Source organism: Gorilla gorilla, chromosome 4 (assembly GCF_029281585.2).
Source record: "Gorilla gorilla gorilla isolate KB3781 chromosome 4, NHGRI_mGorGor1-v2.1_pri, whole genome shotgun sequence".
In the NCBI taxonomy this organism is placed as follows: domain Eukaryota; kingdom Metazoa; phylum Chordata; class Mammalia; order Primates; family Hominidae; genus Gorilla; species Gorilla gorilla.
In genome coordinates this window covers 17,705,020-17,773,851 of record NC_073228.2, presented here as the reverse complement: position 1 = coordinate 17,773,851, position 68,832 = coordinate 17,705,020, and the positions used below count along the sequence as shown (strand labels likewise).

General features: G+C 54.0%; 2 protein-coding genes across 7 annotated transcripts; both read left to right on the top strand.

Annotated features, from left to right (window-relative positions):
* Positions 1 to 8,501: 8,501 nt before the first annotated feature.
* On the top strand, positions 8,502 to 14,751 carry RPL38 (ribosomal protein L38). Of its 4 annotated transcripts, none has more exons than XM_004041078.5 (5): positions 8,502 to 8,594; positions 8,802 to 8,842; positions 9,014 to 9,074; positions 14,063 to 14,185; positions 14,680 to 14,751. In XM_004041078.5, exons 2-5 carry the CDS (start codon positions 8,840 to 8,842, stop codon positions 14,703 to 14,705), a joined length of 213 nt encoding a protein of 70 aa, XP_004041126.1. In that variant the 5' UTR covers positions 8,502 to 8,594; positions 8,802 to 8,839; the 3' UTR covers positions 14,706 to 14,751. The 4 variants fall into 4 exon arrangements, with proteins under 4 accessions (XP_004041126.1, XP_018882799.1, XP_004041128.1 ...); XM_019027254.4 differs by having other exon boundaries at positions 8,551 to 8,620; XM_004041080.5 differs by lacking the exon at positions 8,502 to 8,594 and adding an exon at positions 8,636 to 8,654.
* A 3,648-nt stretch (positions 14,752 to 18,399) lies between these two features.
* Positions 18,400 to 67,470, top strand: TTYH2 (tweety family member 2). 3 transcript variants are annotated; one of them, XM_004041076.5, is made up of 14 exons: positions 18,400 to 18,609; positions 27,400 to 27,572; positions 36,419 to 36,530; positions 42,823 to 43,043; positions 48,875 to 48,970; positions 49,462 to 49,534; positions 54,494 to 54,563; positions 54,827 to 54,882; positions 55,390 to 55,482; positions 55,713 to 55,805; positions 57,687 to 57,829; positions 58,532 to 58,717; positions 59,205 to 59,283; positions 65,580 to 67,470. In XM_004041076.5, the coding sequence occupies exons 1-14, from the start codon at positions 18,481 to 18,483 to the stop codon at positions 65,658 to 65,660; spliced, it is 1,605 nt and encodes a 534-aa protein (XP_004041124.3). In that variant the 5' UTR covers positions 18,400 to 18,480; the 3' UTR covers positions 65,661 to 67,470. The 3 variants fall into 3 exon arrangements, with proteins under 3 accessions (XP_004041124.3, XP_055245027.2, XP_063562195.1); XM_055389052.2 differs by lacking the exon at positions 18,400 to 18,609 and adding an exon at positions 20,547 to 20,610; XM_063706125.1 differs by lacking the exons at positions 18,400 to 18,609; positions 27,400 to 27,572; positions 36,419 to 36,530; ... (3 more) ...; positions 54,494 to 54,563; positions 54,827 to 54,882 and adding an exon at positions 55,106 to 55,291.
* Positions 67,471 to 68,832: the final 1,362 nt, after the last annotated feature.

Genomic DNA, 68,832 nt, shown 5'->3' with positions numbered 1-68,832 from the left:
AGCAGTGCTGTCTTGGGTCTGGTGACCGCCTCCTCTCCTCCGTGGTAGTAACAGTCCCCGCTGACACTCGCTGGAGCTCCACACTCTCCTCTCTGGTGTCCTGCACCTGCCCACACCTGCAAACAGACCTTTTATGAAAATTACCCTCAAAACACACAGTCTGGCTGTGCCTCCACTTCCTGCTAGGACCTCGAAGGATCCCTCAGATGGGGGGCGAACAGCATTTGGGGGAGGCAGCCCCTCCTCTCCTGATTGTTTCTTCTCTGGTTTCCTTCTCTCTTGGGCCCCCATGGACAGATGAGCCCAGGGTGAGGGTGGCACAAAGTTATCTCGGGGGGACAGGGACAGTTACTCAGCCCTTCTGCCCCTCGAACATTTCCCTCCCAAGCCTCTACACCAGCTCTCCCACACCCCAAGCCAGGCTGGCCAGCCCTAGGCAGGACACAGAGGGGACCCACGACCACTCAGGCCTCCTCACAAGGGCCGCTGGCCCACAGCTGGAAGGAGGGAGCAAAGTAGGAGGTCAGGTGCGTTGGCTCATGCCTGTAATCCCAGCACTTTGAGAGGCTGAGGTGGGCAGATCACCTGAGGTCAGGAGTTCCACACCAGCCTGGCCAACATGGCAAAACCCCGTCTCTATTAAAAATACAAAATTATCTGGGCGTGGTGGTGTATGCCTGTAATCCCAGCTAATTAGGAGGCTGTGGCAGGAGAATCGCTTGAACCCGGGAGGCAGAGGTTGCAGTGAGCCGAGATCATGCCATTGCACTCCAGCCTGGGCAATGAGACTGAAACTCCGGCTGAAAAAAGAAAAGAAAAAAGAAATAAGGGAACAAAGCAGCACCTGGGGGCTCCACTGCAAAATGACGGGGGTAGAAGGCAGGAGCCTCTGTGCAGAGGGAAGAGCAGGTGCCCAGCGGGCAGGACGGGCTCACAGACATGGTGAGCAGGAGGAGCAGACAGACAGGCAGCAGCGGGGGACAGAGGAGAGGCAGGCAGGGCTGACTGAGTGTAGGCTGCGGGGCTCTCCATGGGGTCCACTCTTGCAGCCCAGGGAGCGGGTCAGGGACGCTGCTTCAGCCGTCAGATGCCAGAGATGCCCAGGAGCAGTTACCAGGGAGCAAATCGCTGTGCTCCCGTGGAGATGCTGCAACCCACCCACCTGCGCCCACCCAAAGGACACTCCACCCACACAACCCGGGTTATGAGATCACCTCCATTTCACCCTGTGCCCCCATGCCATGCCCCAGCCCATCCCACACCCACGCCCTCCATCCCGGCACTAACACCAGCAAGGCCAGAGGTCTGCCCCGCCCTCCTCTCCCTCCTGCAGGGGGTCCGAGCCTGGGGGAGAGAAGCCCGCCCACTGGGTCAGCAGCCTTCCCCTGGGGGACTCTGCCTGGCAGAAGGACCTACAACCCATCCAGCACTACCGCTAAGACGCTCGTGTCATTCACGCCCGGGACGCTCGTGATTTATGGACTTTAATTTCCCCAGATCCTCAGTGGCTTCCCTCCTTTCCCTCTGGCCTGTCAGGGTGTTTATCTCCCAGCACCCCCAGCACCCCCCTCCCTGGTTTTTAATTTGAAGCATCTGTCTGGAGCATCCCGAGGAGGAGACGTCTGCGAGGCTGAATGCATGAAGCAGCTGACAGCTCTATTGATTTCCTCTCTCCCACCGCATAATGCAAGATATATACAAGCCGATAGGCCAGCCCTCTTTGAAGGGTCTGTGCCCTTTTTTCTCACTCTGATGTCCCCTCACCCTGGCACATGTTGATCTATAGGAGGGGTGCTTGTCCCTCACACTGAAAATGCATTCTCCTCTGCCTCAGTGTTATTTTTCTCACTGTTGGTGGATGAGGCCTCATCTGTCCTTTCTGTGCTTGCAGATTGGACACCCAGGAAGCAGCTCTTGGAGTGAAAGGGGCCAGTAGGGAAAAGCAGGGGAGCTGGGGAGGTGTCATCTGTCAAAACTGACTCTGCCCCCCGTGGAGGAGATGGTGCGGGGCTTTCGGAGTGGCCCTCCCCAGCCTCACAGGTCTGGGCAAGGAGGGCTGCTTGCCACTCCAGCCCACGCCTCCTCCAGGTTGCAGGTTTTTTCCTCCAAATCCATTGGTAACTCTTGCCTGGGAATCACATTCAATTAACAGCCACAGAGCCGGCTGCCGGGCTAAGCATTTTTCTATTCTTGGTGCCTTCTGGTTTCTCATAAGCAGGGCAGCTGCAGACAGTTGTGCAGGCCGCACACAACTGGCCGCAGTGTCCTGGATCCTAGCAGGAATTAATACTCAACAGAAACTGAGGCTCAGAGCTCTCAGGAGACTCATTCAAATTCTCCCAGCCAGACACTGAATTTGAATCTAAGACTTCCTGCCTCCAGGAAGAGTTTTCCTCCCACCCTATCATACTGCCTCCTCCAGGAAGACCACCTGGATTGATACCACTCAATCTGATGGTTCTTTCATTCTTGTCACCCTGGAACTTATTTGCTATGAGGGTTTGCACGTTCTAGCAGCCTCCTCTGGAGGTGTTGGGTTTTCAGGACAAAGCAATATTCTACTCCTCTTTGTGAATCACCATCGATGTTACTCCTGGAGGACTTTCCTGGCCTGTATCACCCCTTCCCCAGCCTGTATCAGACCCCCATGGCCTCCATCTGGTCCCACAATTCCAAACACTTCCTACACCTAGGGCCCAACCTCATCACTGCCTCCCTTACTATTCTGTGTGTCCCTTGAGATGGGAACAGGGACAGGATCTTATTTGTGCATCTTCACCACTTAGGTACCTAGAGGCACCTTAAAGACGTGCCCCATGCCTCTCCTCCCTTCTCCCACCCCAGCTCCCCACCCCATCCCGAGGCTTCCCGCTGGAAAAGGTGTCCCCACCCGCTCTGGGCTGACATCAACTGCCTTGCCTCCCAGAGTAGGGACGAGGCTCCTGGTAACTAGAGCCGACTGCACCCCGCCTTGCCACCCGTTGAGCCCGGGCAGAGGCAGCACCCAGGGCGGTCCTCCTTACAGCATCCACAGAAAAGCTTTGAAACCCTAGGCTAGGTGCAAATAAGACAGTAGCCTGAGCCCATGAGTTACCTGGCCATAGGCACAGAACAGAGATACCTATTATGAAAAAGAATGTCCTCGTGGTTTTGGCCTTCTAGTCAAGCGGCTCTCAACCACAAGTGGCATTGCCCTGCTTTCCCCCGGGGACATTTGGCAATGTCTAGAGACATTTTCGTTTCTCACAATTGTGAGGGTCTAGCATTAACCAAGTAGGGGCCTGGGATCCTCACAAGGCTCAGAAGAGCCTCAGCCCCTAAACAGAAAGTGAAAATGACCCCATCCACAAAGGTCAACCATGTGGGGCGTGAGAACCCCTGTTCCAGTCTGCCTGGCCTTTCTTCGTGGCTTCTAGCTCAGCAGCAGGGAGAATGTTAAACCTGTCTACCTCTCAGGGGCTCACAGACTCTTTGGGGGCCAGGGGGAGAGTGAGTAACCAGTATCCCTTTAAACTCACCATCTTCAGTTTCCAAAAAAACACCAGTGGGCCGGGTACAGTGGCGCATGCCTGTAATCCCAGTACTTTGGGAGGCCAAGGCAGGAGGATCGTTTGAGGCCAGGAGTTAGAGTCCAGCCTGGGCAACATAGGGGACCCCATTTCTAAAAAAAAGAGGAAAGAAAGAAAGGAAGAGAAAGAAAGAAAGAAAGAAAGAAAGAAAGAAAGAAAGAAAGAAAGAAAGAAAGAAGGAAAGAAAGGAAGAAAGGAAGAAAGAAAGAATATAAGACCACATGCTTGTGGTCCCAGCTACTTGGGAGGCTGAGGCAGGAGGACCACTTGAGCCCGAGAGGTCGAGGCTGCAGTGAGCAGCGATTGCACCTCTGCACTCCAGCCTAGGCAAGAGAGCAAGGCTCTGTCTCAAAAAAATAAATAAATAAAGCACCAACTCACCCCGCCACCCGACTCCCCATCCTTTCCCAGGTAAATGAGTTCAGTGCCAGGGACCAGAGTCCCGGCCTGCTGACAACCTTTAAGGTTTAATAAACAACTCCCTTCCGAGATGGTTTAAAGGCCAGCCCTGCCGGCAGCCAAAGGCAGGGGCCTCTTGGGGGCCTCTTGGAGATTAAATGAGATGGTGGATATGAAAGCACTCCACCAGGTATGAAATCGCATACAAATATTCCCGATAATTTATGGACATTTCTCTCCGCCTGAGCTCCCAGGAGTCGCGCGGAAGGGGCTATTCCGTTTCCAGCCGCGGCCTCAGCGCCCCCGTGCGGCCGCCAGTGGACACAGCACCCAGGGCGGGCCTTGCCTGAGAGGTGGGGTTGGAGCTTTGCGAATGACCCCATCGAAGCTTCCCTGCAACCCTGCGAGGCGGGAGAGAGGCGACAGCACACACACTCCCACCCCCAAAACATACACACACGTGCACGCACACACACACACAAACCAGGAAACCAAGGCTCGGAAGATCACCGCTGGGCAGTGAAGGAGGTGCTATGGACCCCAGGGATGGGCCCTTGGGTGACGATGACCACAGGGGGCATAAGTGAGGCTGGAAGGGGAACTCCTGAAGGCCCTGAACTCCAGCCCAACTCCCTCTCCGGCCTCTTCTCCCCGACCCCCTGCCCCAGACCCTCCTTACCTCTGCCACACTGAACTTCCCACTCATTCTCAGAAACACCCCTCATTCTCCTGACCCTGGGCTGATGTCAGCTCCCTCCCTCCTTCTGTCTGGAAGTCCTTCTCCTGGCAAGCTGCTGCACACCCCTCTCAGAGGCAGCAGACTATGTCCCCTCCTCCACGAAGCCTTCCAGGACTCCCTCAGGAGGAATTAGACCCCTAGCCTCTGGGCATCCTCCACAGCTTATTATGGGATCCCAGCAGTCATGAGTGTTTGGAGCAGGAACCGCATTCTGCTTATTCCCAAGCCCAGCCCAGTGCCTGCTTTAGAGTAGGAGCTCAGTCGATGTTCACCAAGTGAACGGAATGGATTGAATGGGGGAAAATCCTGGAGGTTGGGAGGTCCTCCCAGCCATGTGCCGTGCCAACCCTCTGCCCACCTGCGAGCTGGGGCATTGGGGTTTTTTTGACCCATCCTGGTCCTCTTTCCAATGTGTCCCTGAAAACTGAAGAGAGAACTCTAAACCGTTTGGCCTTCAGAGGTGGCCAGAGTGGGGCTGCTGGAGGGAGGAGGGGAGGCCCGGTGCCTTCTGAGGCCCTCTCTGCCCAGAGCCAGCAGAGTGAGGGAAGGGAAGGAAGGAAAAGGGTTGGATTGTGTCCTGTAGCTCTGGACATGCCCTCTGAGCCTCTCCAGCCTCCAGCCATGCTGCAACACACTGCTTGAGACCCTCCCTACCGCCTCTTGACAACAGCAATAGCCCTCACCATCCCGCAGCTGCCAGCACTGGACATTCCAGCCTACCAATAGCCAGAGTGACCATAACAGGCAGCCTGGGCCATCCTGCCCTCGAGTCCGGGGCTTTCCTCTCCTGCAGGATCCACCCCAGGCCCTGGAGAGTTTTGTTTCATGTGTATCTGGGAGTCACCAGGGAGGCTCATGTCCAGGTCAGCATCTGCTCAAGGTCTCAGGCTGTGGCACTCAGGGCCTAGGCTCTGCCCCCCTTGGTCTCTGACAGTCCCCGGCCACTCCAGGACATTTGGAGCTCATCTTCCCATGGAGCAGGGAAGCGTGCCCTCTGGGCACCTTGCCTCACTTTTAGTAGCTGCAGCTTATTTTGCTATTTGTCCCCCTTGGGGAGCTGGAGGTCTTTGGTACTTGAACAAATTTGCCATTGTGTTTTGCTACTACACGTCTATGGTCCCTTAAATTATACAACTCAAGAGGGTGAACATCTGTCTCCCTGGGATCACTGCCAAAAGGGAAGTGCAGCTCCTCCTTCTATCCCCGTCCTTGTCCTGTCGGGCCGACAGTGAGGCGAGAAGCACCAGTCATTCATTCAACAAATAGTTTTTGGACCTACTACATGCCAGGCACTGCTTCAGGCACGTCAGTGTCTCCTTCTGGCTCCCCCTGAATTCCTCCCTCCATCCACCACCCCTTTATATGGTGAGTGATCTCAGATGCCACATCCAGCCGGATCATCCTGCAATGTTAGCATTGAGCACTTACTGTACAGATGGGTACTGCACTTCGAGAGTTATCGACAGAATGCTGAGTCCTGTCCTTGCCTTCAAGGAAAAGTGGTAAGGTGGGGCGTAGTGGCTCACACTGTTATGCCCAGACCGTTTGTTCCCCAAAGAAGACCACCAGAGTCCAGAGTCAAAGCCAAGCGGCAAGGATCTTTACTACAAGTTCGAACCTGGTCCCTCCATTCCACAGCATACAAGAGGGCCCTGAACAATGCGAGTGTTTGCTTTTTATAGCCTGAGAGTTACAGGGGAACAAAGGAATTCTTTTGGTTCCCGCTCTTTCAGTAAAACTTTGAACGGCTGTCTCCTTATCGGAGACTTTCCTGGTGGTGTTTGTACTGGGCTCAGGAAGTTTGAGAGATATATGGCGATATGTGGTGGGATGGGAGGATGGGATGTGTTTGTACTGGGCTTGTTTGTTTTGAGCCCGGGGCTGAGGAATGTGCCCGGCTCCTTTCAACACCTGTAATCCTAGCACTTTTTGGGGCCGAGGCAGAAGGATCCCTTGAGCCCAGGAGTTCAAGACCAGCCTGGGCAACCTAGGGAGACTGTGTCTCTAAAAAAGTTTAAAAAAATTAAAAATAAAAAGAGTGGTGTGCATGTATGAAAAGTTAAACACCTCCACGCAGCCTACAGAGAAGTGATTGCAAGGAACCACTGTATGAGTGGCAAGCAACATAAGTCAAGGGTGAAGGGTCCTGCCTGAAAAAGGGGAGGCGGGAGCTGAGCTCAGAAGGACCAGTGGCACTTGGCATCAGAGTGGACAGCAGAGCAAATACCTGGAGGGCGGAAAGTGCCCAAAAGTGCCCCTCGGCTTGGCTGAAAGGGTGGTTGCTTGTGGAGGAGCAGTGGGGTAGAAAAGACCAGAAAGGCATCGCCTGAGATGGGAAGGGCTGGCAAAGCCGGGCTCTGAGGTATGGGAAAGTCCTTCTCAGGTCAGAGCTGAAGCACTCGTGCTTCTCAGATCGGATCCGACCTTCAGACATCTAAAATTAGGCTTCTGCCAATTAACTTTTCCCACTGCTAGAACCCCGACACATTTACAGTTGCAGAGACATCGTTCAGCTTCTTTAAAAGACTCTTCAGTGCTATTACAGTATTTTGTGATCTCTCTGCAGCAAGGTCTATTGGTTCCTGTATCTCCAGCACCCCCAGGAAGGTGCTCAGCCTGAGCTTGTTAATGGAAGGGCAGGAGGGAGGAAGAAAGGAAGGTAAGTTAAATAAGTTCTAAGTAAAGCTCATGGCAAAGTGCTCTTTCCCTTCAGGAGGGCCGCTCTGTAATAATAAGCATGAAGCAATTACATTCTGCCGTGTGGTTATTAAATTTTGGGGAAACAAATATAATAAAATGTAGACATTTGTAGAGAGGTTGGAAATAAAATAAAAGTGGAGGATAAAAATAAAATGGATAACCGCAGGTTGCTCAGAGCCTAACCTAAAGGATGTTATGGGGGAGAAAGGAACGCTGCCCTCCCCAGGCTTCCCAAGCCTCCCCAGGAAGTGGCCGGAGCCTGGGCTGGGGAATCTGCCCAGCTGGGGTTCAACTCCTGAGTCCACCTCTCCCCTCTGAGGCCGCGGTGAGACCCGGCAAGAGCAGGAGCACTCCCACTCACCATCAGCCCTAGGGGTGAGACACTTAGCCAGGGGCAGCGCTGCGACAGCTGTTGGAAGTATTATTATTATTATCATTATTGCTAGAGATGGGGGGGGGGGTCTTACTAGGTTGCCCAGGCTGGTCTCGAACTCCTGGTCTCAAGCGATCCGCCCGCCTCGGCCTCCCCCAGTGCTGGGGTTATAGGCGTGAGCCACCGCGCCCGGCCCTAACTTGCTTTCATTGTACACCAATTCCTAAGGGAATTGGAAGCAGCAAGCAGGAACGCTCCCTCTTATGGAAAGAAGAGCCCAGGGCCCTGGTCATGACAGGTTCAGGTCCCAAAAAGGAGACGGGAAGAAAACGTGAGGCGCCAGAACAAGAGGTTCTACAAGGTGCACACGAGGGTCCCTGCCATTAAATGAAGAATTTTCTGTGTAGATGCCCGTGCGCAGGTCCAGTGAAAGCCGTGGAGAATAAGCGTTAGCTCTTCAAACTGAATCTGAGCTAAAACCTAGCAAACCCAGGCTGGGGTTTGAGGGGTTGCGGGGGAAGACAGGAAGGGGTGGACGGGGAAGAGGCGGGGGTCCTAGGAGGAAGGGATGGGGAGGAGCGAGAGGAGGGAGGCGGAGGGAGGGCGGCAGCCAGGATGGTCCATTCCATTCTTGGAGCTGCACTGTTGACTTCGACCACAAGGGGGCAGGGCTGCTGAAATTGGAAGTGCGAACGCCTACATGAGTCTTGATCCTCGGCAGGCACCGTACCCAGTTTCCTCCGTTGGGAGGGTTTAACTGCCCGGAAACGGAAGTCTCGTTCTTTTTCGTCCTTTTCCCCGGTTGCCGCTTGCTGTGAGTGTCTCTAGAGTGATACGTGGGTGAGAAGGGTAATCTGGGTTAATCCACGGCCAGGTGAAATTTGGGGACTCCAGGTCCGCGTGGAGGGTGTCGGGGAGGAGAAGGGGAGTGCGATGGGGCCGATATTCCGGGGGAGAGCGGGAAAACAGGGTTCGCTGCCGGCCCCCGCGCCGTGTTAACGCCGAGGACTGTTTCCCGCAGGTCCTGGTCCGCGCCAGAGCCCAGCGCGCCTCGTCGCCATGGTGAGTACGGTCCCTGCTTGGCGCCTTCCCGGGGTGGGCTCGTGGGGCCCTGGGGCGAGGGCGAGAGAGCCTCCCAAGGATCTCCTGAGGCCGGGAGGAGCTGGTGGACTGGGCCATCGCCGGAAGACGTGTCTCTTTGCTGTCTGTTCACCCGCTTCCTTTGTGTTGCAGCCTCGGAAAATTGAGGAAATCAAGGACTTCCTGCTTACAGCCCGACGAAAGGATGCCAAATGTAAGTGGTTGCTCCGAAGGTTCAAGAAGAGCGGTGCCTAGCCTGGCACCGCTCCGGGAGCGTCTTCCCCGGAATGTCAGGCAGGAGACGGTTAGGCCGTCTGGGTGTGTTCCTGGCCCTCTGGGAGCAGTGGTTTCATCCTGTTTCCCATGAGAAAGACCTGTGGGGGGCACGGTGAGGCCCTGGAATTTCTAGGACCATCTTTAGCTAATCGCGATCATCTCAGAGGCCGCCCTGAGTTCAGTTTTCTTTCGTATAATATAGTAAATTGTCGGAACGGAATCTCCACTCCGCGAAAGCCTCACAACACACGTCCCATAAACTCTAGGTTCTTTGCAGTTGTGCAAAATCTTAACACAAAATCCATTTTGTAATAAAGTGCTGGATATTTGCATGTAATGTATCGAGCACGGCACACTGTGTAGTAAGGTCGTTTACCTCGTGATCCTGTGGTCGCTGGCCAGTGTCAGAAGGTATCACACCTATCTAATCCAGAAAAGTATTTAAAAAAAAATTTTTTTTTTCTTTGAGGTAGTCTGGCTCTGTCGCCCAGGCTGGATTGCAGTGGTGCGATCTTGGCTCACTGCAATTACCGCCTCCCAGGTTCAAGCGATCCCCCTGCCTCAGAGTAGCTGGGCGCGCCACCATGCCTAGCTAATTTTTGTGTTTTTGGTAGAGACAGAGTTTCACCATGTTGGCCAGGCTGGTCTCGAACTCCTAACCTCAGATGATCCACCTGCCTCCGCCTCCCAGAGTGCTGGGATTACAGGCGTGAGCCACTGTGCCCCGCCAAGATCAAAATTTGAAGCAGGGCTTCTACTGAATGTATATCGCATTACCACCATTGTAAAGTCACAGAGTTTAAGTTGGACTGTCATAGGTCTGTTTCCCAGCTTGTACATACAGGGGAAAGAAGGTGATTAATGAAAAACCTTAAACAGCAGGTTTTTGATGGATAGGTGCCAATCTCTGCTGCCCACTTACTTAAATTTTTACACCAAGTGTGAGAGGTAGTTGTGTTACCCCTTTGTGATACTTGAAGGAGATTGGGGGGCTTGCGTTTGCTACAAGCTAGGTCTTGAGTTATGTTGTTACTTTAACCCAGTCATCTTTTTTCAGCTGCATGAGAGAGAATCAGGTCACATGTGGAAGTGAGATTGCATGGGACAGGCCTGTTAGGGTGGGCTACGACACCAGCCGTCTCTAATGCTCTGTGCCAGGGGTGGTGCCAGACGGTGGTTGGTGTACAGGGAGAGTCTTTCAATGAGTTGGGGGTAGGCAGAGAATGGGGGTCATATTTGTGTCCCCATTACCCAAAACAGGCTGTCACCTTTGAGGTAGTGACCACCTGTGGGAACAAATAGCATCTGGTGGGAATGATGACTGTTTGCTAGTGTTTTGTGTAAAGAGATGAGGTTATCAGGTCAGTTTTATTTCAGACCATATGGGGTCACTGCCTAGTTTGAAGCCCAACTCTACCAGCAGGTAACTTACCCTTCTCAGCAAGTTAAACATGACACCACCGTTTGATTGTGTTTTAAAAGGGTGGTCTGGGCGTGGTAGCTCATGCCTATAATTCCAGCACTTTGGGAGGCCAAAGCGGACAGATCGCTTGAACCAGGAGTTCAAGACCAACCTGGGCGACACGGCAAAACCTCATTTCTACTAAAAATAAAAAAATTAGTCGGGCATGGTGGCACACGCCTGCAGTCCCAGCTACTCAGGAGACTGAGGCAGGAGAATCAGTTGAACCAAGGAGACGGAGGTTGCAGTGAGCTGAGATTGTCTCACTGCACTCCAGCCTGGGTGACAGAGCGAGACTGTCTCACAAAAAAAATTGGGAACCTTGATTTTAGATGATGTGGCTTTAAAGGTAGTGGTCACAGTCCCCTGGGGACAGTAAAGTGTCAGTAGCTGTTTGTTGAAAAAACTTTTTTAAATGGTTGTATTAATTTTTAACGTGTAATAGGCATAGCGTAAAAGTTACCATTTACACTGGGTATGGTGGTTCCCATCTGTAATCCCAGCACTTTGGGAGACTGAGGCAGATGGATGAGACTAGCCTGGGCATCATAGTGAGACCCTGTCTCTACAAAAGAAAAAAGTTAGCCGGGCGTGTGTTGGTGGTCCTAGCTACTCAGGAGGCTGAGGTAGGATTGCTTGAATCCAGGAAATTGAGGCTATAGTGAGCCATGATTATGCTACTGCACTCAGGGCTGGGCAACAAAGCATAATTGTACAGTTCAGTGGCATTCAGTAAATTCACATTGTTGAGCAGCTGCCACCATCACCACCCATCTCCAGAACTTTATCTTCCCAAACTGAAACTCCCTCTGTTAAACACCAGCTCCCCATTCTTCCCCAGCCCCTGGCAACCACCTTCCAATTTGTCCCTGAATGTGACTGCTCTGGATACCCCATACAAGTGGGTCTGCTATTGCGTATTTGACCTTTTGTGACTGGCTTCTCTTCAAATGTCCTCAAGCATGTGTCAGAATTGCCTGTTATTTTTTCTTTTTTTTTTTTTTTTTTTTTTTGATATGGAATGTCACTCTGTTGCCCAGACTGGAGCGCGGTGGCAGAATCTCAGCTCACTGCAAGCTCCGCCTCCCAGGTTCATGCCATTCTCCTGCCTCAGCCTCCCTAGTAGCTGGAACTACAGGCGCCTGTCACCATGCTGGGCTAATTTTTTTTTTTTTTTTAAAGTAGAGACGGGGTTTCACCGAGTGAGTCAGGATGGTCTCTATCTCCTGACCTCATGATCCACCCGCCTTGGCCTCCCAAAGTGCTGGGATTACAGGCGTGAGCCACCGTGCCCGGCCTGGAATTTGCTTTTTTTAAACAGGGTCTCACTCCTGCCCAGGCTGGAGTGCAGTGGTGTGATCATGGCTCACTACATCCTTGATCTCCTGGGCGCAAGTGATCCTCCCACCTTAGCCTCCAGAGTCTCTGGGACTACAGGCATGCGCCACCACGCCTGGCTAATTTTTGGTTTTTTAGAGACGGGTCTATGTTGGCCAGGCTAGTCTCCAGCTCCTGGCCTCAAGCAGTCCTCCCACCTTAGCCTCCCAAAGTGCTGAGATTACAGGCATGAGCCACCACACCCAGACCGGAGTTTTCTTTTGAAGGCCGAGTTTTCCATTGTGTGGGTAGGCCACGGTTTGTTTATTCGTCTATTGATGGACATTGGGTTGCTTCTACATTTTCGCTAGTGTGAATAATGCTCTGAACATGGGTGTGCAAATATTCTGTGGTTGCTATCTGTTCTTTGGGGTATATACCTAGAAATGGAATTGCTGCACATACGGCAATGTTGAGTAAACTTTTTTTTTTTTTTTTTTTTTTTTTTGAGATGGAGTTTCGCTCTTGTTGCCCAGGCTGGAGTGCAGTAGCGGAATTTTGGCTCACTGCAAACTCTGCCTCCCATGTTCTCCTGCCTCAGCCTCCTGAGTAGCTGGGATTACAGGCGCCTGGCTAATTTTTGTATTTTTAGGAGAGACGGGGTTTCTCCATGTTGGTCAGGCTGGTCTCGAACTCCCGACCTCAGGTGATCCACCTCAGCCTCCCAAAGTGCTGGGATTACAGGCATGAACCACCACACCCAACTGAATAAACATTTTGAAGAGCTCCATATGTCTTTACAAGTGGTGTTCAGCTTAGTTCAGCTGCTAGGGGCAGTGTTATACTGAAATAGGTTAGTTTGGATGAATATCCAGGTGTCTGGATGTATTAAGAACAAGAGTCCAGGCAGCCCGTTCTTTGGGCAGGCTCTGAGTCACAGTGCTGCTTCCTCTGATGTGCCCCATTCCTATAGTAGTTACTGGCAGAAATGGAGTTGCCGAATTGCGAGGACAAGATCATCTTGTGTGCGTCTGCCAGGTTAAGTGCTGTGTGCTGTGTCTGGCCAGGTGCTTGCGTTGAAGTGTTAGAGGCCATGTTCAGCCCTCAGCCACCTGCTTCTTGATTGGCACATCACTGCTATTATAACAAATCCTGGGAGTATCTCTGAGCAGTTTTTAAAGAGTTGGAACAAGGCATTCAACGAGTACATGGAGTGGTAACTACTCCTGGGAAGGGGTTGTCTCACAGCAGCCAGATGGCAGTGCATTGATACTGCTAGTACATAACCAGAGTGGTGCACAGTTCAAACCCCACACAGCTGAATTTGAGGCACACATTAGCTGTTTCTTGTCTGAGCCGTGATCCTGAAATAGAACTTGGCAGCAGGAAAGAACCCAGAAAATGGATTCCACATAAATTCAGGGAAAACCCTGGGTGCGTGTTGTGCGCAGTGGCTGGAGGCATCCTGAAGAACGAGCTCTTACTGGCCCAGAATGTCATCTCACATGTGGAGACGTGATTTCCGGGAGTGGAGTGCTGAAAAGCGCTCAGTCCCAGCAGACAGCCAGTCTCCTTACTTTATCACTGCTTCCATCCCTTTTTAAAAAGATAATAGGCCAGGCGCGGCGGCTCATGCCTTGAATCCCAGCACTTTGGGAGGCCGAGGCCAGCGGATCACGAGGTCCAGAGATTAAGACCATCCTGGCCAACATGGTGAAACCCCATCTCTACTAAAAATACAAAAAATTAGCTGGGTGTGGTGGTGCACGTCTGTAATCCCAGCTACTCCAGGAGGCTTAGGCAGGAGAATCGCTTGAACCTGGGAGGCGGAGGTTGCAGGGAGCCAAGATTGCGCCACTACACTCCAGCCTGGCAACAGACCGAGACTCTTGTCTCAAAGAAAAAGTAGAAATAAGAAAGATAATAAGGTTGATAGAAGATATTCTACAATGTTGTGTTCAGTGTACCCAATAAAAGTCCCAAGTTGGAGGAACGGGTAATAGTGTTTTCTCTTTGCACAGAGGGACAGTACTGGAGGTGGGTGCTGTCTCCTGCATGCTGCTTACTGCTTGAGTGTATTTGCACATGGACTGTGTCACATCTGTTTTCTGTGATACAATTTAATTCCTGATTCTGGTCTCCGGTAGCTGTCAAGATCAAGAAAAATAAGGACAACGTGAAGTTTAAAGTTCGATGCAGCAGATACCTTTATACCCTGGTCATCACTGACAAAGAGAAGGCAGAGAAACTGAAGCAGTCCCTGCCCCCCGGTGAGTGAGCCTGAAGTCACTTCAGGGGCGGGTGGGGTTTGGAAGGTTGCTGTGTGTGGCCATGTTGTATCTTGTTTTGAATCCCTCTCAGACTTCAGAGCCCATTTTATGGTCTAAGAATCTGCTCTTGCTGTTGGGAGTGTGAGGAATAGTTGTGATTCTCAGATTATATACAGTACCAGAAATCACTTCCTTAGCCAGAAGAGAGGTTAGAGCTCATTTAATCCTGTTCACGACCCTTCGAGGTTGGTGCTAGTACTGATAGTCCCCATTTTTTACAGGGGAACAGATGGAATATAATAGACCAAGTCTTTTTATCGAATATAATAGACCAAGTCTTTTTATCAAACACTAAATATTTTAACCAAAACTTCGCTGGTAGATCTAATTTCTGAACCTTGTGTGCTCTCTTTAGCTTAAGTACAAAATCTAGACAAGCAGCAGCAACTCAGATGTGTCTTCTGGATGGCTTACTTTTGTCTCTTTCCCTCTAGGTTTGGCAGTGAAGGAACTGAAATGAACCAGACACACTGATTGGAACTGTATTAAAATACTAAAAATCCTAAGTGTCTTTCGTCTTTGCAGATGGGAAAGGGAAAAATGCTACCTCATAGTGGCTTCTGATGCACGGGTCCTGTTGCTGCCTTCCTGTGTCTTTTTTTTTTGAGACGGAGTCTTGCTCTGTGGCTCATCCTGGAGCACAGTGGTGCAATCTCAGCTCACTACCACCTCCGCCTCCTGGGTTCAAGCGACTCTCCTGCCTCAGCCTCCCGAATAGCTGGGATTACAGGCACACATCACCATGCCTGGCTAATTTTTGTATTTTTAGTAGAGACAGGGTTTCACTGCCTGCCTCAGCCTCCCATAGTGCTGGGATTACAGGCATGAGCCTCCGTGCCTGGCGCATCCCTAATCTTGAGCATGATCTCAGTCAGCGAATGAGGCCATCTGTTTTCAGCCCGTTTGAAAATAAGATGTGGGAAGGCCATGATGGAAATAGCACGTGGGGTTAAACATAACTGGCAGATGTGGGAGCGATGGTGGGGCATGCCATTCAAACAGGTCCCAAAATGGGTGCAACAAGGTATAGCACATCTACCACTCGCTAACTTGACTGACTTGGAGAAATGACTACACTTTTGCCTGTTTCCTCAGTTGGAAAATAGCCATATTAACACCTCTTTCATTGGCTTGCTGTCAGGGTACTGGGTTGGGGGGGTGGTGCATGGGTTGGGGTGGCCACCAGGTGGTGCTGTGCCACAGCAGACAGCCCCTCTGGAAATGACTGGCATAAAATCTGTCTTCATACCCAAGGTAGTGTTTTTTGTTTTTTTAAGATCTCTACCTTTTAAAAGTGTGGTATACAGTGTGCTTGGTATTGTTAGGCATTTAGACGTGTTCAGGTTGTAAGGTTGAAGTGCCAGTCTTTGAATATTCTGTAAGGATTGTGAGGGTGTGAGGTGGTTTTGAGTCTGGTCATGGGTCTTGTTTCCTCCGGTAGAGGGTGGGTACGCCAGCCCTCAGGCCCAGGTGCGGCGCTGTGGGCGGCTTTCAGCCTTTCCCGTTCTGTAAGCATTGCAGATTCCCAAGGAAAAGCAAGCCTTTACCATGTGGGTTTTCTTTGTTCCCAGCACATCGTCCAGAGTTTCATCCCAGCTCCTAGGAGACAGGCCTTGCAGGGGTGTGTCCAGCCTTGTCTAGAGAAGGCCGCCTTTCATGCAGTGCCTCCCAGCCCTGGCTTGTGACTCAGTCATCTGGGGCACTTAGGCAGTTCACTGTGGTGGTCAGGGCTGACTGGAGACTGCGATCGCGGTAGTCTGGGGCATAGGTGTGTTTCCAAGCTCTCAGGTGGGCCACTGCTTTGCTGGGGCTTCAGCAAGCCCTGAAGTGCTGCATACCAGGTGAATGGGGAGAGGGGGGGATGGGCTACAGCTGCTGGTGTGCCGACTGTCCTCCAACTCCCTGCTGAGTCTGTGGGAGGTCTGTCTCTGTTGTGCTTCAGCTTTTTGACACCTCTCTGGGTCAGCAGGCCTCCGGGGAAGCAGCTAGAATGGTCGCTGTCTGGCTGGGTGCAGGTGGGCTGACAGGTTTGGATATTCCAGGCCGCATTCCGGTGGCTGTGGGGATAGCCCTGAGGGACAGCCTTTGCAGTTTGTTTCTTCCAGTGCCGTGTGCAGGCCTCCAGCCTTCTGGGGCTCCCTTGCCCCGGGTTCAAAGTCAGTCCTCGGTGAGCACCCACTGCCTAGGAGGCAGGCCCTTCCCACCTGGGGGGCCTCTGAGGGCAGGGGCTGTAAAAGCAGCTACCAGAAGAGTCCACTTTCCCCAGCAACTGCAGGGACTGAGTCAGAGACCAAGACCTTTTAAAAGGAGGTTTTCACCCAAAGAAGTTCCCTCCCCTGCCGCAGTCTCCAAGCTGATCGCCTGGCTCCTGCAGTTCTCCGGCTCCCTCTCCTGTTCTGGGACTTGCTTGCTTCCCCTTCCACTGGCCGCAGTCCCTGATCTCACAGGGTCCTGTTCCTTCTGCACAGAGGCCTTCCCCAGCACCCCCCTCTTTGACTCCCGATCATCCTTCAGCTCATGTCGCTGTCCTTTGGGAAACAACCCCGACGCCCACCTTCCATCCCCTCTCCCTACAGCTGGGACTCTGACATTTCACAAGGCCTGCAATCGCTGTTTGCAGGATACAAGTCCACCTCACCTCGCCTACTAGGCTGTAGACGCCATGCAGGCGGGAACGTGTGTTTTATCCATTACTGTATCCTCTAGAACAGAGAACGTGCTCAAGAAAATTTGTTGAAAGACACCCCGATGAGAGAAGAATGGCTGTTTCCAGCCTCCCGGGCCCCTCAGCTTTGGGCTCTTGCAGGGCCCCAGAGCTGTGGGATCACGGCCACGAGGAGAGGCCCCGAGGCCAGGACTTCCTCTAATGGACACAGCGCCTTTGAGCACTGGGTGACTGGGGCTTTACTTCCCAGCAGCCATATGTGTTTGCGAGCGTTTTCAGTCGGTCCGCATCCACCCGGTCCCTTCAGCCAGAACCCTAGGAGCCCCGCCCCCGTCCTCCCGGGGCTCCTTTCTCACCCGCGTCCCTGCCGCGGTGGCTACGCACCCCTCAGGCTGGCTGCTCAGCGCGGTTTCCACGCCCAATCTGCCGCGACCCCATCACTCCACCCCACCTACCCCTGACTCCTGCTTGTCCTGCAGCCTGGGCTCCTCCCTCCGCTGGCCAAGTCACGCCAAGCAGTTTGCGGTTACAGGACGGGTGGGGGCCTCTGCATATGTGCAGAGTACGGAGGGCCCAGGGACGCGAGGCTCCCCGATGGGCAACCTCCCCTGCCTTTGCTTTTCCCCAGAGCCCCCTCCTGGCCTGCGTTCGGCATCTTCTCGGGTCTTCATCGCCCTCTGCGGTGCCTGCGCTCGGGGTGAGGGTTTTTGTTGGCTTTTGTTACATCACCGATGTAACAGTGCCTGGCACGTAGTAGGTGCTCAATAAATATGTTGTTGCATGCGCTTCAGTCTCCCCGAATGCTTGTCCCTTCCGGGCGCTCTCATCGCTCTCCTACCTTCCCCGCTACACAGCTCGAAGGTCCCCTCCTCCGGGAAGCTCACCCTGTCTGTCCCACTTGCCAGGAAGAATCAAGCAAATTTTCTGAGTGAGACACCTTGTCCTCACTCAGGCGTCCTGCAGGCGGCTTCAGTGAGTTGTTGGGGCAGATGCGCCGGGAGCTCCCGAGGGCAGGGACGGCGTCTTATTTCTCTTTTTAAGTCTACAGGGCTTGCACAATAGATGCCCAAAAAATGAGAGTGAATTTAGAATGAGTGACCGAGTGGCTGAAGATTGCCTCCTTCCTTTCCCAGTCTGTCGGTTACTTACCCTGTGACAAGCCCTTGGGACGGGCAGTCGCCCCTCTCTGGCCTATGACTGGTGGCTGCCCCCACTGACACCTTATACCCTTGATCTGATCATAAATAAGAAGCAGCCCGGGGACCTCGAGACTGAAACTGATTTAGAGACTTCTGGGAGCTTTTTTCACTTCCCTCCTCCCATCCGGCCAGGACAGATCCCCGCCCAGAAAGGGGCTGTTGACTGCAGCGGGCTGCGCGCCCAGAACTGGGACTGGGATCGCGGCGGGGCGGGGCGGGCGCGGGCCCAGGGAGAGGCGGGGCCGGGGGCGGGGCGGGCGCGGGGCCGGGGGCGGGGCGGGCGCGGGGCCGGGGGCGGGGCGGGCACGGGGCCCCGGCCGGGAGGTGAGCGCAGCTGTCGTTCAGCTTGTGGGTAGCACTCGGGCCGAGCCATGCAGGCGGCGCGCGTGGACTACATCGCTCCCTGGTGGGTCGTGTGGCTGCACAGCGTCCCGCACGTCGGCCTGCGCCTGCAGCCCGTGAACAGCACCTTCAGCCCCGGCGACGAGAGTTACCAGGAGGTGAGTTCACGCCGCCCCAGACCCCAGCCACGCGCGCCCCAAGTCCCCGCACTACCCCCTCTCCCCTCGAGAGCCTGCACTTTCCCACGTGCCTCTCAGACCCCTTCTCTCCCCGCGCAGCCCTTTCCCGTCTCCCCTCTCCCCTTTTCCCCCACCCTCCCAGGCCCGTGGCCCGCGTCCCCTCCTGTCTGGGAACCTGGGGGCCGGGAAAACTGAAGAGATCAGAGTGAAGCGGGCGTGGGGAAGGGGAGGAAGAGCGCAAGACCGCCTGCGGGGTGAGGGGCTGAACGCTGAGCGGGCAGGGCGGCGCGGGGTAGGGGTAGGGACAGGGGCATTCGTGTCGGGGTAATCCTGGCGTGCGAGGTGCGGGGATGCTGAGGGGTGCCCCGACGTTTTCGACCGTCTGAGATTCCAAGATGGGGCGCTCTCTTTCCGGGGCTGAGTGGCCTAGGAGAGTTTGGCAGAAACTGAGTAGAGTCTCCCGAGTCGGTCTTCGCAGCACCCCTCCTCCCCAGCCCCGGCCTGCAGGGTGGGAGTCTCAGCTGGAAGGCTGCAGGGCTTGGGGAAGCGGTGTGGGTCACTTCCCCTCTAGCGCAGAGAACCCACAGCTGCTTGCGCTTGTTCCAGGGAAGGAAGGTGGCCTCCGTCAGCCCATCTCACACTGTTGTCCTGAGGACCCCCTTGCATTGACAGTCAGCCTCTCTGTGTCCCCTGGTCCTAGACTGGCCCATTCCTGTTCCCCCACGCCCCTCTCTCCACCCCACACCTTCTAAGCCCTGAATTTCTGGCCTAGGGCAGTCACTCCCGGCTTCCCCGCCCTTTCCCTACTCTGCTGACCCTTGGCGGGATTCTGCACCCCACAGACAGGGCCAGGGCTCACCAGACCTCCCTGCCCAGACAAACAAAGCTGCAGAATCTCCCAGCCCGTCTCAGGTCTGGTCACGCCTACTCTGGCCCCGGGAGCCCACCTGTATCAGTTCCTTGTGTTGGGTCAAAGATTCTGGGGCCAGTGGACCAGGATGGGGTCCATTTATTCAGAGCCAGGCACCCATCTCAGGACTTTGGCCCCCAGCGGCCTCTCCCTGTGTCAAGTTCTCCAGATATGGGACAGGTCAGGGCAAAGCAGGGCCTCTTGGAGGGAATCCTGATCCAGTGTGAGGTGCCCAAGCGCCAGTGACAGGGAGTCTAATAATAACCCCTGACGACCCGGCTGCCATCAGGCCCGGGCAGATGGTGCCTGCCCTACCAGAGGGAGGGGAGCATCAGGACCCCTTCCTGGGGTTCAGTGGGCACTCAGGAGCAAGACGGCAGTCGGTGGACACACCCCCCTCCCCCAGAGCCCAGCCTGTGGGAGTCTGTGTTCCCTGAGAATGTGGCTGCCTGGGGATAGCTCCAGGGAATCTTCCTCTCCCAGAGAATGCATGAAAAGAGGCGGATATGATTTCAGAGACAGCTGTGTGTGTGTGTGTGTGTGTGTGTGTGTGTGTGTGTGTGTCCCCATCCCAAACCCTGTGCCCCAGATCCCACACCCGGGGTCTCCAGCCATAGTTTTCTCCTCTCCACTGGAGGACATCTAAACTTTTCACTGGGTCAAGAAGACCCCTAGGTGGGGGTAGGGATGGTAAGGGGACTCCCTCACCCTGCTGGCCCCAGAAACAGTTCCTATCTGCCCAACAGCTGTGGCTGGTGGATCCTGGGCCTGCCCACAGCCCCCTCAGTCCCATGGGCAGGTGGCAGTTGAGCCAGATGAACCTACCTCCAGCCTCTGCCCCTCCTCCCAGGATTCTGGCCCCGGCTCACTTTGTGCTGGGCATCAAATGGTTCCAGAGGGTGTCCCTTCCCATCGGCCACTGCTCCTGGGCAGCTGACACCAGCCCTGCCCACTGGCTCCTGGTCCCGCTCACCCCTCGCCACCACTCAGATGGCTGAGTAGGAGATGAGCGTGGTGGGCCAGGACCGGAAGTCTGGCTCTGGGTGTTATTTAAGGTGGCTCCTGTTTTGGTAAGTTCCCCTGTTGTGACCACAGGTCTCTCCTGGATGTCTTCTTTCCTCCTGAGCACCAGTCACTAACAGAGTCAGGTGGACCGTCGGTCATCCCAGTCTTCAGCAAGCTTGACTGGGGCAAGTGCTATGCCAGGCGTGGGGTGACCGTGGTAACCAAGGCAGCAGGTCTTCAGGAGAAATTGCTGGGGATTCTCTGCGGCTGGGCTCTGGGCGCAGTGCTGTGGCAGACACCAAGCAGTTTGAGGTGGGGCTAGGCCCTCCAGTTGGCTGGGGTGGATTCCCAGTTCTTTCCATGTGTGACCACGGGTAGGTGTCTTAACCTCTGTGAGCCTTGCTCCCTTCATCTGTAAGAATTAGATGAGATATTCCACATATCATGCCTAGTACAGAGAGTCCCATAGCACATAACAGGAGCCGGTGACACAGATCATTCAATGGAGTGGCTGAGAGGTTCAGGAGTGTGTCTCAGGACAGTACCCTGCTGGGGAATGGAGAGGAAGGAGTTCTCTTCCACAGACTCTGATTGGGGGAGACTGAACAAAACGCCTGCAGAAAGGGCTTCAGCTCATGCCCCACGTGTTCAAATGCACAGTGCTGGCTGTGTGGGGGGTGGGGTGTGGGTGTGTATGCATCAGAGACTAAGCAAGGATGGAAACAGGCAGGTGCTGGCCTCAGGATGTGGGTGGTGTGGGGATCTCAAAGGCAAGGGGGTTCGTGGAAGTGCAGAGATGGTGAAGAGCGGGTCACCTGGTGAGCTGGGATTTCCTGAGCAAATTCAGTGTTCCAGAACCTTCCTGAGGAAGTAGGGGCTCTCACTCACTTTCTGGGGTCTTTGGGACCCGTGAAAGCCCCCAGTCCTCCTGATAGTTGATCCTCGCCCCTCTCCCCCCAGTGAACTTGAGCCCAAGTCCTCGCAAAGGCCACTTGGCCTGTGTCACCAGCCTTGTGGGGAGGCTACCCTCCAGTGAGTAGAGGCATGAGAGGTTAGCACCAAGGCAGGGCTGTGGACGAGGGCACCTTGGCCCTGGCGGGCACCCAGCTCTGGGCTGCCAGATGTGGCTGTATGTCTGGAAGGAAATCAGCCTAGACCTGCAGCCCAAGTCTTCTCACCTTTGATAGATGAGGGGGATTGGATTTGGAGATGATTCCTACTCTAAAGAGATGATAAAAGAACTAATGAGTTCATGGATTATGAAGCCTGTGGCCAGTGCCTGGCACACTGGAAACTGCTACAATCGCTGCTTGGGAAGGAGAAGACTGCAGCCAGCCGGTGTCCATTGGGCAGTGTTGGGGAGAAGGGAATGGCACCTGGCACTGAATCCAGCAGTATCTCTCTGAGCAAATGAACGAGGCACTTCGGTGTCCCTGCCTGAGCGTGAGTGCCACCATCACCATCCAGCCAGCCCCTCAGGGGAGACCAGACACTGATGAGCTCAGTTCTTGAAACATCTTAGTAAGCTCTCAAAGGCTGTGCAAATGTTAGTTATTGCTACTGTCAACAGGCAGGTAGCCACATGTGTGCTTCCTGTTCCAGCTTCCCTTGCCCAGGATCAGCCGACCAGCCGCTCTTTGGGGACATGTGTTAGGAGGCAGAGGAGATGTTGTTAATTTTTTTTGTATTTAGGCATGTATTTCCACGTGTTCTCTCATTGGTTGGTTCCGTTCATAGATTCGCCAAAGTACAAAGTGGAGGGTACACAGTTGGGGACTGGACCGGAACTACAGGACTTCCTGCTTCTGACCTGGGGGCAGGTCTGAGGAAGAAGGACCAGGCAGCAAGCCCATCCCAGCCGAGATCTGAGAAGAGCTGAGGTTGGGATGAGGAAGCCCCATTCATCCAGTGTGAAATTGAGTCATGGTCATCAGACAGTCATGCCGCGCCTGGGAGAGGGCTTAGTCTTTCCCAGTGGGCCTGGGAGGGAGACTCTCCCTCTAGGTGCGCCTAGTTTCCCTCTCCCAGCCTCCCCCTGAGGCCGGCACACCTCTCTCTATGTCTTCTGGGGCCAGGGCTGTTGCCCCCTCCCCTGCCCAGTGCAGAAGCCCCTTGGGTCCCGCTGCCATGGTCACTGCGGCCCCCAACTTGGGTCCCAGCTTGGCACTCTCTGCTCTGGGTTTTTCATGACACAGTGACAAATCAGAAATAATTGAAGTCCCTTTGATGAGGGGAGAGGCAGAGTCTGAGCACCAGTGTGGGAGCTGGGGGCCTGGTGTTGCTGTGGGACAAGGAGGTGGCTGCAGGGCACAGTGGGAGGCATGGGGAGGCGTGGGAAATTGTCTTGGCAAAGCTCTGTCCATCTGAGCAGGGGGGCCTGGAAGCAGAACTCTTGGCTGCCTCTTCCATTCCCCTCCACCTCCATGCACATGGGGACATGCAGTGTTAATTAGGAGCAAGAAAATAATTGCCCATTAGGAGCAGCAGGTGCCACCAAGCTGGCCCTGGAAGAGGGTGCTGCTGGTTAGGGGGAGGGGGGCGGGCTCCTACCTGCTCCTCTTTTCCCTCCTCCTTCCTCCTCCCTTGCCCACCTTCCCTCTTCTTTCTTCTTCCCTTCCCAATTCCTTTTCCCCCTACACCCTCTCACCCTGTCCCACCCACCACCCCCAGTTTTTTCCCAGCACCTAGGTAGGGTTCCCAGGAGGGTTTGGGAAGTAACTCCCTAACAAAAGGCTTCCAAAGGCTGGGCAGGGTGGCTCATGCCTGTAATCCCAGCAGTTTGGGAGGCCAAGGAAGGAGGATCACATGAGCCCAGGAGTTGGAGACCAGCCTGGCCAACATGGTGAGAGCCTGTTTGTATTTTTTTTTTTAAAAAGGAAATTAAAAAAAAAAAAAAATGCCTCCGAGTTTGGGTTTCTCAGGCCTCGCTTTCACTGGAGCTGGACAGCATTATCAGAAACCTAATTGAGGCCAGCTGCCCAGCTTGGAGAGGCCCCAGGCCACAGAGGCTCAGCAGCTGCCGAATGGGGGAGACCGGGAGGCTGGAGGAGGCTTGAGAGAGTGAAACGGGGGAGCCGGCTGCATCACCCACAGCCTGATCCTTCTCGGACGAGCCTTCCTTGCTGGGTGGGGACATTGGTAGATTCAGGAGCTTTTCCCACTGGGGATAAAATGATAGTGGGACTGTTCAGGAGGCAAACTCAAAGGGTAGCTGGGGGCAGGCTGGATGGTAACTGGGCTTCAGGCTACACAGGAGGTTTGTCTGGGGCTCCCTTACATTTTTGTGTTATTAGGAATAACTTGGTTGGGCATCATGGCTCATGCCCGTAATCCCAGCACTTTGGGAAGCCGAGGCAGGTGGATCACTTGAGGTCAGGAGTTCGAGACCAGCCTGGTCCTTTTGTACTAAAAGTACAAAAAAATTAGCTGAGCATGGTGGCACATGCCTGTAATCCCAGCTACTCAGGAGGCTGAGGCAGGAGAATCACTTGAACCTGGGAGGCGGAGGTTATAGTCAGCTGAGATCACGCCGCTGCACTCCAGCCTGGCGACAGAGCAAGACTCCGTCTCAAAAAAAAAAAAAAAAAAAAAGTACAAAAAAATTAGCTGGGCCTGGTAGCACATGCCTGTAATCCCAGATACTCAGGAGGCTGAGGCAGGAGAATCCCTTGCACCTGGGAGGCGGAGGTTGCAGTGAGCCGAGATTGTACCACTGCACTCCAGCCTGGCGACAGAGCAAGACTCCGTGTCAAAAAAAAAAAAAAAGAATAACTTACAGGAAAGAGTGCAGTCTTAAGTGTGCAGTTCAGTTCAATGAATTTATACCCTCGAGCACCTGCGTGCATGGTGTGTGTGTGTGTGAGCAACACCATCCCAATCAGATCGTATTCCTGACCCCCTAGAAGCCCCCTTCGTGCTCTCTTGAAATCCGCACCCTCCCAAAGGTAGCAATGATTCGATGATTCACATTTCTCTGGCTATTCATGAGTATCTCTGACTTTGAACTTCATATAAATTAATCCATACAGTTCTCTGCTGTTCCATGTCTGGCTTTCTCTCTCAACCTGACTTCTGGGAAATTCATCCCAGAAATACCGTCATGTGTGGCTGCAGTTTCCTTTTCATGTCTGTGTAGTATTCTAAGAAGTATAACACATGTTCTATATCTTTTCTCTTGTTGGTGGATGTTTGTGTCTTTTTGGGTGTAGGCTGTGACTGCTGTGTGAAGCTGCTGTGAACATTTGTGTATCTTCTGAGGGACACAGCCCTCCTTTCTGTAAAGTAGAATTGCTGGGTCATGGCATGCATGTTACACAATGATTTGCAATTTTTTTTTTTTTTTTTGGCTTGGTTGGGGTTTTTTTGGGAGGTTGGGTTACTTTTTTTTTAAGAAATGGGATCTCAGTATGTTGCCTAGCCCAGGCTAGACTCAAACTCCTGGGCTCAAGTGATCCTCCCATCCCAGCCTCCCCAGTAGCTGGGATTGCAGGTGCATGCCACCAGGCCTCGCTGGTTTGCAAATGGTTAAGAGGATCCCTGGGCTTTAGCAGAGAGGCCTCAGGGGCTGCCAAGGGGCGGCCAGGACAGAACGTGGCATTTCTATCCACTCCTCACTCAGATGGAGCTCTGTGTTGCAGGGCTCTGCTAAGCAAGTCAGTTTGAAGAAAAAGTTAAGCTACTGGAAAAAGTTTGAGAACTTCTGTTGACACTAATCCAGTGCTGCCCAGACTTTAATGGAATATATGTTGCCTGGGATCATCTCTAGAGGCAGGTCTGATTCACTAGCTCCAGGGCGGGGCTAGAGATTCTGCACCTCTAACAAGCTCCCAGAAGATGTCAGGGCCACAGGTCACAGGGTGGTAAACTTCACTTCAAGGAAAGAGGCTCTCAACTCCAAGCTGTCTTGGCCTCCTCTGCCTTGGCCTCGGCTGCAGGGCCCTCTGGTGAAGGGGCATGGACTGAGGACCAGAAGAGGGGCAGTGACTTTCCACCATCTCTTTCTACCCCTGGGCTTGCTGGGGTCAGTCCCGGGGACAGGCCATGCTAATGAGTGGTCCAGGCGGGGAGAGCCCCAGCCCCAGCCCCCTGCCACACTGTGAGGTCTTTGGGAGAGGGAGGTGCCCAGATCTACTGGGCCCTGGCTTCCCAGCTGCCACTTTTTTTTTTTTTCTAGAAGGGATCTCCCTCTGTCACCCAGGCTGGAGTGCAGTGGTGCAATCATGGTTCACTGCAGCCTCAACCTCCCAGTCTCAAGCGATCTTCCCACCTCAGCCTCCTGAGTAGCTGAGACTACAGGCACATGCCACCATGCCCAGCTAATTTTTTATTTTTTATTTTTTATTTTTTTGTAGAGACAGGGTCTCCCTGTATTGCCCAGACTGGTCCTGAACTCCTGGGCTGGAGCAATCCTCTCACCTTGGCCTCCCAAAGTGCTGGGATATAGGCGTGAGCCACCACACCTGGCGGAAAGCCACATTTTCCAAAGTCAAATCCATCTGTTCCCCTCCCAAGTGAGCCATCTCTCCTGCCTTTTTCTGGGCTGCCCCCATCACTTCAGCTGAGAAGTCTGTCAGCCAAGAGCGACTAGCAGAGCAGTCCATGTCAGAGGCCCGAAGGCCTGCCCGCATCTCACAGGGCTGGCAGCGTGGCCTCCAGCAGGTGTCTGTCCCCCTGGAAAATGGCCCCAAAGCCCCGGACTGCAGAGCCCGGCCTTGGTTTGTCAGGGCTATCTCTGTGTGTGCCTGCCCCTGCACAAGTCTCGTCTCCCCCTTAGACCGCAGGGTCCTGGAGTACCCCCTTCCTGCTGATTGCCACCCCCTGCATAGGGCTCCCTGAAACAGGCTTTCCCCAGCAGCCCCCCGGGGCACTAGGGATTCGGGACTGGGAACCCCTATCGGGGGTGCATGGGAAGCAGGGGTGGCTGTCAGCTCAGGAGCCTGACTTAGAGCCAGGTCCAGCCCTGGCTGGCGGCCGCCAATCCCGGTGCCATCTGGTGCCCATCTGGCAAAATCAAGAGATGAGTGAGCAGAGAGTGGCACTAGGCCTCCTGACAGACTGGCTTCCATTGCAGGACCCCGAGGTGCTAGGCAGGCCTCAGGCCCCTCCGCCCCCTCAGAATTCTGGCTTTGCTGCTGCCTCTGGCACTGGATGTTCAGCTGTCCCTGTTGGGGTGCAGTGGAAGGGACTCCAGAAGTTGCATATCCTGACTGTCCCACCCCCTCACACATCCCCCAAGCATGGAGCTGGCTTCTCGATTCTCAGGATGGACCCCAACACCTAGAACAAGCTCTTCACATTCTGGTAGAGGATGATGCCCAGCCTGGGACAGCGGGGTCCTTGCAAGGAAGAGGCAACAGATACACAGGGCTGTCCTTCCAGGCCCTGCCTCAGTGGCACTCAGCGCCCGAGGCCTCTGGGTACTCTGGTCCTGGACGGTATCCCTCTCCTTGCCTTTTTCCCTTGGCCATGGAGCTCACCACCCACAGCCCTCCCTGCTAGCCGGGGATTCCTGCCTTGTCTCCTGAGTGGCTCAGACTCTTCATCAGCAGGGCCTGGTCCATTCTTCATCCAGGGTCTGAACCAGAAACCGGAGACCAGCTCTGACACCCCTCCCTCACTGACCACCAGGCCCACCACTTGGCCTCATGCCCTGTAAGCTCCATCACTCCCACCCAAGTGCCTCAGCGCCGGGCCCTCTGTTTACAGAGTAGGAGCTTGAACCCTAGGTGGAGCTTGGAAGGATGGACGAGAGATGCAGCTCAGGCGGCGGGGCACTCAGGGCCCAAGGGCAGGGCACTTCCAGAGCCCCGTACTGCAGGGATGAAGAGTGACAACAGGCCTCTGCTCTCTTCCAGTCGCTGCTGTTCCTGGGGCTGGTGGCCGCCGTCTGCCTGGGCCTGAACCTCATCTTCCTTGTGGCTTACCTGGTCTGTGCGTGCCGCTGCCGGTGGGACGATGCGGTGCAGACCAAGCAGCGCCACTCCTGCTGCATCACCTGGACGGCCGTGGTGGCCGGGCTCGTCTGCTGGTGAGTGTCCCTGGATGCTGGGCCTGGGGTGTGCGGCTCAGTCTGCAAGGGGCCGTGGACTGTTCGACCATGTTCTCCTGACTGAGCTCTGGCTACCTTGATGGAAAAGCTTGTCCCCAAATGAATGTTGTCCCTTTTTTATTTTTACCAAGCATCAGGAATCAGATGCCTGGGGTGGTGATGGGGTCTCCAGAAAGGTCTCCCAAGTGGCCCCCCCAAAACCCTGCCCCAGCGTGGGTTTGTCCTGTGCCCAGCAGCCGTGCAGGCAGCATTTCTGCACCGACACTGGGCATCTCCAGTCTCTGTTCCTGGCCCCTGCCAGCTGCTGCCCTGGGTCTGTGAGGTCAGAAGAAAGTTTGACTTCAGCACAAATCAATTCCATCTTCTTGTGAGATCAATAGCTTTTAGTGCCGTTAGCCAGTTCTTTGGTTTGGATGAGGAAGTGAGAATTTCTTTTATTTATTTATTTTAAAGATGGGGTCTCACCCTGTTACCCAGGCTAGAGTGCAGCGGTGCGATCACAGCTCACTGCAGCCACAAACTCCTAGGCTTAAGCAATCCTCCCACCTCAGCCTCCCAAGTGGCTGGGACTATAGGTGCACACCACCATGCCTGCCTGGCTTTTTTTTGGGGGGGGGGGGAGCGGGGGGGAAGAGACAGGCTTTTATCAAGTTCCCCAGGCTGATCTCAAACTCCTGAGCTCAAGTGATCCACCTGCCTCAGCCTCCAAAAGTGATGCGATTACAGGCGTGAGCCACTACACCTGGGCTGAGACTATGTTGCTCAGGCTGATCTTCAACTTCTGGCCTCAGACGTTGCTCCCCCCTCAGCTTCCCAAAGCACTGGGATTACAGGCATGAGCCACCATGCTGGGCCTTAAAGTGAGGATTTATAACTCCCGTGCAGGAGTCCGTACCCAGCCCACCACACTGCCTGGCCACTCCACCCCAGCCGGCGTCCACATGCATGCTGGCTGTTTTCAGGAGTTGATGCGTTTTTCTTGTTTTTAAATCTATAAAGATTTTTCCAAAAGCCTCTAGTGTCCACGCAGAGACGCTTCTGGGGTGTGGTCACCCCAGAGAGTAGAGTTTCCCACTACCCGGCAGCAGGCTGGCAGCCAGGCAGGTCCCGGTCAGCCTGGGGGTGAGGATGCCTGGGCTCTCATACCCAGGCAGCTCACCTTGCCACTGCGAGTTTCTTCTCTGTTGGAAGATGTTCTTGATCTCGTCCTCCCTGTAGTGGGAGGCTCACCTAAGCCAAAATGCAGGCGAGACGCTAAAGCAGCCTTGTGGGGCAGACAAAGCTCTGAGCACAAGGAAGGGGACCAAGGCTGCTGCAATACATGGCCGGGGCTGAAATAAGAGACTCAGAGGACAGAGTTCTGGACAGGCCGGGAGGTCACAGTCGAGTGCGGTTCCCAGTACAGTGGAAGAGCTTTGAGAAGCGACTGGTGTTAAAAATCCTCCTGCACGGCCGGGCGCGGTGGCTCACGCCTGTAATCCCAGCACTTTGGGAGGCCGAGGCGGGTGGATCACCTGAGCTCAGGAGTTCGAGATCACCTTGGGCAATGTAGTGAGACCTCACCTCTACAAAAATGAGCCAGGCATGGTAGTGCATGCTTGTAGTCCTGACTGAGGCAGGAGGATGATGAGCCCAGGAGGCAGAGGCTACAGTGAGCCATGATCGCTCCATCGCACTCTAGCCTGGGTGATGTGAGACCGTGTCTCTTACACACACACACACACACACACACACACAGATACACACAGAGACACACACACACACACACACACAGATACACACACAACAAACTTGTTTTTGAAGAATACTTTGGAACGGTAAGAATGGCATAATGAGTCAATTCTTCCAATACGGAAGAATTATCTGCAGTGTAGGGAAAACTCAAGGTGGAAGGAATGTGCGTGGCAGAATCCGTCCCACAACATTCTGGACATTACTTGTACCAGGCAATAGGGCACCAGCAGTAAGAAAACAGGCACCAAGTCTGCTTTCATGATCTGTCAGCAGAGGCTGAGAACTGTGTACCAGTTTGCTTTGAATCATTGCAACTAAAGAGAGAGGGGTGGGCGTGGTGGCTCACGCCTACAATCCCAGCACTTTGGGAGGCCGAGGCGGGTGGATCACCTGAGCTCAGGAGTTCGAGATCACCTTGGGCAATGTAGTGAGACCTCACCTCTACAAAAATGAGCCAGGCATGGTAGTGCATGCTTGTAGTCCTGACTGAGGCAGGAGGATGATGAGCCCAGGAGGCAGAGGCTACAGTGAGCCATGATCGCTCCATCGCACTCTAGCCTGGGTGATGTGAGACCCTGTCTCTTACACACACATACACACACACACACACACACACAGATACACACAGAGATACACACACAACAAACTTGTTTTTGAAGAATACTTTGGAACGGTAAGAATGGCATGAGGAGTCAATTCTTCCAATACGGAAGAATTATCTGCAGTGTAGGGAAAACTCAAGGTGGAAGGAATGTGCATGGCAGAATCCGTCCCACAACATTCTGGGCATTACTTGTACCAGGCAATAGGGCACCAGCAGTAAGAAAACAGGCACCAAGTCTGCTTTCATGATCTGTCAGCAGAGGCTGAGAACTGTGTACCAGTTTGCTTTGAATCATTGCAACTAAAGAGAGAGGGCTGGGCGTGGTGGCTCATGCCTATAATCCCAGCACTTTGGGAGGCCAAGGTGGGTGGATCACTTGAGGTCAGGAGTTCGAGACCAGCCTGACCAACATGATGAAACCCTGTCTCTACTAAAAATACAAAATTAGCTGGGCGTGGTGGCGAGTGCCTGTAACCTCAGCTACTTGGGAGGCTGAAGCAGGAGAATCACTTGAACCCGGGAGGCGGAGGTTGCAGTGAGCTGAGATTGCGCCATTGCATTCTAGCCTGGGCAACAGAGTCAGACTCCGTCTCCAAAAAAAAAAACCAAAAAACTAAGGAGAGAGCTCTGAAGGAAAGGAGCAGGCATAGAAGTGGATGGCCCACCTGAGTCCAGGCGTTCCTGGGTGACATGGGCACCCAAACCCATAGGATGAGAAGGCGTTAACTTGGCAAAGGTGGGGGCAGGGGAGGCGGAGACACCTCCAGGCAGAGGTAAGAGGAACGTGCAAAGGCCCCGAGGCAGGAGCGAGCATGGGGCTAAAGGAAGCCAATGTGGCCGGAGCAGAGGGAGCAGATGAGGGGGTTGGGGGCACTGTCGAGGGTCGGGGTGAGCAGTGAGTGGCAGTGGGATGGGGAAAGTGTCATGGGGTCAGAAGACACAGGAGGCAGATGGGATTCAAACCATGGAGCAACTCATAGGCTTTGTGAGGGGTCGGGGTCTTTATTCTAAGAGCCAGGGGAGCCACTGTGGGGGCTCTGCAAAGAGGTAGCGTGACCCGATAACTCAGGTTGAATGGAACCCAGGCCGGTGGGAGTATTCGGAACAGCGGGGCTTGAATGTGAAGAAGTGGCCACCGGGTGACCGAAGAGCTCAGAGGCCTAATGAGGGCAGTGAGCGACCTTGGGATTAGCAATAGCAGGAGCCACCACCACCTGCAGGCCAGAGGGACACAGGGAGAGGCTATGTCACCAGGAAAGCTGGAGCCACACAGCCTGCCTATCAGCGGCTGTGGAACGAGGGGAGCAGGGCCCTGGCTGCCTTACCACCACCTCCAGTCGCCTACCAGCACCTCCATCGGCAGAAGCCAGCTAGCAGGGGAGCCCGAGACATTCCGTGTGAGGGATCAACCCCTGTAATGGAGAACAGGGCAGGGGACAGAGGAGGGACAGGTACAGGCAGAGGGTCGCATAGACGCGGGCAAGAGTAAAATCAGGCCATCAGGGAGGCCCAGCTGGAGAGCAGTGGGATTACACCTGGGCGTGGGCAGTGACCAGAGGGGAGTGCCCAGAGGAAGAGTCAGCTAGGGAGGTTTGGGGAGGAGCTGCTGAAGTTCATCTGCAGGTTTCTGGCTTAAGCCCCCGGATGGGGTGGCAGTGCTATCCTCCAAGGCAAGGGACATTGGCAGGGAACCAAAAGAGAAGCAGACGGTCAGTTTGGTTGTACACAGATTGAGTTTAAGGTGCCTTTGAACCATCCAAGTGGAGTTGGAGTTATAAAGCCAGGGTCATGAGGGTGGCCAGTGTGGAAGTCACACACACGGGTGACCTGCCGTAGGAAGCACAGAGTGAGAAGAGAAGGGTGCTGGGGCCAAGCCTGGAGGAAGCACAGTGTTTAACAGCTAGGACGCAAAAGGTGCCTGTGAAGGAGACCAGGAAAGAGTGTCCCACAAGGAAGGGCCGGGAACGCCACAAGGGCACAGGAGTCACAGGGCAGCGTGTTCCAGGAAGAGGAACCAAGCTGACCACTGCACGTGGGAGGGGGGTTGGGAAAAACCCTTGGGTTAAGTGGGAGGTCATTGGTTGCCTTCCTTGGAGCTGCGTCCACTGGGACACAGGAACAGCCAGATTGGTGTGAGTTATGGGAGGGGCAGGAAGGAGAGTCGGGACAGCAGCAGGAGAAGGGATGGAGGTAAAGGTTGGGGCACTGAGGTGGGAGGACACATGAGCTCTGCTGATGTGATTCCACCTGAAAGCGGGGGATTGAATCCACAGAAGAAAAGACCAACAAGGGGTTCCTGAAAAAGCAAAAGGGATAGGAGGATATACCTCTTTGTGCTCCTCTATTCTGGGGGAAGGGTAGTGATTTTATATTTGGGAAAGAGTAGTGTGAACACACCAGGGGGAAAGCAACACCACCAACTCACTTATTCTCCCTCAAGCAGAACAGTTTTTCCCATGGCCCAGATGGGACCAATGACCCCGGGAGAGACCAATGACCCCAGGAGAGACCAGGAGACCCTCATTAAACAGCCAAGGCGATTTCTTTCTTTCTTTCCTTTCTTTTCTCTTCCTTTCCTTTCCTTTTTGACAGAGTCTCGCTCTGTCGCCCAGGCTGGAGTGCAATGGCACGATCTCAGCTCACTGCAACCTCTGCCTCCCAGGTTCAAGAGATTCTCCTGCCTCAGCCTCCCGAGTAGCTGGGATTACAGGCACTCGCCACCACGCCCGGCTAATTTTTGTATTTTTAGTAGAGATGGGGTTTCGCCATGTTGGCCAGGCTGGTCTCAAACTCTTGACCTCAGGTGATCTGCCTGCCTCAGCCTCCCTAAGTGCTGGGATTACAGGCTTGAGCCCCAAGGCGATTTCTGATCCCCAGAGATGAGGTGTAATTTCACAGCCCCTCCTGGCCCATCGCTGATAAACCCACGGGGCCCGAGAGAACAGAAGGATGGGAAAACGCTGGCTTCATATTGAATCCCCGGAAAACACTAAATCGTGACTCAGAGAGCTAGAAAAGGATGAACACAAGGAGTCGACAAAAGGGCTTCTCAGAGCACAATACAATTGGTTCATTTTCTTTTAAATAAAGTTACAAATTGGAGGGTCACGGGAAGACAATTCATTTAATGTATGAATATCTCAGCTGAGCACTTGGTGAAGCTCCTCCCCTCTGTGTGGATACAGTTGCGTATTCTATGATGGTGCATTTAACTGGGTTCAAAGCTAGTTACACAACTCTGGTTGAATCCAATGAATATTGACTTATGCAGTGGATTTCTAAACTGTAGAGGGGGTGTGTGTGAGAGAGAGAGAGAGATATGTAAAGCATGCAGGAATCTTGTTGTTGTTTTTTTTTTTTTTTAATGTCTCCTGCCCCCCCATCTTGGATGATACAGGAACCTCATTTTAAAAGGCACATTCGCAGACCACACTGATGGAACGGGCCGGGCTGCTTACCTGCACTTAACAGGCTCCCCAGGTGATTCTGTTCCCGTGGTCCGAGGACCACGTCCTGAAAAACACTAAATTAGGAGTCGAGGGCACCCTGGAAGGAGGTTTCTTTTCTTTTCTTTCTTTCTTCCTTTTTTTTTTGAGATAGAGTCTTGCTCTGTCTCCCAGGCTGGAGTGAAATGGTGCAATCTTTGCTCCTTGCAACCTCCTCCTCCTGGGTTCTAGCAATTCTCCTGCCTCAGTCTCCCGAGTAGCTGGGATTACAGGCATGCGCCACCACGCCCAGCTAATTTTTGCATTTTTAGTAGAGATGGGGTTTCGCCATGTTGGCCAGGCTGGTCTTGAACTCCTGACCTCAGGTGATCTGCCTGCCTCAGCCTCCCAAAGTGCTGGGATTACAGGCGTGAGCCACTGCCCCCGGCAGGAGGTTTCTATCACAGTCCTCCAGGGGGTTCCGTCCTAGATCCTGTGTTGTTTAAAGAACAACAGAACAAATATAAGTGTGGACGTGTACATTCATCTCCCCCAACCCTAACCCAAATGAGCATTTTGGATGAAAACTCAGGAGGCTGCTTAATCAATCTTCAGATGGTCTCAAGTGGTGCAGGTCAGATGGAGTATGATGGATGGCAAGAGTCAAGATTTGAAGTGATTTGTTCATGCTGGAATGTTGGACTAAAACCAACTAGATGAGATTTCACAGGGATAGATTTAAAGTTCTGCTTTTGGTTAAAACAACACAAAAATCAATACAGCACTATAGGAAGGAGGAGAGACTGGGCTTAACAGCAATTCTTGGGAAGAAATTCAGGGGCTGTTTGTAGACCACAAGATCAGTGGGGGGCAGGGGGAACCAGGGTGGGTGCAAGTTCAGGTCAGTGCCCTGGGAAGTGGAGGACCTAAGGCATGAGCCCTGCTGCGCTCAGAGCTGATGAACAACCTGGACTTGAGTGACTCACTCAGGCCACATTTAAGAGTGACATTAACCAATTAGACTTTCATTTGGAGGACAGTGATGGCATGCGCAAGGGTCTGAAACCTTAGTCCCAAGAAGGACGCCTGCCCACTTGGAGAGCATGAGGTGAGAGGGTTATGAGGAAGCCAGGTTCAGCTGTCTGATGGGGCCCTGTGCAGAACTGGAAACTTCTTCCAGGCTGCCCTAGAAGACAAATGAAGATCCAGGGGGCGAGTGGTTTAAGGAGGCAGGTGTCAGCTCAGTAGAAGAAGGAACATTCTACAAGTTGGGAGTTCACAGTGGAAGAACAGACTGTGACATGGGTGGCCTGAGGATGTTGGGGGAAAGGGTGGAGGATGTCGAGGGAGTCCACAATTCCTGGAGGTGTCAAGAGAGACCCAAGGTTGGCAATGAGTATGTGATCTCAGTAGACCTCAGCGATTCCCAGGCCCACCTGTGTCAGAATCCCCTGGGGGCTGGTAAAAGTGCAGGTAACCTGGGCCCTCCCCAGATCTACTGCATCAGCATCCCTTGGGCTGGCTACAGTCTCCCAACTTTTGGAGTCTTAGGACTAGAGGACAGTATTTTCCTATTGCCCAAATAAAATGTCCTGTAGAACCAGCCTGCCAGGGACCCTGAACCTTCACCTCCCCACCCCCAGCCCCACCTGCCAGAACGTGAGATGTCATCCACCTACTCACCGCAGCCCCCAGGAAAGAGTTCCTCAGCTCAAGTCAAAAAACCTGCTCTCCATAGATGTTCACAGCAGCTGTATTCAGAATTGCCAGAACTTGGAAGCAACGAAGATGTCTTTAACAGGTGAATGGATAAGCTGTGGTCCATCCAGACAATGAAATATTATTCAGCACTGAAAAAAATGAGTTTTCAAGCCGGAATAAGTCATGGAAGAATCTTAAATCCATATTACTAAGCGAAAGAAGCCAGTCCGAAAATGCTCCACACTGTATCGTTTCAAGTGTATGACATTCTGAAAAAGCAAAACTAAGGAGAAAGTGAAAAGGTCAAGGGTTAAGGCCAGGTGCAGTGGCTCACGCCTGTAATCCCAGCACTTTGGGAGGCCAAGGCAGGTGGATCACCTGAGGTCAGGAGTTCAAGACCAACCTGGCCAACATGGTGAAACCTCCTCTCTACTAATAATACAAAAATTAGCCGGGCGTGGTGGCGGACACCTGTAATCTCAGCTACTCAGGAGGCTGAGGCAGGAGAATCACTTAAACCCAGGAGTCGGGGGTTACAGTGAGCTGAGATAGCGCCATTGCACTCCAGCCTGGGCAACAGAGCGAAACTCCGTCTCAAAAAAAATAAAAATAAAAGGGGTTAGAGGGGAGGGGGTACTTAATGGGCAGAGCACAGAGGAATTTTAGGGCAGTGAAACTACCCTGTATGATATGGTAATGGTGGACACGTCATTTTTTCATTTTTTCTTTTTTTAAAATTTTTTGCAGAGATAGGGTCTCACTATGTTGCGCAGGCTGGTCTCCAACTCCTGGGCTCAAGCGACCTATCCGCCTCGGCCTCCCAAAGTGTTGGGATCACAGGCATGAGCCACCGCACCCAGCCAACACTTGTCATTATCCATATGTCCAAACCTATAGAATGTGCAACGCTGAGAATGAACCCTAGTGGAAGCTGTGGGCTCTGGGTGATGATGATGTGTGCGTCTGGGCTCATCAGTTGTAATGGATGTACCACTCTGGTGCAGGATTTTAGGGTGGAGTAAGAGGCTGTGCGTGTGTGGGGCAGCAGATATATGGGAACTCTCTACTCTCCACTTAATTTTGCTGTGAACCTAAAACTGCTCTAAAAACAAGCTTTTTTTTTTTTTTTTTTTTTTGGAGACAGAGTCTAGCTCTGTCACCCAGGAGGGAGTGCAGTGGCACGATCTTGGCTCACTGCAACCTCCACCTCCTGGGTTCAAGCAATTCTATGCCTCAGCCTCCTGAGTAGCTGGGATTACAGGCATGAGCCACCGCACCCGGCCCTAAGCTTATTTTTTAATATAAACAAACATTCTCCTCTGTGTATCACCTCTAACCTCTGTTTGGGATCTTGCTTATAGTGCTGCGGTGGGCGTTGGTTTCTATGGAAACAGCGAGACCAACGATGGGGCGTACCAGCTGATGTACTCCTTGGACGATGCCAACCACACCTTCTCTGGGATCGATGCTCTGGTAAGGCTCCCGGGCAGCTGGCCGGGTACAGGCACAGCCCACAAGGTCAGCGTGGTCAGAGCAAGGGCCCCCGTCAGATCCCAGCTGGCTCAGCTGCACACGGAGGGGCTGTGTGACGCCCCAGGGCTGGACCCCCGCCTGTGCTGCAGTTGCCTCTGCTGGGGCAAATGGGCAATTGTGCGTTCCAAGCCTGCAGGGGTGGCAGGGATGGGGGTGAGGACTGAAGGAGGCAGCTGTGGGATCAAACCCCATTTTCCAACAAGCCGAACATTTTCTGATTTGTCAAAGGAGACCTTGAACATGGAAAATCAGCCCCACCGCATTTTTTGTGTTCATTTTAAGTGCTGCATATGGAGTATTGCAAGGTCCAGGAGATGCCAAGACGAAAAAAACTCTCTTCAGAGACAACTGAAGGCTGGGCGTGGTGGCTCACTCCTGTCATCCCAGCACTTTGAGGGAGGCCAAGGCATGTGGAGCTCAGGAGTTTGAGACTAGCCTGGGCAACATGGCAAAACCCTGTCTGTACCAAAAATACAAAAATTAGCCAGTTGTGGTGTGGTTCCAGCTACTTGGGAGGCTGAGGCAGGGAGATCACTTGAGCCTGGGAAGCGGAGGTCGCAGTGAGCCAAGATCACGCCACCACACTCCAGCCTGGGCAACAGAATGAGACTCCATCTCAAAAATTAAAGAAAAAAAAAAATTGAAGAGCCCCGTGACGTAAGGTAGTGGAGACCTGCCCCAGCTCCTCGGGGCTCTGGCTTCCAGGCGGTGACTCCAGGTCGGGGCTCACAGTGAAGGATGCTCTGGCCTGGCCAGAGGAGGTGTCAGACTCTTAGGGGAAGGGGAAGGCTACTCTGCCAAGCCAGGGCTGGATTTTGTGGCAGACGCTGCCTGATACACACGAGCCTTTTGCTGGGGCTGCCACCCCTCTGCTGGGGACCTGGCCCAGGGAGGAGCACGACAAGGGTGGACATCTGAGGACTTGCTTCCCTGAAAACTGCCTCTGCTTTTTCTACCCCAGCTGCCTGGAATTGGAGTTTTCCCACAGTTTGACCTTGGCCCCCACACACGCCATTCTCACTCTAAGCACCAGACCTTTTCAGCTGCTTATCCGAGCAGCCTCTGCCACAAAATCCAGCCCCAACAGAATTTGGCCATTGCCCCGGCATCCTCCAGAAGAGGATTGGACCCCATTTGCCCCGCTCCTGCTCCCTTAAGCTCTTCTAAGGCTTTAATCCCTCAGTCAACAAGGGGGGTCGGGGGTGTCACCTTAAAGAGACAGCTGTGCTGCTCCTCCGTGCCCAAGTCAATTGTGGGAGGAAGCCCTGACCTCCAGAAAGGGGCTGAGGGTGGCTACAAGACCAGGGGCCCTGGTCCTTTGCAGAGTTCATTCCACCGCCCGTGTCCACTGGGACCCATCCCCATAGCTGAGCGCTGAGTCCCAATGCGGAGATGCTAGTCTGGAACAGCCTTGCACGGTGAGCTGGGGCGGCTGGGTTGGAGGAGCTGAGGGACAGCCAGCTCAGGCCTGGGAGGCAGAGGCGTGGCCTGCCTGGGGAGAACTCTCCCTCTGGGCACCCACCCTTGCCCCAGGCCCTGGTGGGGAAGGGCCCCATGGTCACTGCCCTCTAGGCTCTCTCTGCCCCTCCCTGCCATCCTGCTGCCTGCCTCCTCTTCACCCACCAGCACCAGGATCGCTGGAGGAGGAACCTAGCCCCGAGAGGAAAATCCCCTGCCCTGCCCAGGAAGGCACCAGGGCCATGACCTTCATGGGTTTAGAGAAGCTCCCAGAACTCCCTTATGGGAAAACGTCAAGTCCTAGAAGTCCCTATCCCACAGGACGAGAGCTGCCAGGGAGGGGAGCTGGAACGGGCCCCCAGGCTGGGGCCTCCCACCACATGGCCTAATGGTGCTCCAGGGCCAGGTTTGGACATTTCACAGCAGGCCCCACTCTCTGAAATCCCTGCTCCAGGGCCAGGTTTGGACATTTCACAGCAGGCCCCACTCTCTGAAATCCCCCGTGTTCCCAAAGGGAAGGGTTCTATATCCCTGGAGATCAGCCCCTCGTCCTCTCCGTTGTTACCGAGAAGTGAGGTCAGGAGTCCCAGGGCTTCACACTGGTCCAGCCAGCCCATAGCTGCCTCCAGCCTGTGGGTGGTCACCTCCCCCTCTGGCGTGAACCCCTAGGGCCCAGGTGTAGCTGCTGCCTTGCCTCCAGGTGGAAAGGTGGCACCTGGGTCCTTGCTAGGACCTGTGAGGCTGGTTTGGGCCTCAGGGTGGACACCCAGCACACCAGTCCTCAGGGCTCCACGGGAGGCAGCAGATCTTAGAAGACTTCCCAGATCCAAGGGGAGAAGTCCGGATATCAGATAAATGACTAGTGAGATAATGTCAGTGAAAGTGCTGGTAGACTGTAAAGTACACTCAACTGTATGACTGTGATTATGAGTGCTATTACTGTAATCACCTTGGGGTCAGCGGGAGGCTGGGATCCAGGATGCTGTGGGTGGCAGAGGCAGATGGGGGACTCGTGGACAGGTCAGGCAGGACCTGGATCTGGGCCTTGCCAGAGGCCAGATCATGCAGCTGAGTGGCCAACAAGAAGCCCTCTAGGGATGCACCCACAGAGTGGGGTGGGCCCTGCTCCAAGTCATCCTTTCCTGGACTGGAAGCCCCACACCTATGCACGTCCAACTAGAGGAACACCTGTGCCTTGGTGGGTAGGGGCGGTGGTTCAGGGATCAGGCAGTCCTGGGAGGGCTGCACGCCCCAGTCTGGGGGGGTAGAGAGGAGTCGTTTTGGGATACCAAAACTTCCTGTACCTGGTAGCCAGCACGGCCCCTCCAGGCTCTCTCATGTGAGCCCGCAGCAGGCTGATGGGCAGCCCTCAGGTGTAGAAACTGAGGCTCAGGGAGGTTGCATTGCTGACCCGAGGTTGAAAATGTGTATGTTTCAGAGCAGAAACCAGAACCCAGGCCTCCTGGTCTTAGCCCCTTACCTCCACTGACCTGGCCCATCCACCCTTCCAGATAAGCTCACTGAGCGCTGGAGAGTCCTCCCTCCCAGAGGTTTTCATACTTGAGCTTGCATCAGAATCACCTGGAAGGGTTGGTAAACACTGATTGCAGGGCCCCACCCTCGGAGGTTCTGCTTCAGCGGGCCTGGGGCAGGGCTGAGAGCTTTTGCTTTTGTGAGTGAGTTCCCAGGGGGTGCATCTTATGCCCCTGGTCCCAGGACCACACTTGAGAACTGCTCTTTCCTCTAGACCATGGTCTCCGCCACCTGTAGCTCGTCCCTAAGTCTGCCCAGCCTGGAAAACTGACCTGTCCCTCCTGTTCTCAGAGCTTTCCATGAGAGAGAGCCTGATTCCATCTCTGGGTCATCCCACCTGTCCCTGGGGGGAGTACTATGTCCTGAACCTTTAAGGAATTGGGGATGGTATAGAGAAGTGGGGATTCGTAAGTAGGTCACTGCTGTCATTCTTATTTTTTTAAATTTTAGGATCTTTTGAGCCTAGGAGTTCTCTTGAACTCTTGAGTGTTCTTACAGCCTGAGCAGCATAGCGAGACCCCATCTCAAAAAAACAATTTTTTAGTTTTGTTTCCTGTGGGAAAATATCAGGAAGAAAGAGAAGGCATGACAAATACAAATACTGCCTTCTTTTTTTTCCCCCCCTAAGGAGGAGTTTAAGAAATAGAGAAGTTAAAAATGTAGAACTGTGAAGGAGAAAACAAGTGGCCTCACAGAAAAAGTTTACAGATAATTTTTTAACAGCCCTTTGCTCTGAAGTTTGTTTGATATATTATAGAAATATAGAAATGTCACCTATTACTGGGTTTGTTCAGAATGGCACTATTCTTTGATGATAGTGCCATTTGTATAAATGTTTCCAAAGTGGTTGTACATTTATCTTATTAAATTGAACAGCCAAGTGTACTAGCATGACATTTAGTTACTGAATGTACTTTTACATGGTTTGGGGTCTTTTCCCCTGTGCTTCGGGCTGTCGAATCTGTACAGGATAGAGTGTCTCCGTACTCTGGTATCTCTTAGTCCTTAACCAGCTCGTAAGAACCAAGCATAAGCCAGAAAACGGAACAAGCCGCTGACACTGAAAAAATAAAACAAAATGAAACAAAGAGAGCCATTCTCTTTTCTGGAACCAGGAACTCCCAGCATAGCGCAGATGTAAAAGGCCACACAGCTGATGTGAAGTCCCCATAACACAGAGAACACCGTTGGCCTCCGAGAGTGGAATTTAATCGGCCTTGCTGATCTCACTGTGGGAAGTTTCTGCCTCTTCTTCTGTGTCGTTTTTATCTCCCAGACCCGTGGGAGCTGAAGGCTGCCGAGTGTGGATTAGCGCACACTGCCCCACTCCCGGCCCGTTGTGCTTCTTGGTTTAGTGTGACAGTTTCAGAACAACAAAGCCCTTTCTCCGCTCGCTGCCAGCAAGGGCGTGCTTGGGGCTGCCAAGCTGCACCCCGGGCCTCTGCAGGCACCCTGGGTCTGGGCTGTGGGAAAGTCCCGCTAACCAGTACAAGCCCTGCCTGTGCTCTTCAAAAGCCAGCAAGGGTCGCCCACTTGGACCATTAGAAATGGATGGACATGGCCGGGCGTGGTGGCTCATGCTTGTAATCCCAGCACTTTAGGAGGCCGAGGTGGGTGGATCACTTGAGGCCAGGAGCTCGAGAGACCAGCCTGGCCAACATGGTGAAACTCTGTCTCCACTAAAAATACAAAAATTAGCCGGGCATGGTGGCGCACACCTGTAGTCCTAGCTACTTGGGAGGGAGGCTGAGGCAGGAGAATCGCTTGAACCCGGGAGGCGGAGGTTGCAGTGAGCCAAGATTGCACCACTGCACTCCAGCCTGGGTGACACAGAGCGAGACTCCATCTCAAAAAAAAAAAACAAAAATGAGAAAGAAAGAAATGGATGGACGGGCTACTCTGGCACACTGCCTAGAGGGTAGCCCTGCTCTGCAAGGAGCAGTACCTTTAAATATAAATAAATAAATAATGTTTTTAACTGGATGGCCAGCCGTCAACTTTCTATTTCTGTCTTGCATTGGCAGATGTTTCCTTCAGGGTCCACTCAACCCCAGGCCCTTAGGGCTCAGCCAAGGGACAGGAGCCTGTCTGCCCACCCAGCAGGACACACATCCAGGGGAGGATGTGAATACAAGGAGAAGGCGCCGGTTTCCTCCTCCTGCCTCATGTCCAGGCTCCTCAGAGACAGGATCGCAGCTGTTTTTGTTTTTGCAAAGTCCCATTGTCCTGCCTTCACTCAGCGTTCAGGACCCGGTGTGCTGCGGCTAGTGCCACAACAAAGCTTTTCTCTTATAGAACAATTAGCTATCCTATTGTGGGGGATACAAGGTCAAGGTAGCAACATAGAGTCTGTTTCTCTAACAGAGACTTTGTAAGCCAAAGTGTTGAAAGTTTTAAGAGAATCTTCAAAGAATAATGGATTATTTTGTTGGTTTCTCCATCTGGGTGTCTCTCTATAGTAAGGTATAGTAATGAATGCATATGCTTATTCCAGCCCTTTACAGCAGGGGCCACGTGGTGGGCATGCAGGATAGCCTCCTTAGCAGAGAGCAACAGAGGCTCCAGAGGGCAGGGATGTGCCCACACGCCCAGCGCCAGAGGCTAGACCTGGCCTCAGCCTCCAACACATAATGGTGTGCTCCTTTGGCGCCAGCATTCTCTCTCTTGGAGCCCAGATCCTGTTTAAGGCCAGGTCAGGAACTGCCCCCTGGTTTGAGGGACATGAGGGCTGGGTGGGTAGTGGCGGCCTCTGTCTTCAGTCCTTCCTCCAGGGGCACAGGCTCGAGATCTTCAGGCCTGGGGCAGCATGGTGTGTTCATTCATGCCTAAGCAGGCCAGGCCAGCTTTTTTTTTTTTTTTCGACACAGAGTCTCACTCTTGTCGCCCAGGCTGGAGTGCAATGGTGCGATCTTGGCTCATTGCAGACTCCGCCTCCCGGGTCCAAGTGATTGTCCTGCCTCAACCTCCCAAGTAGATAGGACTACAGGTACATGCCACCACACCTGGCTAATTTTTATATATTTTTTTGTAGAGACAGGGTCTCACTGTGTTTGCCCAGGCTGGTCTCAAACTCCTGGGTTCAAGCAATCCGCCTGCCTCAGCCTCCCGAAGTGCTGGGATGACAGGCATGAGCGTAATTATCGTACCTGGCCAGGCAACCTTCTGCTGCCTGCAAAGACCTCTTCCGGGATGAGAATCAGAAGCTCTACCTCCATGGCTTTTGCCCCTTGCTCCTCCCTAGGTTTCCGGAACTACCCAGAAGATGAAGGTGGACCTAGAGCAGCACCTGGCCCAGCTCAGTGAGATCTTTGCTGCCCGGGGCGATTACATGCAGACCCTGAAGTTCATACAGCAGATGGCGGGCAGCGTTGTTGTTCAGCTCTCAGGACTGCCCGTGTGGAGGGAGGTCACCATGGAGCTGACCAAGCTATCCAACCAGACTGGCTACGTGGAGTACTACAGGTGAAGGACCGGTGGGAGGCAGAGGGAGGGGCAGCAGCGGCTACGTCAGCTTTGTTTATCCAAACCTGCATGTTGAGCTCCAGGTGGAGAAGGGCCACTGGAAAGTATTTTTTTTTCTTTTTTTTTTAGACAGAGTCTTGCTCTGTTGCCCAGGCTGGAGTGAAGTGGCATGATCTCAGCTCACTACAACCTCTACCTCCTGGGTTCAAGAGATTCTCTTGCCTCAGCCTCCCTCCCAAGTAGCTGGGACTACAGGTGTGTGCCACCACGCCAGACTAATTTTTGTATTTTTAGTAGAGACAGAGTTTCACCATGTTGGCCAGGCTAGTCTCTCGAGCTCCTGGCCTCAAGTGATCCGCTGGCCTGAGCCTCCCAAAGTGCTGGGATTACAGGCGTGAGCCACCATGCCCAGCCCACCAGAAAGTCTTGATAAGCCATTGGCCAAAATCAGGAGAACATGGGAGCTTACAGGGGCCACGTGGTGAGCATGCAGGATAGCCTCCTTAATAGACAGGCAGCAGAGGCTACAGAGGACAGGGATGTGCTCACACTCCCCACGCCAAAGGCCGGACCTGGCCTCAGCCTCCCGCACACGGTGGGGTGCTTCTCTGGGACTAGCATTCTTCGTGGCTGGTGCAGGGTGGAAACGCCACATGCTTCATAGGTTCCTCGCCTGCCAGAGTTCATGGGACAGGATTTCTTGTATCCACAGACACAGCCACAGGGTTACGGGGGGTTGAGGAGATGAGCACCCGGCTAAGGGTGCTAAGAAGTTGCCATCAGGGGAGGCTCTGACCTACAAGTCATTGTGCTCCCAGGGCCTGGGCCTAAGCGTGGAGGAGGCACAAGGGAGGAATGAGGCTGTGTCCCCAGACTCACTTTTTTTTTCTTTCTTTTTAAGACAGTATCTCACTCTGTCACCCAGGCTGGAGTGCAGTGGTGTGATCATGGCTCATTGTAGCCTTGAACTCCTGGGCTCAAGTGATCCTCCCGCCTCAGCCTCCTGAGTAGCTGGGACTACAGGCACACAACCACGCCTGGCTAGTTTAAAAAAATTTTTTTTTGCAGCTGGGACTGGTGGCTTACACCTATAATCCCAGCACTTTGGGAGGCCAAGGCAGGCAGATCGCCTGAGGTCGGGAGTTCGAGACCAGCCTGACCAACATGGAGAAACCCTGTCTCTACTAAAAAATACAAAATTAGCTGGGCGTGGTGGCGCATGCCTGTAATCCCAGCTACTTGGGAGGCTGAGGCAGCAGAATTGCTTGAACCCAGGAGGTGGAGGTTGCAGTGAGCCAAGATCATGCCATCGCACTCCAGCCTCAGCAACAAGAGGGAAACTCCATCTCAAAAAAAAAAAAAAAAATTTTTTTTTACAAATAGGGTCTTGCTTTGTTGCCCAGGCTGGTCTCAAACTCCTGGCCTCAAGCAATCCTCCCACCTCAGCCTCCCAAAGTCCAAGGATTACAGACATGAGCCGCCATGCCCAGACCAGCCTCACTTATGTAGAACCTGAGTGATGGGGGCTGAGGGGCACCACCCTCACTTAGGTGTACAAACTCATGCCTGTGTCATCTGACCTCTGGGGCTTTGTTTACATCTCCCCTGCCTCCCCATTTGCCAAACCCCAGAGGCACTGGACACAATCGGCGGAGCAGGGACCTGCTGCTGCCCCTCTCCAGGTGCAGGGTCCAGCGAAGTTTGCTCCGGGGAAAGCACAGGAAGGAGGCAGCAGCCCCAGCCTTTGGAGGGCTCCCGGCTGAATGATGGCCTGGGCTTGTGCTCCCAGGGCCCGGGCCTAGCATGGAGGAGGCACGTGGGGAGTGGAAGCATGAGTCATGAGGAGCGAGTGTCAGTTCTTTGGATCCCTCCCCGCACCCTCCATTTGTTGGATCCTCTTCAAGCCATTGATGAAAGTCAGAGCCTTTAGCTCAGGGTTGCACAACTTACTTCTGTTTTCTGGATTTGAGTCCCCTTGTGTCATAAAGCCCCACCCCAGGAGGTCACTGCTGGACTGAGTCCAGGGGCCTCTCCCCTTCCCAAAAATAGGAGGTGGCAGGTCCCTGAGCAGAGGGAGCTCATGAAGTCCCCAGCTCTAGGGGTCCTCCCCACACCTTGCCTCCCCAGCCTGTTCAGTCCCTGCATCTCCGCCATGTCCGGGATGCTCTGGATTGAAGGGACCTTGGCCCCACTCCCCAGCAGATGGATGCTCATGGGCAAAAGAGCCTCCCTCCCAAGGGACAGAAGGAAACTGCCAGCTCTAAGGACTGTCTGTGACCTCCTGTGGCCCCAAAACAGGGGTGTCTGATGATTCTCCTGATGCATGGGCCATTCATTGCCTGAGCCTTCGAAATCTTATGTCAGGCAGGGGCAGGACCCATTTTAACCTTACTCTTCTCTAAGCACACCTAGCAGAGGACTGTGTATGTTTAAGGGCCTCATGTGGGCATTTTGATAATGACACTGATGGAATTAAGTCAGAATTTACATATCAAAGGCGGCTTATTGTTAAGGCGATTGTATTAAAATAGTGGAAGGATGGTGTCAACTGCACATCAGCTATTTCAGCATGAGTGATTGACAGGACCCCCTGTGAGTCCATCCCCAACTCCCCACTGCTTATTCAGGTTGAGGCAGAAGAGGTTTGGCTCATGCTGTAATCCCAGCACTTTGGGAGGCTGAGGTGGGTGGATCACCTGAGGCCAGTAATTCGAGACCAGCCTGGGCAACATGGAGAAACCTCATCTCTACTAAAAATACAAAAATTAGCTGGACGTGGTGGCGCACGCCTGTAGTCCCAGCTACTTGGGAGGCTGAGGCAGGAAAATTGCTTGAACCCAGGAAGCGGAGGCTGCAGTGAGCCGAGATTGCGCCACTGCACTCCAGTCAGGGCAATAGAGTGAGACTCTGTCTCAAAAAAAAAAAAAAAAGCAGAGGTCTAGTCCAAGGTTGGCACCTATGGCTCCTGAACATCAATGATATTCTACCCCTTCTCCCGTCTTTGCTTCCATCTGTGGCTTCTCCTCTCACCTGAGCTGCTCTGCCAAAAAAGCCCTCCCCTGAAGGGCCCCTGTCTTTGCTTTTGGGATAGTCCTTGAGCATAACCATGCAGCAAAGCAAATATTTCCTAGCGTTTTTATACAAGGCCTGGCAAAGTATTGGAGGAGATAAAAAGCCAAGGGGCTCCTCTCTTTGAGAGGCTACGGTTGAGGGAAGAGGGAGCCGGGGATGGGAGTGGCTCTGGCAGGCAGAGCCGAGTTCGTGGTTAGGAATACATCCCCCAGTCCTCACCCAGCTCCTCTGGGAAAACACATCCGCCTAGAGGAGATGTTTCCAGGAACCCCTGACAACATGAGGCAGCGAAAATACATTGAATCACAGCCACAGAACGTGGGTTAGAAGCACCCCTAACTGGATTTCCTGCTGCTCTGCAGAGCGGAGTCGAGTGGTGAGAAGAAATCTTTAAGTTTGAAACATGAACTGGGTATTTCCAGAGGTGCCCTGTAGCTGGCTGTGTCCCTTGCAGGAAGCTTGATGTAGACAATGTGGAATTTCTGGGCCAGGCTCTCCCCACCAGGGGCCTTGGCTTTCCAATCTGTAGAATGGGATCCAGCTCACACCTGTGATCCCAGCACTTTGGGAGGCTGAGGCAGGAGGATCTCTTGAGTCCAGGAGTTTGAGACCAGCCTGGACAACATAGACAGACCCGATCTTTATAATACGTGTGTGTGTGTGTGTGTATGTGTGTGTGTGTGTGTGTGTGTGTGTGTAAAAATAAGAATGTGATCCAAACACTAGATGGTTTGCGAGGTTCCTTCCAGCTCTGAGCTGAGTCTAAGGAAACTGGCTTCTTGGTGGCAGCAGGCTCTGCCCACTCCCCCAAGCCCCCGGCTCCATTCCTGGGAACCCCAGAGACCTAGTGGGTGCTGCCCCCTGCTCTGTGCAGAGACAAGGACTTTGATTAGTCCCCTTCTTTTGGCAGTAAGCCTCAATTCGGGGAGTCAGAAAGAACCTCCCTTGGCTGCCAGGCCTCCAGCTTGCTCCCTCCCCTCTCTCCCTCGGAGCCTCTTTGCCACTTTCTGCCAGCTCCAGGGCACTCCCTGCCCATGCTCCAAACTCCTTCTTCCCCTTTATGATGTCAGTGAAGCAGAAAACCATTGCTGGAGAGGAGAGGTCAGCGACTTTACTTGGCTCTTGCAGCAAGAGAAATAATGATCCAAATACTTCCCTCTTTGGGGACGGGGAAGCCCCTGTCTCTGTGCCCCCCTCCTCTGTCCACTCTCCCGCTGGTGCCCAGCACAGGGTAAAGGGCATGGCTGCCAGGGGAGACCACTGAGCCTTGTGAGGACCACCCTGGGGACCTGTGTGGAAGGGAAAGGAACAAGGGCACTTTGTTTGGGGTCTTCTCGGTGTCCGTTGGCTTAAGATACTTTGATTCTTCAGCCTGTTCTCTGGAGAAGCAGGAGGGCAGGGCCTTTGAAGTCCTTGGCTGCCTTGCCCCATCAACCTTTATATTTAGCAAGCACTTAATCCTTACTCTGGCCCTGTGAGATGAGGGGTTCCAGCTCCCTCTACAGATATGGAAACCAAGGTCTCAAGGGGTGAAGTGGCTTACCAAGGTCTCCCAGCTGGGGTATGACTGCCTTTCCCCATCAGTCCAGCCTTGGGGACAAAAAGGCTAGAGGAATGAAGGGCTTGGAGGAGGCTGGAGGTCTGCAGGGCTGTAGGTACCCTGACCTGGACTCCTGGGTTCCACACTGAGCCCTCTGATGGTCAGAAACGAGCCCACTCACCTGGGTATCCCTGGTGCCAAGCTCAGTGCCTGGCACAAATGTTTAAAAACGAACCTGAAGTTTTTTGTTGTTGTTGTTTTTGAGATGGAGTCTCACTCTGTGGCCCAGGCTGGAGTGCAATGGCGCCATCTCAGCTCACTGCAACCTCTGCCTCCTGGTTTCAGGTGATTCTCCTGCATCAGCCTCCTGAGTAGCTGGGACTACAGGTGCCTGCCACCACACCTGGCTAATTTTTGTATATTTTGTAGAGATGAGGTTTCACCACATTGGCCAGGCTGGTCTCGAACTCCTGGCCTCAAGTGATCTGCCCGTCTTGGCCTCCCAAAGTGCTGGGATTACAGGCGTGAGCCACTGCGTCTGGCCTGAACCTAAAAGTCTTAAGTTATGGATCGCATCCAGCAAGGGGGCAAGATGGGAGGCCTTGGGGAGCCAGGCTGAGTGTTTGTCAAAAAGGCAGGCACCTTAGGGGCTGTGTTAGATCTGTGGCTATAAACATCATGCCTTGGCTGGTCTGATGCTGTCTGAGAGTTCTAGAAGCAAAGGGAAGCAAAGGGAATGCCTGCTGGGAGGCCACAGAAAGACACTTCAGAGCTGTGCTGTCCAGGGTGGTAGCCCCAGCCATGTGTGGCTATTGAAATTAATTAAAATTAAGTAAAGTTTAAAATGTATTTCTTCAGTTGCACAAGCCATATTTCAAGTTCTCGGTAGCCACCTGTGGGTAGTGGCAAAGAAGAGAGTGGACAGCAGGGATTTAGAACAGTTCCTCCACTGGGGAAAGTTCTAGTGCACAGTGCTGGTTTTGACACTCAGCCTAGAGGTGAAGGCAGGGGGTGGGAAGTGACAGCTTTGTCCAGGCAGCAGTGGGGGTGCAGCTCCCGAGGCTTCAGCCCACGCATGCTGGGTGCTTGCTGGCTCTGGGCAGCATGTCCATAGTAGAGGGTCCAGTGTGTCCCAGGGCTGCCGTGCAGGCCTCCCACGTGGCCAGCAGGTCAGAAGTTCCACCCTGCTGCTCCTGACCATCCCTGCCCCTCTACCCAGGTGGCTCTCCTACCTCCTGCTCTTTATCCTGGACCTGGTCATCTGCCTCATTGCCTGTCTGGGACTGGCCAAGCGCTCCAAGTGTCTCCTGGCCTCGTGAGTATCCCTACCCGTGGACCTGGGACAAAGAGCTGGGCAGGATGCCATCATCAGAGAGAGACGAGGGCCTGGCCAGCTCCAGAGTGTGGGGAAAATAGCCAGGCTGCCTGAGGCCACCTTCTGCCCCGTCCTCAGCACTCAGCAGAGGAGACAGACAGCAGCCACCAAAAAACGAGCAAGCATTAGGCTTTCCTCCTTCTCTGGGCCTGACTCTGTTGAGCAGCTAAGAAACATGCATCCGCTCATGAAAGCCTCTGGCCGTCTTAGCCAGCACTGCCCCCTTAGCCTGTGCTCTCACGCCTGGGTCTCTTTAGCCTCAAGGACCTGGGCTCCATGGTCCTTTCCTAGTAGTGAGCAGGGCCCACGTCAGGGCAGGGACTGAGGCTGCCTTTGGATCCATTGCAAGGGTCTGGGGGCAGGGTGGGCGGGGTGATGGCTGAGAGGAAGGGGACCCCGCCTGCCAACTTTGTCGCCTGCCTCTCTCCTAGGATGCTGTGCTGTGGGGCACTGAGCCTGCTCCTCAGTTGGGCATCCCTGGCCGCTGATGGCGCTGCGGCAGTGGTGAGTTGGGGGAGGGAGTGGGTGGTGGGTGGTGGTTGATCTGCCAGGACACTCTGGTGTGTCTCCAAGCAGGGCCAGCTTCCGGTCCCAGCTCCTAACCTAGAATCCCAGGATCTCAGAACCAAAGGGACTTGCGTCATCTGAACCGGCCCCTCTCGTTACAGATGGGGAAACAGGCCCAGAGAAAGGAAGGGGACTGCCCAGGGTCAGAGCCAGGATAAGACACTCATGCTTCATACCTAGAGAGAAGCCCCCGGCCGCCCAGGCATGCTTAGGCTTACACGTGCTTAGGCTTAGGCGTGCCTGGGTGACCAGGGCGCTTCTCTCTGGGTGTGAAGAACTGACCAGGTCTCCTGAGAATGGGTAGGGGTCCGAGCCTCAGACCGGGGAATCCCTCCCGCATCAGAAGCTGCTGCTCTGCCAGCTCCCCAGGCCCTGGGACTGTAGAATGTGGTGTCTGACTTGCCTTCCATCCCAATGTCCCAGGACTCCTGCGGTCTGAAGCACACATGCTGTATGTTTCTGGATGTGATGTCTCAAAATGGTTTAAAAAAAAAAAGGCGGGGGCTTCCTATGCGGGTCCACATGATCTTTAAAGAACCTAACACTGGCGCTAAGCTGTGTGCATGAGGCTGTTCATTCACTCAGCTGACATTGTTTGCTGGGTGGCACTCGATGGTACAAGATGCCTGGGGTTGCGGAAGCCAAGAGGACGTGATGTTTGCTGTTGACAAAGTTCCAGCCTTTGGAAGCAAGACTCATAGGCAGATCACTGCAACCCCAGGCTTTGATACAGTGGAGGTGCAGTGTGTGTGTGTGTGTGTGTGTGTGTGTGTGTGTGTGTGTGTGTGTGTGTGTGTGCATGCACATGCATGTGATAGAAGAGAACACAGTTTACCAGGGGAATTCAAGGAACCCCTCACTGATTCAAAGTCCACAGACTAACCCTGGGACATGCATCTGTTCTGCCGTAGTGACCTAGGGCTTGATAGGATAAGATGGAGGTGGCTTGTACGAGAAGCTCCCTAACCACACTCACACCTCGTCCAGTGACTTGGGGGCTGGCCACTAGCTCTGGGCGTGGACATAATGCCCTCAAGGACCCTGGCACTGCCTGACTTAGCATCTTTGGCAGAGGCTTGTGCAGAAGGGAGAAGAGGGGGCATTTTCTGTCTTTGCCCCCTGCCACCCCAGTGCAGTGACCACGGACCAAGGAATGGTCAAGAAAAGGCCCAAGTCATGTTTGAAAGCATGCAGGAGCTGGGACGGCTGTAAACAGTGCCACTGCTGGCCAGGGTGATGCAGGCAGCTGCCTGGCCTGCAGCCTCTCCTCTGGGGCCAGGGGCACACACAGGGAAGCCGCAGGGAGCGCAAGGCGAACTCCTCCAGGGCCCCATCCCGCTTTCTGGGCAGCCTCTGCCTTCTGGAGGCAGCGGTGGCTTCCAGCTTGCCGCTGTGAGCTGCCCTGTGGTGGCCGCCCCTCCCAGTGGGGGCTCCTCCCTCTCACCAGGCTTCAGTGTTCACGAAAACCAGAGGCCATTTAATCTCCCAGCTGGGCGCCCTGGAATGCGGGGAGCTGGGGAGAAAGGCCATTTCCCTAATTCCTCTAGTCAGGCCCTTGTGTGTGAGAGGGGGAGCAGGCGGTGGAGCTGAATGGGCTTTTGACAGGCTGGAGATGCTGCTGCATTTTAATAGGAAGCCGGGTGAGGAGGAGCCAGGAGGGCAGGGAGGGCGGCCGGCTGTCCTGGGGTTGTTGTGGAGAGCTTTTGTGTGGCCTCCCAATGCCACCCTGCTCTCTGAGGCCTGTTTTGACAGCCGTGGGGCCAGAGGATTGACAAGGCCTCCCCTCCCCACCCCCGACCCCTACCCCTCCCTGTCCCTAGAAAGGACTCCATGAGGACAGAGCACTGCCCTGGAGATCTGCTCCGGGTGAGGCAGGGAGAGGAGGGAGCAGCCCAAGCTTCCAGGCCCTGGGGCCACCCCTCGTGGTCAGCCCTGCGAGTCAGGAGGTGTCTGGGGTGAGGGGCTAGAGCAGGCAGAGAGGCTGGGAAGCCCTGGAAGAAGGAAGGGGAAGGAAATGGGTTCAGCTGTGAGGGAGGGAGGCAAGGGCTGTCACAAGTGCTTTGGCCACTGAGCCCGGGGACAGAGAACTTCAGGGGATTCCTCCAGCTAAGGGGCAGCCAGGCCTGCCCCTGAGTCAGAGGGTGGGAGTGTGGCCTCTGCAGCCACCCTGTCTGGGCCCACATCCTCCCTTTACCCCTTCCCAGCAGTGGAAACCCAGGAAAGTTCCTGAGGTTTTCTGTGCCTCAGTTTCCTCCTAGGTGAACACAGAGAATAACAGGACTTACCTCAAAGGGCTGTTGCTAGGGAAAGATGATTGGGTTCATCCTGGGAGGCACACAGAAAATGTCCAATAAACAGTGGCCACCACTGGCTTCCTGTGCATTCATCATCATCATGCTAGGGTCACGGGGGTCCCTTCAGACCCACATCTCCATTCTCAGGAGCTGCCTGCAGGCTCAGCCATCACCTGGGCTGGTTACTGGGCAGCCTCTCCCACCTGCCCCAACTATGCTCAGTGACCTCCTTCCTGTCCCCTCTCCTGCCATCCCTATCACCATGGCATGAGTAATGCACACGTGTATTAGTCCATTTTCACACTGCTGATAAAGACATACCCAAGACTGGGCAATTTACAAAAGAAAGAGGTTTAATTGGACTCACATTTCCACATGGCTGAGGAAGCCCCACAATCATGGTGGAAGGCAAGGAGGAGCAAGTCACATCTTACATGGATGGCAGCAGGCAAAGAGAGAGGACGTATGCAGGGAAACTCCTGTTTTTAAAACCATCAGATCTGCCAGGTGTGGTGGCTCACACCTGTAATCCCAGAACTTTGGGAGGCTGAGGCAGGGGGATCAGCTGAGGTCAGGAGTTCAAAACCAGCCTGACCAACATGCCAGAACCCCATCTCTAGTAAAAATACAAAATTAGCCAGGCATAATGGTGCATTCCTATAATCTCAGCTACTCGGGAGACTGAGGCAGGAGGATTGCTTGAACCCGGGAGGCGGACGTTGCAGTGAGCCAAGATCACGCCACTGCACTCCAGCCTGGGCGACAGAGTGAGACTCTGTCTCAAAAAAAAAAAAAAAAAAAATCAGGTCTTGTGAGACTTATTCATTATTACAAGAACAGAGTGAGAAAGACTTGCCCCCGTGACTCAGTTACCTCCCACCAGGTCCCTCCCATAACATGTGGGAATTCAAGATGAGATTTGGGTGGACCATTTCAACATGCACACACACAAGTGCATCACACACATACATGCACATGCACATCACACACATACATGCACACGCACACAGGTGCTTGTCTTCATTAATAGGAGAGTTGACTCCTCACTGAGTCCCACACCCCAAACCATCCTATGCACCTATCCCAGGAGATGGAGGCTCTAGGGTGGCCAAGGGGTGTGAAGAGCAGGCCTGGCCTGGGAGGGGAAGGAGGAGAGAGGCAGGAAGACCACGTCACTGTGGAGCCTTGGACTGGAGCCTCCTGTCCCTCTCCTTTCTTGGTTCCCAAACTTCTTGGGGGTGACCCAAACTGAGATGGTGGCCTCGCTCTTTATTTCCCCAAGGCTTCCCCATCCTCCACTTGGGCCTGGCTGCACTCTCTGCCTCTCCAGCCAGGGGGTGGGGGCACACCACCAGGCCTGCTGGCGCTGCAGCTCTGATAGGTAATAATATGAATGCTGGTGGTTTGTGTATAAAGCATTTCTCCCAGGGTCTTAAGTGCGTGCGTGTGTGTGTGTGTGTGTGCGTGTGCGCGCATGTGGGGCTCTCAGGAAGCTCTGTATCTGGAGGGGTGTGTTATTCCGCACCCTCGCTATACACACATTTTCTAGACCGTAAGTGCTGTGATGCACTAACCTCTAGGTGCTAGAACCCTGCACGGCACTGAGTAAGTACTCCATAAATGTCTAGCAACTTAGCAAGTTAGTGAGTGATGCTCTATTGTGGACCCCTGAGGCAGTGGCTCCTGAAGGAGGATGGGGCCACCAGCAGAGCAGGGCACTCAGAGGGGTCCCCTGCCCAGGGAGCATGTGCCAGAGGAGGGGGACGTCCCTAAGGAACAGGCCAGAGGACCTGAGCTCTCCCTGCCTGCTCTGGAAGGCAGAAGCCCCCCAATTTATCCAGTCCCTAGAGCACCCCAGGCCAGATCTGGGGTACGCCTGGCTTGGAGGCCATGTCCTTGCTGCCGCCTCTCCTGGGGCCTGTGTCTGCTCCCACCCTGCCACATGGGCCTTAGCAATCACTTAGCCAGGCCGTGCTGTGGGGCCAGGTCCTCCAGCTCATAAGTGGCAGCCGCCTCTCAGCTCCATGCCCTTCCCACCCCGTGTGTTGGCAGGTGAGCACCTGCACCCAAGGCTCACAGATGCTTCAGCACCAACCTCATTCTTTAGAAAGAGTTTGGGGGAGGCTTCATAGATTGACCACCCGTCCCTGTAGGACTTGATCACAGCAAGACAAAATGTAAAACAGCAGATGAGGCCATGGTGTAACGAACTCCCACACACACAGCCTGCAGCTGCCCTGGGGCCCAGGATGCTGGCCCCCAAGGGTCTGTCCCAGAAGAGGCATTCGGGAATAAGAGTAACAGCATGCGCTCTGCCCCAGTCACTTTTCTGAGCACTTTACGTGCATTGGGTGAATAGCATTATCATCTCCATGTCACAGATGAGGCAACCGGGGCACAGGAAGAATAAGTAACTTGTCCAAGGCAACAGAGCTAGGAAGGGGCAGAGCCAGGTTTGAACCCAGGAGGCTGGCTCCAGACTGTCCTTTGCCACCTGGGAGGGAGCTCAAGGGGCTGGGGTGATGGGCTCCCGGCTCCTCCCAGGGCCCCGCTGTCCTGATATCTGATTTTCCTCCACCCCGTCCCTCTCTCCCTCACTCAGGCCACCAGTGACTTCTGTGTGGCTCCTGACACCTTCATCCTGAACGTCACAGAGGGCCAGATCAGCACAGGTAACTACACACTCTCAGGCTGCTGCTGTGGATGCATGGGTGGCCGGACTCTGTGTCCCTATTTACCTCTTTCAGCCCTGTAGCCATCCAACCCCTCCTCAACCCTGAACTTCAAGTCCAGCTCATGCTCTAGGCCATTTCCTAGAAACTGCCTCCCTTGGGAGCTCAGGGACGGGGAGGGAGGTCTGGCTTGGCCACCAAGGATGATAGAGATCTCATCTGGTCATTTGTGAGCTGCCTAACGCCATGCCGTTGCCCTGCAGAGGTGACTCGCTACTACCTGTATTGCAGCCAGAGTGGAAGCAGCCCCTTCCAGCAGGTACGGCCCCCCGAGGCCTGCCCTCACCCTGCCCACAGCCGCTCCCCCTTGACCCTAAGCCTCACCACTGACCAGGATGGCGGAGGTGGCGGGGCCTTCCTTGCCTCACTGTGGTCCTCTCCTTAGCTGCTTCTGTGAGGGGGGCGTGCTTTTGGTCATGGGTTCTAGAGTGATGGTTAAAATGTATGCAGCTCAGTGGGGGAGCTGGTTCCCATGCAGATGCTGTCCAGGAGCTCTGGGGTGGGGCCGAGATTCTGTACTTCTCACAAGCTCCCAGGTGAGGCCAGGGCTGCTGGTCCAAAGACCACATCTGAGCTGCAAGCAGGGAGAAGACTGTGCAGCTCTCAAGAAGCCAGAGGAGTAGGGGGAGACTTCCTGCAAGTGGAACGGCCTGTGCAGCTGCAGCCAGGTGGGAGGGTGGGAGGGGCAGGAGCATAGGCCCCTCGGCCGCTGTGGGGCTCCTGGGAGATGGAGCCTCACAGTGGGGCTGTGTCTTTCCTGGCTCAGACCCTGACCACCTTCCAGCGTGCACTCACCACCATGCAGATCCAGGTCGCAGGGCTGCTGCAGTTTGCCGTGCCCCTCTTCTCCACTGCAGAGGTAAGGCAGCTGTGCAGGAAGAGGGGAGCCCCAGATGAACCCTGACAGCCCTTTCCCCTGCCCCGGCCCCAGAGCCAGGCTGTTCACAGCTTGCTGCTGGCTCTCTGTGCTCTCGACCCCATGACTCGGCTCCCTCCCTTGGCTCTAGAGGCCCCTGAGCACAGCTGCTGTGGTGGTTTTCTCCGCCAGCTCTCCTCCACAGCCCCTCGGCCTATCTCTTCCCGCTTCAGGAAGACCTGCTTGCAATCCAGCTCCTGCTGAACTCCTCAGAGTCCAGCCTTCACCAGCTGACCGCCATGGTGGACTGCCGAGGGCTGCACAAGGTGCATGGGGACCCTGGGGGCACGTGGAGAGTGTGAGAGCACCCAGCAGGCCACACCTTCCAGAGAAAAGCGAGTAGAGGCTGAGGGGGGCGATGGCCTGGGCCCCCTTCCGGTCCAGGAATGGAACTGAAGCCAGATAATGGGAAGGGAGGGGGTGCCTGGCCTCTCTCCAGGGTCTGAGACAGGGAGACTCAGTACAAGGGACCAGGGGTTCAGGATGGGAGGGTTGGATGCGGTTGGCTCTGGGTCACTGGGGGACCCTGAACAGTACAAGGGAGGCTGTTCCCCATTGTCCAGACTTCTGGCCATTTCGTCAACACATCTGTCTCCCTGGGTTGCAAGTGGATGTCCCAATCCCATTGCCAGAGTCTTCTTTCCAGGAACTTGGAATATCAGACAGACACAATGATGCAGGGAACACATGGGGAGCACGTGAGAACCCCCCACCCAAAAGCAGTGAGCCAGTGTATGGCGACAGCTTTCACGTCCCAGATGGATTTAGTGCAGACAGTCTTTGTCATCATCACAGCTGTCAGCTCCGTGCTTGGCCCTGTTCTGTGCATTTTATATCCAGTATGTCATTCAGTTCTCACAGTTATGCTGTGAACCACGTTATTTCCTAGGAAATGGACTTGCTTGTGCGTGTGTATGGATAGATCCATAGATACAGCTGTGTGTGTGTGCACGTGCGTGTGTCTGTGTGTGTGTGCGTGTGTGTGCACTTGTGTATATGTGCGTGTGTGGTGTGTGTCTGCGGTTGTGTGGGTGCACATATGTGATGTGTGTATGTATGTGTGTGGTATGTGCATGCTTCTGCGCATGTGTGCTGTGCACGCGTGTGTGTGGTGCATGTGTGTGTATGTGCCTGTATGCGTGTGTGTGGGGTGTGTGTATGGTGTGTGCATGTGTGTGGTGTGTGCATGTCTGTGATGCATGTGGTGTGTGTGCATGTGTGTTGTGTGCACGTGTGTGCACATGTATGTGGTGTGTGTGGTGCATGTGTGTGTGCATGTGGGGGGTGCGTGTGTGTGGGGGGGCGTGTGTGTGTGTGTATTTGTAAAGTGGCTTACTGAAGAGTTCCGAGTTGGCACATCAGGGGCTTGGGTTTAGATCCTGGTAGTCTGACCTCAGAGCTAAGAACATGGCAGTCACCCCTGTCTCCTCTCTTCTTCCACTTCTACATCTAATCCCCAGCAAGTCTTGGCAGCTCTCCTCTCAGCTGTACCCTGAATCCATCCATTTCTCTTTCTCTCCATGGCTTCCACCACGATCCGGTCCTGCCCTTCCAGCAGACAGTGGCCTCTTCCCACTTTCTCTTGCCCCCTCACCACCCGTGAGCTTTCACACATGCAACCAGAGCGGTCCTTTTGCAAACTAGGTTGGATCACATCCTTCCACTCCCACACCCTCCGATGTCTTTCTGACCCCTTTTAAAAGTCCGTACTCCTCTCCCGCATTGCAAGGCCCAGCACGACCCAGCCCCTGCTGGCCTATGTTCTCTCTCTTTCCTGAACAGGCCAAGCCTGTCCCCTTTGCCCCCTCTTCTCAAGGTGTGCTGCTTCTTGCCATCCTGGCCTCAGCTTCAGTGCCCCCGTCTCTGGTTCCCCACCCTGCAACCTCCTCCGCCCTGTTCAGAGCCAGCTTCTTAGTGCCCAGCGCACAGTAAGTGCTCAGAAAATGTTTCCAGCGTGAACCCAAGAAGCCCCATTGTGTTAGGCTCCAGAGTGTGGACCTTGAATGGTGCTGCAAGGCGCTCGGGATGGGGAGCAGCCAGGAGACCCCAGGTCCAGGCTCGGGGGAGAGGGACTTCCAGAGGAGAGCTCGGCCCGCAGGCTTTGCCCCCGCTCCTTCACTAGCTGCATGTCCCTCCTCTTCCTCCAGGATTATCTGGACGCTCTTGCTGGCATCTGCTACGACGGCCTCCAGGGCATGCTGTACCTTGGCCTCTTCTCCTTCCTGGCCGCCCTCGCCTTCTCCACCATGATCTGTGCGGGGCCAAGGGCCTGGAAGCACTTCACCACCAGGTGGGCTGCCTAGTAAGGAGGGGAGCCTCCCACAGCCTGGAGTTCTGGGAGAGCAGCAGACAGGGGCCTCTGCTCTACGATTTAGCTGATAACCCAGGACTGAGGAGGGCAGCAGAGGGCCCGGGCATTCAGCCCAACAGGCTGGCTGACTTCTACAGAAGCTTCCCCAAGAGTCCACACAGACCCTCCAAAGGAGTTCGGTGGGGCCCAGAGCAGGAGCTGGGGCCCAGGGTGGTGACAGCCCTCAGGCCACAGTCTGGCCTCCCTTCTCCTCTCTTCTCACCAGGACTTTGCGATCTGGAATGAGGAGAGTTCCTGGTGCTGGGAGGGGTGCCCCAGGAATACCAAGAAGGATACATGGGGTCACTGTTTTCAGGGAGCCTGCAGTCCCCTTGAGGAGATGGGCAGGGACAGATGGTGTACAGGCACCTCGTGAGCGGATTAGGCAAGAGGACGCAGGGTAGGGGGAACCCACGTGCGCACGGTCAGCGTGGTGGGGAGCCAGGAAGAGCTGGTCGTAAAGCTGGGAATGGGCCAGAATGATCTGCAGGAGGCAGGCTGGGGACCACGTTTTAGAGGAGTCTCAAGGAGACACGCGTGGCCAGAGTCCTGGGAGGAAAGGCAGGGAAGCAGGACAGGACCTGGCTGCCTCGGAGCCTCCTTCAGCCTTCACAGCCAGCCATCTTCTACCCGTTGTTCTAGAAACAGAGACTACGACGACATTGATGATGATGACCCCTTTAACCCCCAAGCCTGGCGCATGGCGGCCCACAATCCCCCGAGGGGACAGCTTCACAGCTTCTGCAGCTACAGCAGTGGCCTGGGCAGTCAGACCAGCCTGCAGCCCCCGGCCCAGACCATCTCCAACGCCCCTGTCTCCGAGTACATGTACGGCCTGCACACACACCCACGCTGGGTAGCACTGCCCGGACAGCATGTTGGGTGGGGTCCACAGTGCCGGGTGGGGGGAGGAAGGCATCCAAGGCCACCCATGGTCCCCACTACAGCCACAGGGTGCCTGGAGGGAAGGCCCCCGGGGAGCATCTAGTCACCCCTCCACACCCACATGTGCTGGGGGAAGAAGCCACTGATGTCAGCAGCCTCTGCCACAAGCCGGTGGGACAGGTCCCAGGCCCGAAAAGCCGCATTTCTCCAGGCCACGCTGCTCCCAGCCTCCGTTGCCCATCAGCCACTTGTCCCCAGGCTTCCCAAGGTGCTCTTCTCCATATCTGCCCACTGCATCCCCTCCACTCTATCTTTGGTTTGGTTCCATCCCCCACCTCCCATGTGCTCACCCATGGGACCCTCCTGTAGAAATCTACACACACCCCACTCCCACACCATCCCCTCCTGAGCTCTCCTCTCATCCCCACAGGAACCAAGCCATGCTTTTTGGTAGGAACCCACGCTACGAGAACGTGCCACTCATCGGGAGAGCCTCCCCTCCGCCTACGGTAATTGGGACTCTGGCCCTTCCTTGCTGGGGTAATACATAAAGACAAAACCTGCCAACCCAGTGAATCCTGTCCACAAAGGCAGAAAAGAATGAAACTGTTCTGTTATTGAATATGCACTAAACCAGACCGTCGTGGGTATCCCAGGCAGTCCGCTAAGGAGATTGCAAAGACGCAAGAAATCTCACTCCTTCCCCTAGCCAGGCAGGAACAAGACACAGCCCACTGCATACCTGTCATCCAGCAAGAGGACTTGACGGCACTGTTTGTCACAGTAGTCCACCTTAATCCACTTGCTAATTGGGGTGGCCATCCTGGTTAAGTAATTGCCTTTATTTATTTTTTTTTTTTTTATTTTTTATTTTTTTTTGAGACAGAATCTCACTCTATTGCCCAGGCTGGGGTGCAGTGGCGCAATATCGGCTTACTGCAACCCAGGTTTCAAGCAATTATCCTGCCTCAGCCTCCCAAGTAGGTGGGATTACAGGTGCGTGCCACAACGCCAGGCTAATTTTTGTATTTTTAGTAGAGATGGGGGTTCTCCATGATGGCCAGGCTGGTCTCAAACTTCTGACCTCAGGTGATCCACCCGCCTCGGCCTCCCAAAGTGCTGGGATTACAGGCATGAGCCACTGCGCCCGGCCAGCTAATTGCCTTTATCCAGAGGAAAAATAAAACTCCTATTTCCGTGACAATCAGATAGCTACAACTTGGAGCCAGGCCCCTAAGTGAACTGTCACTGAGAAGGAGATGAGGTGCTGTCTTCCTGATGTTTGTACTTCCAAGAGATGGCTCCCAGACCTGAAGAAACCATACCTGGATTGTAACACTGGCAAGGGCCATATTCAGCCTTTAAGAAGGTTTGCAGACATCTCAAAAGACAGAAATTATTTACAATGATAAGTTTTCTAAAGGAAATACCGCAAGAAGAGAGGGGGTCTCTTTCCCTTTTTGCGCCAGAGAAAATTAAGGAATTTTTTTTCTTTTTAGATTTCTGTTTACCTTAATCCTTGGTCTCTCTTGGGCTGGAGGGTGGGTTGGCTGTGGTGGCGGGTCTGGGAGGGCTGAACCCGAACACAGCCTTCCTCAATCCATCTCAGCTCCCCATGTCCCTAGGACTGTGCCCAAGTGGGGCCTGTGCCTCTTGTCCACCCCACCACCTCCAGCCAGAATACCTGAGATACAGCCTCAGGGGAGTAGCTCAGGGTGGGCAGGTTGAGAAGAAAAGACTATGCTGTCTCATCCCAGAGAAGTATCCAAAGGACACAGAAATACTGGCTGAGACAAAGAAAGCTGTAAACAGACAGTGAAGTGACCGCCAAGGTTCAGGGACACGGACTCCAGTGCCAAAGGCCTGGGTTCAAATCCCAGCTCAAGGCTTATGGCCTCTGTGACTTTGGACAAGCACTTTGCTGCTCTGTGCCTCAGTTTCCCCATCTATAGAATGGGTATGGGAATACTAGCACATTCCTCCTCGGCGGTGTGTGCACTGGGCAAATTGATTGTTATCAGAGCGTACGTGTGAAGCATCCAATGAGTGCCGTAGGACAGTGAGCTGTTATTTGTGATTTTCTTCCACCCCACCTTCTCCACAGAGCTGTGGCATTTATCAATTTTATTTTATTTTTTATTTTTTATTTTTTTTTGAGACGGAGTCTCACTCTTCTGCCCAGGCTGGAGTGCAGTGATGTCATCTCAGCTCACTACAACCTCCACCTACCAGGTTCAAGTGATTCTCCTGCCTCAGCCTCCCTACTAGCTGGGATTACAGGCATGCACCACCACACCTGGCTAATTTTTGTATTTTTAGCAGAGACAGGGCTGGCTGGTCTTGAACTCCTGACCTCAGGTGATCCACCCGTCTTGGCCTCCCAAAGTGCTGGGATTACAGGCATGAGCCACCGCGCCCGGCCAGAGCTGTGGCATTTATACAAAAGGACAAGGGGAATCAAAGGCCAGAAGTCTGCCATGGGGTGGGCAGAAGGGTCCTGGAGCCAGGCATCTCCCTTCATTGGGCCGGGCGAGGCATCTCAGTGCCCCGACCCAGATAGTTTGGAAGGGGACATCCAACAGGAAAGCAGAATCACTGGGGCCCGAATACCTGGGACCAGCGTGATAGACCTGGGCCCTGAGGAGTGCATGCACAGGCACCCAGGGAGTCAGCTTCCCGGTCATGGTGCTTGGTGAAAATCATAGTGTCAGACCCAAGAAAAGAGCAAGTGGAACCCAGTCCCTGTCTTCAGGAAGTTCCAGTCTATAGAAGGGGCACTCAAGAAGGCTGCCTGTAGAAAGTGCTACAAGGTACTTTGGGACCAGAAAGAAGGAGCCATCTTTGCTGCTGCTCTAGGGGATTCCAGAAGGTTCTATTTAATAGGTGGCATTTGAGCTACAGTGTAGAGCAGGGGCTCACCCAGGGGCAGTTCTCCCCCCTGGGGACATTTGGCAATGTCTGGAGGCATTTGCATTACCACACTTGGAGGCTGGGGATGGGGGCTGGATGCTATTGACATCTAGGGAGTGGAGCACCCACCACAAAGCACGGTGCAGCCCCAAACGTCCATAGGTTATGGGGCCTGTCCTCTGCGTGTGGGATGTTTAGCAGCATCCCTGGCCTCTACCTGCTAGCAAGCCTGCTGGAACCAATCCCCCTGTCATTCACTCCTGTGCCACCACCTTGGTGCTTTTGCCTGGAGCACCTCACCTGCTGTCCCATCCCACAGCTTTACAAACACAAGCCCCAGCCTCATGTCGTTCTTTCTTCCTGGGGTCCTCGGGAGTGGGCTGGTTGAACCTGTATTCAAAGTCAGCACCATTTATTATTTATGTTTATTTTTTTGAGACAGAGTATCACTCTGTGACCTAGGCTGGAGTACAGTGGTGCAATCTCAGCTCACTGCATCCTCCACCTCCTGAGTTCAAGCAATTCTCATGCCTCAGCCTCCCAAGTACTTGGGACTATAGGCATGTGCCATCACGCCCGGCTAATCTTTGCATTTTTAGTAGAGACGGGGTTTCGCCATGCTGGCCAGGCTAGTCTCTAACTCCTGGCCTCAAGTGATCCACCTGCCTTGGCCTCCCAAAGTGCTGGGGTTACAGGCATGAGCCACCATGCCCAGCCTAAAAGTCAGCACCTTTTAAATGCCAGCCTAGCTTCTCTCACTAATCAGAAGCCTCCCGGGTTCCTTTTTCCAACCACCAGCTGCTGTGGCCCCAGGAATGCAGATTGACTTTAATATTAATCTAAGCACAACGTAATTAGGGGAAATCTGCTGTGAAAAAAGAATTACTCTATGCACTGTGATGCCAAATAAAAATGATTTTCGGATTACCTTCTGTTTGAAAGATCCAGGCCACTCATCCTGCCGTTAGCAGAGATAATCAGCAACTGACCTTATTTGCAAGGCTCAAGGACAGAAAACCCTTCCTCCCTAGATTGAAGACCTGCCCTGAAACACTTATTGCTTTGGCCAAGTTGACTGCCCAGTCCCACCTAGCCCAGCCTGCCCTGGGAAGACCCTTCCACCTCCATGCCCGGTAAGGGACCTAGAGAGACATCTAATGACACCGCAGACCAAGGAACCCCACAGCATGGAGGGTGTGGGTGTCTGCGCCAGTAAAGACAGCACAGCTGGCTGTGCCCCACCCTCCCCAGGGTGCCTTCTGTAAACACTCCTTAGCACCGAGCAAGTTCGAGAGGTGGATAAACTCCTCCCTCTGCTGAGCGCCCTCTCTGGGACAGTCAGGGGACCTCACTGGGTGGGTAATGTCACGCCTGGTGATCGGGATATACAGCCTGTCCCTTGCTGGAAATGTTTCTTCCCCCAGCTCTGCCTTCAAGGAATAATCTCTCCTGTCCTTTTAGGCACTGTTTCTTGGACTTGATGAACAAAAATGACCCAGGGCAGTTAAAGATACTGACGCTGAGACTTCTCTTCAGACTTACAGAAACAGAATATCTTGGGGAAGGAGCCTGGGAGATTCTAAGTTTAACAAACTTATTATCATTCAAGTTGGGAAATATTGCTTTAAGAAGGAGGGTCTTGGCCAGCACCATGGCTCATGCCTGTAATCCCAGCACTTTGGGAGGCCAAGGCAGGTGGATCACTTGAGGCCAGGAGCTCGAGACCAGCCTGGTCAACATGGTGAAACCCCGTCTCTACTAAAAATACAAAAATTAGCTGGGCATGGTGATGGGTGCCTGTAATCCCACCTACTCGGGAGGCTGAGGCAGGAGAATCACTCAAACCCAGGAGGCGGAGGTTGTAGTGAGCTGAGATTGCACCACTGCACTCCAGCCTGGGTGACAGAGTGAGATTCTGTCTCAAAGAAAATAAAAAAGAAGAAGGAGGGTCCCATACTTGCGTATGCATCAGAATCGCCCGAGGGACCCACCCTGTTTCAGATTCAGAAAATCTGAGTTGGAGCCTGGAGATGTGCCTTTTTTGTTTTTTTTGAGACTGAGTTTCACTCTTGTTGCCCAGGCTGGAGTGCAGTGGCATAATCTCGGCTCACTGCAACCTCCGCTCCCCAGGACCAAGCGATTCTCCTGCCTCAGCCTCCTGAGTAGGTGGGATTACAGGCACCCATCACCATGCCCAGCTAATTTTTGTATTTTTAGTAGAGACAGGGTTTCACCATGTTGGCCAGGCTGGTCTCGAACTCCTGACCTCTGGTGATCCACCTGTCTCGGCCTCCCAAAGTGCTGGGATTACAGGTGTGAGCCACCGTGCCTGGCCGGAGATGTGCGTGTCTGACATATTCCTAGGTAAAGCTGCTGCTGCTGCCCTGGAAACCACGCTTGGAGAACCACTGCTCTGAGGCCAGCTTCTTCAGCCTCAGTGCTATTGACAGGCAGGGTCATTCTCGGTGGGGGGTTCCTGTACATTATAGGACGTCTAGCAGCATCCCTGGCATCTACTTGCTACATGCCAGTGGCAGCCCAGTGCCCAGTTGTGACAACCAGAATATCTCCAGTCATTGCCTAATGCCCTTGGGAGGTAAAAACACCCCTGGTTGAGACCCACTGGGTCGAAAACCTCATGCTCCCTCCTCCCCGACCCCAGCCCAAGTGGAAGCATTCCATTCCCCCTGATGTGAATGGCCTGGACCCCTGAAACTTCCCGGGTCAGGAGAGTGGCAGTTTCTGGAAGCTTGTTAGAAGTGCAGAATCTCAGGTCCTGTGGACAAGATCCCCAGGTAGCCTGTGTGCAGGGTATAGAGTGAAAGGCCCTCTCCACTGCCAAGGACGAGTAACTAAGGTCTGTCAAGCACCTACTCTGTACTGGGTCACTGCTCCTCCAACTTGAATGCACACTGGAATTGCCTAAAGAGCTCTAAAAACACTGATAGCTCTTTAAATTCATTTTATGTTATGTGTGTGGTCTTTGTTTTTTTTTAAGAGAGAGGGTCTCGCTCCGATGCCCAGGGTGAAGTGCAGTGGTGTGATCTTAGCTTGCTGCAACCTCCACCTCTTGGGCTCAAGTACCTTCTCCTCCTGCCTCAGCCTCCCGAGTGGCTGGGACTACAGGTGCATGCCACCATACCCAGCTAATTTTTTGTATTTTTGATAGAGACAGGATTTTGCCATTTTGCCCAGGCTGGTCTCGAACTCCTGGGCTCAAAGGACCCTCCTGCCTCTGTCTCCTAAAGTGCTGGGATTACAGGTATGAGTCACCACCGTTATGTGCATTTTGCATCAACAAAAATATACATATTTAGATACTAGTGGGTGTGGCCTGGGCATCGGGATGTTTTTAGGCTCCCCAGGTGTTTCTGGCGAGCAGCCCAGTTTGAGAGCAGCTGTGTTAAGGCTCTTCCCTGCTCCATATCATTTCGCCCTTTCAACGTAAGAGCTGGGTGCTCTTATGTCCATTTTGCAGGTAGGGAAACTGAGGCTAGAAAAGGCTGGAGAACCTAAGTCAAGGTCACGGGGTAAGATGCACAGCTGGGATTTGAACCTGCTTCTCTGAATCTCTGGGCCTCTGCCCTCAGCCTGCTGGCTGCTGACTGCTCCTCCGTGCGCTGGTGGACCCTGACGCTGCCCCCAGTGCGAGGGGACAGGCTGGATGCTGGGGGTGTGTGCTGGGGCGGAGTGGACATTGGAGGACAGCTGGTCTGTGTGTCCATTTTTTATTTGAGGCTGGGAGGCAGAAGTCTTGATGGATGTGGGGTGGAGGCACGGCCGGGTTTCCCTCTGACACCTGGCCCAGTTCCACTCTGAGAAGTCCCCAGCACCTTTGCTGGTGCAGTGCTTGGCTGACCCAGCTCTGACCATCCCCTCTCTTCTCTCTTGGCAGTACTCTCCCAGCATGAGAGCCACCTACCTGTCTGTGGCGGATGAGCACCTGAGGCACTACGGGAATCAGTTTCCAGCCTAACAGACTTTCGGGGGTTCCTGCCTCCTTTTTCCGTTTTGGTTTTTAATTAGTGCAAATACAAGCTGCGTTTCTTTAATAGAAACCAAAGTCATCTGGAGCCCGAGAGGCCTCCTGCTGTGGCAGAGGAGCAGCTGGGATTCCCGACCAAAGCCCCAGGGGGTGCAGAAGACTCACCACGCGGGCCAGCCTCTCTCTTCTGCCCTGCTCTCCACACCAGAAATGCCCCCAGGTGCTTGGCTGACTCAGAGGTACCATCCCTGAGCTGGCTGCCTGGCCCTGCTCACCCCTACGCCTCGCCCTTGCCAGGAGGGGAGTGGCAGTGAGGAGGGGGCCAGGTCAGGCGCCACCATCAGAGAGCTGTGTGTTCTCTCTGGTCCCACAACGATGACTCTGCCTCTTGTCAGCCCAGCCAAGAGCCCAGACAACCCCTCTCGGAGTCACCTCTGTCCTCGTTCCCTGCAGGTGACATGAGAAGGGCTGATCAGGAGATGCTCTTTAAGAAGTTCGCACCCCTGATGACACCAGAACAGCCCAAATCAGAGTTCCCAGGGCCGGCCAGGCTCTTCCTGGGCCACAGAGGGGAGGCATTAGGAAAGCTCTGCAGTGGGGGGCTGGTGGCTCCGGGGCTGGGGGATCACAGCCTGGTGAACCCCGGCGGGAACAGAGGTGAAAGCCTGCCACATTCCGCCTGTCTCCCTAACCCTCCATTGCCTCGCCTCTATTCCAGAATCAATGCTGCAGAATGTGTTAGCTGCAGATAGGCACGGTCTCAGGTATGAACAGACACTTTGAAACGACTTTAGGTCTTTCTTTTCTCCAGTGTTTTAAACATGTTGATTATCCAAAGAATTGAAACTCCTAGCACATCCAGTTTTTACGAGAGATTTGCAGCTCATTCCTTACCCTGGTTAGGTCACTACTTTTGCAGATTTTGCTGGCACTGATCTGGAGATCTGCAGATCTGGAGGAGACGGGAAGGAGTCGATTCTTAAATAAGGATCAGTGAGACATCCTGTCCCAAGCTACTGTTTGGTGGCGATCTGGGTTCATCTCACCCACAGAGGGAGGATCTTTAAGAGGAGAAAAAAGCCAAGAGGGAAAGCCAGAGTTCCCTGTTCTAGGGGACTAGCCAAATGCCTACATCAGCTGTCCCCTCCCTGTTGTCTCCAAGTAAGTTTGCCAGAAAAGGTTTTAGCAAAGTGCTACAACTGTGTCTTTATAGGATGACAGGCCTCTGCCCTGCCCCACCCCCACCACCTGTCCCCACCCAGTGTCCCAGGCCACAGGAGCTTATTGGCCAGGAGGGAATAATGTCCCCCAATACTGCCTGTTGAGGGACCAGAGTTGGGGTCTTTGGTGCTTCCAACCTCCTGCCAACCTGGAGTTCACAACACCAGAGCCCCACGGCCTCGCACACTGAAGCAGGGGCGTGCGGTGACTCGGTGCTTCTGTTTTGGAAGAACCACCTGTCATCAAAACATGGACAGCAGGGTGTTCTCAGCTCCCAGCGAAGCCTCCACAACGGAATGGGGCCACAGGGCAGCCGGGACTCCCTGTCTCACCTACATTAACCCATGCATACTGTATGCCATAAACTCACTTTGGTATGTCCGCGTCACATGCAGAGAGGAACTCTGCGACGTCAAAGTGTTGCTTCTTAAAGTTTCATTATTGGCAACTAGAGGGTTGTTTTTAATGCATGGAAACTAAACAGATTCCTCAGGGACTTCCTGAAGGAACCAGGTGGGCAAACCTTTGCTTATATACATGCGGCCTCACCTGGAAGAGAAATAAACCACTTGTACTAAAATGTGCGTTCTGTTTCTGACTTCCACAGCTGCAGGAAATAACGAGGGTATTGAAAGATGGAGCGGTCCCCTCCGGCAGGGTCATGTGGTGGGAGGCTTAGAAGCAGATTCCAGTCGCGATTTCCATGCCAGGACTGAAAGAGGGGCTTGAACAAATGTCATGGGGCTCTTGCGTGGCTTCCAGCTGCTCTTACAGGACCAGGGACAGGACTTATTTCTGCCCTGATCTTTCTCCAGAATTCCCCCTAAAGGTCACTGTTCTTTTTTTGTTCTTTTTGTTTTGTTTTGTTTTGTTTTGAGACAGAGTCTCGCTCCGCCACCCAGGCTGGAGTGCAGTGGCGCCATCTCGGCTCACTGCAACCTCCACCTTTGGGGTTCAAGAGATTCTCCTGCCTCAGCCTCCCAAGGAGCTGGGATTACAGGTGCGTGCCACCACACCCGGCTAATTGTTGTATTTTTAGTAGAGACGGGGCCTCACCGTATTGGCCAGGCTGATCTCGAATTCAACCTCAGATGATCCGCCTGCCTTGGCCTCCCAAAGTGCTGGGATTACAGGCGTGAGCCACCTCACTCAGCCGTTAACTGCATCTCAATACCCAAATGAGATTGGCTTTGGGGGGCTTCCATTGTCTCGGAGCTGGAGTGGGACCTGACTTGTAGGCCAGCCCTGCATGAACTAGGAAGGAAGCCTTGGGAATGCACAAGCCGGAGTGTGGTCTGATCACTACGCGTGTCATCTCCCTTTCTCATCTCAGCTGCATTAGTCTCTCCCGCAAGGGAAAGGAGTGGGGTGGGGAAGTGGGTTCTGGGCCTCTGTTTTGCCTGCCAGCCTGCAGGCAGGCCCACCTTTACCCTCCTAAACATCCTCTGAACAGCCATCCTCCGAACAGCAACCTGACTGCAGACCCAGAACAGCCAGCTTAGGAGGAGAGACTGGAGCTTAACCTGCTCCTGGAGAGAGACAGCAGCAAACTCCACCAGACCCCTTTTGCCTGGAACAGCAGGTGGAGCTTTCACCACGAGTGTCCCAGGCTGTCATTTGGAGCCCACGACTTACCCACGGGGAGCAGCCAACAGAGTGGTTTCTTCTCCAAAGCTAATTCATCTCCGATGAGCTTTCTCCCCCTCCAAAGCTGTACAGTCTTAAATTTAGGACCAGCAGGGGTGTTTCCACAATCTCTTAACTCCCCACATTGCAGATCAGTCAAGAAGCCTGGTGTGTCTGTTGACAGATATACCCATATGGAAAATTTACCTTCCTTTCTTCCCCTTTTCATTCATTTAAAAATGGATTGCCACCAGGCGTGCTGGCTCATGTAATCTCAACGCTTTGGGGGTCCACGGTGGGGGTCAAAGGCGGGAAG

What these genes read in the sequence shown, in the direction of transcription:
- RPL38 (XM_004041078.5), top strand. An exon ending in CCGACGAAAGGATGCCAAAT is followed by an intron (nt 9,075 to 14,062) that starts GTAAGTGGTTGC and finishes GGTCTCCGGTAG; the next exon opens with CTGTCAAGATCAAGAAAAAT. An exon ending in GAAGCAGTCCCTGCCCCCCG is followed by an intron (nt 14,186 to 14,679) that starts GTGAGTGAGCCT and finishes CTTTCCCTCTAG; the next exon opens with GTTTGGCAGTGAAGGAACTG.
- TTYH2 (XM_004041076.5), top strand. Translation starts at nt 18,481, where the DNA reads ATGCAGGCGGCGCGCGTGGACTACATCGCTCCCTGGTGGGTCGTGTGG. An exon ending in TCCAAGTGTCTCCTGGCCTC is followed by an intron (nt 48,971 to 49,461) that starts GTGAGTATCCCT and finishes CCTCTCTCCTAG; the next exon opens with GATGCTGTGCTGTGGGGCAC. An exon ending in CTGATGGCGCTGCGGCAGTG is followed by an intron (nt 49,535 to 54,493) that starts GTGAGTTGGGGG and finishes TCCCTCACTCAG; the next exon opens with GCCACCAGTGACTTCTGTGT.